A 72,089-nucleotide genomic window follows, 5' to 3' on the forward strand; every position below is an offset into this window, starting at 1 on the left:
ATGTTGGAATTTCTTGCATATTGTTGGAATCTAGGTGGATCGTTCTCACACAAGTTGGCATGGGAGACTTGACAAGTGGCGCCACATCAGCGTGACTTCGCCACATCAGCATGACTTGGCGCAAGACCATTCGGCCAAGTGGATTGGAGGAGCTTCTTATGCTTATTTGGATTTGCCATGTGCTGGCACCTTTTATTGGTCCCCACTACATTAAAAAAAGGCTGCTACCACCTAAAGTGTTGCTGCCACCTTATGGTCCCCACTACATATAGGGCTGCCATAAAGCAAGTGACCCCAAATGGTCCCCCCCCCCCCCTATGGAGACGCCCCATCTGATTGATGAGCCTTGCATTTTTGTCTTTTTAGCCATGTTGGCACACTTTTAGGGTTTTGGCACACTTTTAGGGTTTTAGAGATGCTATATATAACCCAAGATATTCAGATTGTATTGGCAGCCTTCATTTTTTTCTAGTTTAAGTGTGAGCATTAGGGAGAGAACTCCATTGCTGGAGCTTGAGTTTCTTCTATGTTTCTTCCATGTTTCTTGAAAGAACTTGGATTCTAGCAGCATGAACCCCTTGCTAGTCTTATTTTGATGATCAATATGCTTTAGCTTGTTACTATTTGTGTATTGACACTTGGGTTTTCAATATGAAATTCTGCCTTGTTTGGATGATTAAAGATCTTGGTTCCAATATTTAGATGTTGTGTTTCTTGGCATCCTCGGAGTGCTCATCATTTTGGTATCAGAGCCTTGGCATCTAACAAGGTATTTATCCATTAAAACTACTTTTTCTTTTCTGTTTGGTTAACTATAATAGTCAGCCATTGTAGGACCTTTAGATATCTATTAGTTTCTTCATCTAGTACCTTGTTCTTTGTAGCCAAATCAAATTTGCATTTTAGGGTACTGATTTTTCTTCTTTTTTTTTGTTTGAACTCTTCTTTGGTGAAACTTGTGATCTTAATTTTAGTGTAGGATTTTGCTTAATCTTAGATTAAATCTCTTGTTCATCTTGTTTTCCTTGAGTTTGTCTGTAGGATTAGAGTTAATCAAGCTGAAACCTATCTTTGACACTAGCCATTTGCCTCTTGAGTTATATGATATCAAGTCTGAGTATGCTAGATTGGGTAATTAATGCTTGGGATGTGCCTGTGTGCTAGTGGGTAGAGCTTGATTTGGATTGCCAAAGTACTTGAGTGGTATCATTAGTTGATTCTGCAATTTTATCCTTTGCATCAGTATTAAAAAAAAAAAAAAAGGAGATTGGATTGTAAGCTGAGTTGTGTTGTGCTGAAAAAAATTGACAAGCTGACATAAGTGATGAAATTGTGAATTGTGAAGTTAGCAGCTGTAGAATTCAAAGAGTATGCAATTGTATGGTGGGATCAGTTGTTGAGTAGGAGGAGGAGAAATAGGCAATGAACCGTGGAGACATGGGACGAAATGAAGGGAATCTTGAGAAACAGGTTTGTGCCACCTTACTACAACAGAGAGCTGCTTCAAAGGTTACAAAAACTCACTCAAGGTATTAAAAGTGTCGAAGAATACTACAAGGCCATGGAAATAGCGTTGATTAGAGCTGATGTTGAGGAGGATCGGGAAGCTACAATGGTTCGCTTTTTGAATGGGTTAAATCCAGAAATTGCTAATATTGTGGAGCTGCAACCTTGTGTGGAGGTGGAGTATATGCTACAAATGGCACTTAAAGTGGAGAAGCAACTAAAAAGGAAAAATGTGGCTAGATATGCACCAGCCAACCATTCGTCTCCTAGGAGTAATTGGAAGTCAAATTGGTCTGCTCCTTCAAGGGTGGAGAAAGAAGTTCCCAAATTCAAGAAAGAAGAATGGAAAGGAAAGGAGAAAGTAGAGGAGAAGAACAAAGGAGTTCCTACTAGGACTAGACAATTGAAGTGTTTTAAGTGTTTGGGAAATGGACATTATGCCTCACAATGTCCAAATAAAAGAGTGATGGTTGTTAGGGAAAATGGAGAGTTAGAAAGTGAAGAGGAAAGGGAGGAAGAATCTGATAATGTTGATGAGGATGATTGCTACGATGAGAGAGATCAGCCACCTATGGATGGCAATATCCTTGTCACCATGCGCACACTTAGTGCACAAGTGAGTATGGAGTTTGGTGATGAAATGCAAAAGGAGAACATCTTCCATACTAGGTGCTTGGTGAATGACAAGTTGTATAGTGTGATTGTAGATGGTGGGAGCTGTTGTAATGTGGCTAGTTCACTCTTGGTGGAAAAGTTGGGTTTGCCTACTACTACACATCCAAAACCATATGGCTTCCAATGGTTAAATGATTGTGGGAAGTTGAGGGTTACAAAACAGGTGGTGGTGCCATTCACCATTGGCAAGTATAATGATGAGGTACTTTGTGATGTTGTGCCTATGGTTGCTACGCATCTTTTGTTGGGCCGTCCATGGCAGTATGATAGAAGTGTTGTGCATGATGGTAGGAAGAACAGGTACACAATCACTAAGGAAGGTCGGACATACTCATTGCTTCCTATGACACCAGTTCAAGTGCATAAAGATCAAATAAGGATTCTTAAATCCATTGAAGAAAAGAAAGAAACTTGGAGAGAAAAACTTAGAGAGGCCGAGCTGGATGAGAGTGAAAAGAAAGAGAAAAGAGAAGAAAAAGAGAGAAAAAGAGAAACAAAAGAAAAGAAAATGAGAGCAAATGAGAAAAAGGAAAGCTCGGGGCAAAAGGAGAGTGGAGAGAAGAGAATGAGTTTGTATGTGAAGGAAAGAGAAGTTAGAGAGGCTTTACATTCAGGAAGACCTCTTTGTGTACTTATGTACAAGGAGGTTAATTTATGTGTTACTGACCTTGATTCACATTTGCCTAGTGATGCTTTGTCACTTATACAGGAATATGAAAACGTCTTCCCCAATGAGTTGCCACCAGGATTGCCACCTATCAGAGGGATTGAGCACCAGATCGACTTAGTACCTGGAGCACAAATACCGAATAGACCAACATACAGAACAAATCCTAAAGAAACAAAGGAGTTACAAAGGCAAGTGGAGGAGCTTATGGAGAAGAGCTATGTTAAGGAGAGCTTAAGCCCATGCGCCATACTTGTGTTGCTAGTGCCTAAGAAGGATGTGAGCTATTGCATGTGTGTAGATTGTAGGGCCATCAATAAAATCACTATAAAGTATGGACACCTAATCCTTCGCCTTGATGATATGCTTGATGAGTTGTATGGTGCATGTGTGTTTTCTAAGATAGATTTGAAAAGTGGTTACCACTAAATAAGAATGAGAATTGGTGATGAGTGGAAAATAACTTTCAAAACTAAATATGGCTTGTGTAAATGGATGCTGATGTCATTTAGGCTCACAAATGCTCCTAGCACTTTTTATGCACTTGATGAATCATGTGTTGAGGAATTTCATTAGAAAATTTGTTGTTTTATATTTTGATGACATTTTGATTTACTGTGATAACATAGGCGAGCATTTGCATCACTTGAGAATTGTTTTTTATGTGTTGAGAAATGAGAAATTGTATGCGAATGCGAAAAAGTGTTCATTTTGCTTGGATAAGGTTGTTTTTCTTGGTTTTGTTGTAAGTAGTAAAGGTGTACAGGTTGATGAAGAGAAAATCAAAGCCATTAGAGATTAGCCAATTCCTAAGAATGTGTCTGAGGTTAGGAGTTTCCATGGATTGGCTAGTTTCTATAGGCGATTTGTGCCTAATTTTAGTACAATTGTTGCTCCTTTGAATGAATTGGTGAAAAAGAATGTTGCATTTGAGTGGAAAAAGAAACATGAACATGCATTTTCTGAACTTAAAGATAGATTGTGTTCTGCACCCTTGTTGAGTTTGCCAAATTTTGATAAGACTTTTGAAATTGAATGTGACGCAAGTGGTGTAGGAATTGGTGCGGTTCTCATGCAAGAGAAACGACCAATAGCATATTTTAGTGAGAAATTGCATGGAGCTGCCTTGAATTACTCTACTTATGATAAGGAGATGTATGCATTAGTTAGGGCCATGGAAACTTGGCAACATTATTTGTGGCCTAAAGAGTTTGTCATACATTCGGATCATGAATCATTGAAGCATATTAAGAGTCAAAATAAGTTGAGTAGAAGGCAAGCTAAATGGATTGAATTTTTTGAGTCATTTCCATATGTGATTAAATACAAGCAAGGAAAAGAGAATATTGTAGCTGATGCACTTTTTAGGAGACATGCACTTTTGTCTACACTTGATGCTAAATTGCTTGGTTTTGAGTTCATGAAAGAATTGTATGTTGATGATGCTGATTTTTGTAATGTATATGCTACTTGTGAGAAAAGTGCATTTCAGAAATTTTATAGGCATGATGGATACTTGTTTAAGGAGAATAAATTGTGTATGCCTAAATGCTCTATGCGAGACTTGCTTGTTTTGGAGTCACATAGTGGTGGTTTGATGGGACATTTTGGTGTTGCTAAGTCTTTAAACATATTGCAAGAACACTTCTTTTGGCCACATATGAGGAAAGATGTTGATCGAATGTGTTCTAGGTGTGTTGAATGTAAGAAAGCAAAGTCTAGAGTAATGCCAAATGGCCTTTACACACCCTTGCCTGTTCCTAAGGATCCTTGGACTGATATTTCTATGGATTTTATTTTGGGTTTGCCTAGGTCTAGGAGAGGTCATGATTCTATATTTGTGGTTATTGATAGATTTTCTAAGATGGCACACTTCATACCGTGTCACAAAACAGATGATGCCACATACATAGCCAATTTGTTCTTTAAGGAGATAGTCAGGTTACATGGTATACCTAGGACTATAGTGAGTGATAGAGATGTTAAGTTCCTAAGTCACTTTTGGAGGGTGTTGTGGGGTAAGTTAGGTACTAAACTGTTGTTCTCAACTACTTGTCATCCCCAGACTGATGGACAAACAGAAGTAGTGAATAGAAACTTAACTACTTTATTACGTGTGATGGTTAAACAAAACTTGAAATCTTGGGAAGATTGCATTCCTTTTGTTCAGTTTGCTTATAACAGAGTAGTGCATTCTTCTACCGGATTTTCACCATTTCAGATTGTGTATGGATTTAATCCATTGACACCATTAGACTTGTTGCCTTTACCTGTTGATCATATTAATAGTCTTGATGGTAAAAAGAAAGCAGATTTGGTTAGGAAATTGCATGAGCAAGCTAAGTTACAAATTGAAAAGAAAAATGCACAATATGCTACTCATGCTAATAAAGGCCGAAAGCCTCTTATGTTTGAACCAGGTGACTTTGTTTGGGTGCATTTAAGGAAAGAGCGGTTTCCAAACCTAAGAAAGTCAAAATTACAGCCAAGGTGTGATGGTCCATTCAAAGTGGTAGAAAGGATCAACAACAATGCATACAAGATTGATTTACTTGGTGAGTATGGTGTTAGCAATTCTTTTAACATTACTGATCTTTCCCCTTGCATTGATGCAGGACCAAATTCGAGGACAAATTCTTTCAAAGGAGGAGGGGATGATGAAGAAGCACCGGTGCCTATGCCATTATTTAGAGGACCCATCACCAGAGCCAGAGCTAGAGAGCTACAAGCATTGGTGTTGGAGCATTGTGAGCACAAGGGGGATCAAAATTGCTATGTTGGACTTTCTTGCATATTGTTGGAATCTAGGTGGATCATTCTCACACAAGTTGGCATGGGAGACTTGACAAGTGGCGCCACATCAGCGTGACTTTGCCACATCAGCATGACTTTGCACAAGACCATTCGGCCAAGTGGATTAGAGGAGCTTCTTATGCTTATTTGGATTTGCCATGTGCTGGCACCTTTTATTGGTCCCCACTACATTAAAAAAAGGTTGCACCTAAAGTGTTGCTCCCACCTTATGGTCCCCACTACATAAAGGGCTGCCATAAAGCAAGCGGTCCCAAATGGTCCCCCCCCCTATGGAGACGCCCCATCTGATTGATGAGCCTTGCATTTTTGTCTTTTTAGCCATGTTGGCACACTTTTAGGGTTTTAGAGATGCTATATATAACCCAAGATATTCAGATTGTATTGGCAGCCTTCATTTTTTTCTAGTTTAAGTGTGAGCATTAGGGAGAGAACTCCTTTGCTAGAGCTTGAATTTCTTCTATGTTTCTTGAAAGAACTTGGATTCTAGCAGCATGAACCCCTTGCTAGTCTTATTTTGATGATCAATATGCTTTAGCTTGTTACTATTTGTGTATTGACACTTGGGTTTTCAATCTGAAATTCTGCCTTGTTTGGATGATTAAAGATCTTGGTTCCAATATTTAGATGTTGTGTTTCTTGGCATCCTAGGAGTGCTCATCATAAACCCTATTTGTAGCTAGAGTAGTGTGTACATGCCCCCGAGACACACCTAAGAGTACATCTCAAGGGTTATCACTCTCCCTCTGATAATATTTGATTTCCTTAATTCCAATTATGTTTCATTTTAGAGAAAATAGCAGAAGATTTAAACATTTTCAAATTTATTTAAGTCCTAAGAAATACCAACTCATAAATTTTCCATTTATTTGGAATTTCTCAAATAGCGAAATTTAATTTAAAATTTCTAACAGAAATCGGACAGAGTTTCCTTTAACATTTTAGTAATTGTAAGTGACCTATTAATATCACTATCAACATTTATCATATTACTCCACTATACATGTGAAACCTATGTGGTTTCACTCACAACTTATCTCACAAATACCCATATATAACATCTAATCAATTAAAAGTATCTATTATACTTGGAAAAATTTACATTATATAATATATGAAAATATTTACAAAACACAAGACTTGTTTTTTTCATATCCATGTGGTTTGAACAATCTGAATAGTTACATATTAAATGATTACATTCCATAATAAAAAATGCCTAATACAATGTAATCTTCTAATGTGTACAAAATAATATCAAGTCATCTCTTGTCTTGAGAAAAATGTCCCTCTTTGCCTTTACCCCCATGCCGATTCTTGATCTTTACTTTTATTACCTAGAAAAAGTTCAAACAACTCTCCGCTAAGCAAAATGCTTACTAGTGCTATAATTTAATGATGTTATGTCATGCAATATATATATATATATATATATATATATATATATATATATATATATATATATATGAAAAATTCATAATAATTATGCAACTATATTTCCAACAAGTCTAATGGAATGGTAAGATGCACAATTTCCATAATTCAACATGATATGCCATATACATAACCTTTTTCATTTATTTTCCTTAGCCCACTTACAATGTCTAGACAATATATGTAATAAGTATCCTCATGGCTCTTAGCTAAGTACCATCCTCTTAGCATAAAGCCAATCATAATCCTCATGGCATGTAGCCATGTATAATCCTTATGGCAAGTGGCTAAGTATGATCCTCATGGCATATAGCTAAGTAAAATCCTCATGGCATATAGATAGTCCTCATGGCATGTAGCCAAGTTATTGTGCACAATCTCAATTATTGACTAGTCAATTCCTCATGTCACCTATTCCTAGACTTGTAATGGGCATATACACTTTCAATACTATATGTATTTAGCTCAACTAGAGCAACACTTGTTAATTTCCCCTTAATTATCACTCATACATAAGCAAATTCATTAAAGTTCCATAAATGAGATTTTTCAGTCAATTCTGGTAGCCAGATATAGTGAATTCAAAATTCTACCAAAAATTATAAAAATAGAGTTTCATTACCATATTTTTTAGAATTTAACTTTCATATGTCAATTTCACTTTCCAATTTGAATCACATTAAAATCATATCTACACTTCAAGATATAAATAAAAATGTGTAACCTATTCCAGATTTATTCACACTCAGAGCAGTAACAAGACATGTAACAATTTCCCTATACAAATGGCAAAATTAGTTCTTAGCCATAACTACAAAATTTTAGGGCATTCATCAAGCTTTCCAATAGCTCAAGAATCACAATATTTTAAGTTCTATAGCACAAGATCTGAATTTTTGAATTTGACTGTCCTGTTCTAGAAACCATCATATCAGTTTTCCAAATTTGAAAAGTAAAATGTTTTGCCCTCAAACACAATCTTAACATGAGAATTAGGAATAGCACGAAACTACAAAGTTGTAGAGCACTCTTAAAGTTTCTAGAGACATAAAATTCACAGCAATCCAACATTCCTAGCTCAAGTTATGAATTTTTAAAAATGTCTGATCCTGCGGCCTCATTAACAGTTTCAAATTTTCAGCTCACTTACAAATCCCTAATGCTTCTAATTTATCAAATTCAAGAAGTCTCTATCTTAATATGGTAAAAGAGGGAAGATATAGCACTAACCTTAGTTGGAAAAACAAGAATTTTCCCCTTCTCTTCAAGCCTCTACCAAAACAGAATCTTCAAAGGAAACAGATTCTGCAAGCTTAATTCACATGTTCTTCTTGCTCCCTTTGCTTGGCTTCTAAAAATTGGTAGGATCTAGGATTTTAGCTTAGGGTTTTCTCTTTAATTTCGAGAGAAAATGGTTATGGAAGAAAGAAAGAAAAGATGAGAGAACTTGGGAAGTTTGGCTAACAGATTTTGGGAAGGAAAGAGGAAGAGAATTCTTGTATTTATTCAATAGTCTTTGATGTGTTTTCAACATCTCATTAGCCGCTCTCTTTTTTTTTTTTTTTCATTTCTAATCTTCCCCTAAAACTTTTTAATTGCTTCAAGTTGGCCCTCAAATTTTCTAATTTGCCCCTTAACTCCTTAATTAATTTAATTTAGTTTGGTAGCCACATTCCTAAGTATGAATGAAAACAATTTCACACACAATTCATTTTTTTTGTAATTTATATGAATACCTCTTAAAGTAAGAATGAGGATGTTACATTAGTAATTATCATTAGAATTCCGATTAAGTGCCATTAATTCTAGCAAAATGACCAAAATATCCTAACTCTATTTTTAATCTAAAAACAACTTACTCCCTAAGATTTTATTTATTTATAATTTAGTCCCTAAAGTTTTGAAACCTATAACTTAACCCTTGTAGTTTTAAAATCAGGCAATTTAGTTATTGACATTTTAATAAATAATAACTTAGTCCCCATATTTTTAAAATAATGGTAATATTAATTAAAAAATTTTAATTTTAAATTATAATTATTAAAAATATGGATTATTTACTTTAGGGTCCTTAAAAATTTTTATTAATTACAAAATAATTCATATATTTTACAAAATGATCTTTAAATATTATAACTATTATGATCCATGAAAATTCCTTACGGGTATAGACATGCAAAACTGTGATAGTTCCCAGTAAGAATCCTCCGACACTCAAGTTAGAGGTGATATGAGAGAATAGCCTATCAAATTGATTAGGGAGAAAGGACTATACATTCATAGATGATCTGATCCCTTTATATAGGATGTAAACCAAGGTTGGTTATATGAAGTTAACTAAGTAATTATTAGCTAATATAATTGTAAGGATATATTGTATAATTATAGGCATCGTTATCTTTGACAATCCTACTAAGATAGAAATTGCTATATTTGATTGAGATTTTTCCCTTTTGTTGGATGAGTCTTATACTAGTTGAACCGATTTGAACAAACTTGAACCATTAAAGACAATTAGACCTGTGGGCTATCCAAAAACTCGAATCACTAGATAAGTGTGTGTGTGTGTGTGTGTGTGTAGTTGAACCGATTTGAACAAACTTGAACCATTAAAGACAATTAGACCTGTGGGTTATCCAAAAACTCGAATCACTAGATAAGTGTGTGTGTATATATATATGTGTGTGTGTGTGTGTGTGTGTGTGTGTGTGTGTGTGTGTGTGCACACACACACACACACACATATATATATATGGGAGCTATATCATTAGTCTCTCCCACCCCCTCCCCCCCCCCCCCCAATAAGTACAAATCTTTAGGTTCATTTAAATATTAAAACTTTGGCCATTGCCTTAAAATTTTCAGAGTGTAGACTAGCACCTTGATAAATTGCAAGTTAAAGATTATAGCCTTAATAATTTTCAAGTGGTGGACTATTGCCTTTAGATCAGCTACTAAAGCCTGTCATCTAGGTGAACTATTACTTTGAGTTAGCCTCTTTAGGGCTTTTTTGGACACAGATTACCTAGCGTGCCTTTTATGGGCTTAGGTGGGAGAAGATCACCTAAGTGCCTCTTATAGGCCTAACTGGGCGAAAATCACCTTAGTGCCTCTTTCTGGTCTTATGGGCAAAAATCTCCTTAATGTGCTTTTTTTAAGTCTTATGTAGGCGAATATCACCTTAGGGTGCCCTTTTAAGTTATTATATAGGCAAAGGCTACCTGAGTGCTTTTATAAGTCTTATGTGGATTGCCTGAGTACCTTTTTCAGGTCATAAAGTGCCATTTTAGGTCTTAGAGTCCCTTTTTAGGTCTTAGTGCCTTTTTCAGATCTTGTTGCCTTTTTCAAGTCTTAATGCCTTTTTCAGGTATTAGTTTCTCGTGAAAGTCTTTGGTTCTTTATTCAGGTTTCATTGCCTTATCAGGTCTTACTGCCTTTTTTGGGTCCTTAGTGCCTCACTGAGGTCTTTGGTGCTTTATTCATGTCTCTCTACCTTTTGTTAGGTTTTACTATCTTATTCAGGTCTTTAGTGTCTCACTAAGGTCTTTGGTGCCTTATTCAGGTCTTCATTGCCTTATTGAGGTCTTTGGTGCCTTATTCAGGTGTCACTACGTTTTGTCAGTTTTTACTGCCTTATTTAGGTCTTTAAATGCCTCATTAAGGCCTTGTGATGAGGCAGGAGTTGAAGTTACAAGCCTATGATTAAGCAGGAAGCTCGGGCTCTTGGTATGTCCTTAGCTTTCATGGCTTAAAAGCCTTTACTTGGAGGTTTTTTTACCTTTGACTGGAGACCTTTCCCCTTTTATTTTAAACATGTTTACTTTTGATATCTGCAAAATAATTCTTATACAAACATATTTGTAAAGATAATTCATATGATGCATGTTATAAATTTATCCAAGATTTTTTAACAAATATTATTACATGTCAAATGTGTATTACACATTTGATAGAATCTACATATTGACTTTGACCAATAATAAAGGCCTTCATATCCAAAGGGGACTTGTGTTATATTTGCATTGAAATAAATTTACTTAAAGGCTAAAGCTTGGAGCATGATAAATAAACTTCAAATATAAGATCAAGAGCAATATTAACACATTTAATTTATTAATTCTAAGATAAATTTAGATTCCTACAATTTATCATAGAAACTTATATGAACTAAATAATTTAATCCAATTCAATATGGACAATTATCTCAAATTAAATTTAGAAATTAATTTCTAAATTTAATTCTGAATCAAACAAAATGATCTAAATCTCCAATAAAGCTATATACAATTTTATTTGTTTTGAAATCAAACAATTTATTTAATTTTAATATAAATTAAAATTTGTAGCATTATTAAGAGGCCCAAAGGAAAAACCATGGACAATGGTTACTTGGAAGTCTTGATGGAAAATTTGATTTTCAAATAAATCCAAGAGCATGCATTTGTGGTGACAATTTGTATAGTTGCCAGAGTGAGGTGTTACTTTACAACCAAGAAAAAACAAGAAAATATGGTAATCTTGTGATTTTAATACAATTTATTAAAATAACATTACAACAAATAGGACCAAAGATTTAATGGAGCATTGCATTTTTGTAATTTTCAATAAAATAATTTTAACAATGGTACCATCGGAAATTTAAACAAAACCCAAAACAACTATAAATAGTGGCAATATTTATAATTGTGAAAAGAGTATTATGCAACATAAGACAGGTGGTAATCTTAAATTATTAGCAAGTTCAAGCCATTTTAAGAGCCACATGCTTGGTGGCACATTTGGTAAAAAAAAAAAAAAATTCTTTTACCAAAGAAACAATGGCATATTTGTAATTAAATCAAAATATTGTCCAGCACATGACAATGACATGTTTGAAATTACAACTGACAAACAAGGTTGTAACGTCAGCTGGGGTGTAGCTAAAATGACAAGTACCTGGACTGTAGTGCTAATACCTATGGTAGAGAGGTACTTGCACAACAAACATTGTAACTCCTCTAAAGTTGTTGCCCCTTATGCCAAAGGAGTCAAAGTCACTTGCAGCATCTGCACTTGCTGAGTAGCTGGTACCGCTTAAGGACCTGCAACTGCCTCTGTATCATAAACACAAGGGTGAGTGATCAGTTAGTGTTATTGGGAACTTGGGTGGGAACTACAGTTTTATTACTAAGGCGGCTGAATTGAGCTGGTGTTCTTGGTTAGCTAATCACCTATTCTTTGGGTGGTTATCTTTCTTCACTACTAGCATGATTTCCATCAGTACTGTTGTAGGGAGTTCATGATTGAACCTGCCTCTTGGGCTCCCTAGTGCCTTTGGATACCGTGTCAGATTCCTTTGGCCTAGAGACTTGGCCATAAGTAAAAGAACAAACAAATTAAAATTTTCAACCATGGACTAAATCAGTAAAACAATCTTCTCCATATTTGCATCAATTTTATCGAAAGCTATATCCATGCTTTTCTTCAAGACATTGGCGATGGTTGTTACAAGGTTTCTTTCATTAACAATAACAGAAATTGAACCACCTTACTCCAGGTTTGGAGCGTTAGTCAAGGTATGTACATTTTCTAATACATTTATATTTTGCACTTCTTATCCATGAGTAGTTGGTCCATTCTCAAATTGTTCCACTATGAGAGGAACTTAAAGATTTAGGCCAACTACTATAGGACTCTCTTCCGTGTCCTGGGACTCGGTGGTTTCCTTACCAAGCACACTTCTAGTTTTCGAAGGCATGGTGTTGCTTACAAAATCAAAAGCAATAATATTGAATGATGAAATAAGACTTTTGTCCTACTAGGCGTGCAAAAAATTATTTACTTTAAGAAACAATCTCGACTATCTCACAACTTACGGTTTGCAGATGTGTCAGATATAGAGTATATCACCTAATTTGCGCTCTGATTACACGAATTAAACAGTTTCATCAATCTCATAGATAATTGAATTAAAAAGATTGAATTGATTGATTGAACAGTAAATACTAAGTTTTGAGAAAAATAAATGCAAGCCTTTAGAATTTATATGTGACAATTGGATAATTAGAGACGGATAAAGTAAAGATAAAAGACTGTTGGAGTGTGATTTGTGTTGCTGAATTGAGTTATTGGGGCTATAAATGTTGCTACTTATCTAATGTTTATACTTCTTCTGTAGGTATCTTTAGAAGAATTTGGAGACTATTTACACGTTCTATTACTATTGGCAGTTATTTATCTACTACCTTGCTAACTTCTCTCTTGCTTCTCTTGATATTTATTTATTAATCACGTGTTTAATTAACAAAATAAGAAGAATTTAAAAAAATAATTTAATTAATCTTAAATTTAAAATAATTAATAATAAAATTCATTATGTTGGTGCAAATGGAATCTCAAAATAATTCACCCTAGCTGATAAAATAAAAGAAACGAGTCATTAATATTGATGAACTATATGTACAACATAATAATTTCACTAATTTTTTAAAAAGGATGTTTAAAACTTTTGAGTTTAATTTGAATTTAGTGCCATATTACAAAAACAGAAAAGAAGGGCAATTTTGTCTTTCCACGATCCCACCAAAGTACTTTTGATCTGTGTATTTTTGAAGGCTTCTGTTTTCCCTCCGGCGTTACTCTCATTCCCTGTCATTGTGTGAGTTTGGTCTCTACTCTCGACTCTCTGAAAGCTGTACAAGTTTTCAACTTCCCAATTCCAACATTCGGAGGTAACATTCTCTCTCTTTCTCTCTGAAGCAGTGTATTGATGAAGGCATGTAAAATTTGTATCTAGGGTTTTAGCATTTTCTGCTGAGAGCTTAATCTTTGCGGTGTTTATTATCTTTCATATTTGGAGGATTTTTTTTGGCGGCAAACAAAGCACTGGAATTCATGATTTTCTTTTTCTTGGGTTTTCACTCATCCATAGAATGGAGAGATAATGCAGTGCAAAACAAAATGATAATATGTATTAACCCATTTGTTTGTTTTTGTAGCAGCGTTATTGTTTTCTCATTCTCATTTTAATGTCATAGATGGTACCTATTACGTTTTGCATAGGATTTTATTATTTGCAGATTCAAAATCTGTGTTAAACAAGTTTTTCCTTATTATTACTGTTAAGAGCATGGATCAGAGTGAATGTGATGGATGTAAACAAAATGAGTTGGACTGTGAGCATGAAAAGGTTCTTCATGGAGTTGAGAAAACAACTGTGCTTCATGCTTCCCCTCAAACAACTGGAATTGTTGGAAAACAGAATTTGGAAACTAAGTTTGCATCTCAGACTCCAATGAAAACCAATCAGCCTTTGAATACCAAATCTAAAGAGGGAGAAGCTGAAATTCTACGAAGGTGCGCATCTTTTTCAATGCATTTGCTTAAAATTATAAAGTACTCTTGTTGATTCAGATATTGGGGATCTCTGTCTTTCAGACACAAGACCATGGTAGAACTCTTCGATGGCATGAGTTGTTCACTAAGATTGCTTGGTCTGCGTAAAAAGTCACCTACTTTTCAAAATATTCGTGCTCAGGTTGAAATGTTGACTAGAAGGTAGTTGGGACTTTGCCTTGATTTATTTCATTCTATTTGATAAAGTTTGTATCCTTCGATTGTGATGCTGATGCTTTTTTTGATCTTTTGTGCTTTAAAGGAGCCATCTCCAATTTGCTGGCATCCCATCAGAATTGATATGCCATCTACCTGTTATATGTTAAACTTAAATGCTGAATATATGCGACAATGTATGCCATTCAAAGAATTGTTGATGTCTTGTGTGACACAAAGAGCAAATATTCATGTCCTTTCATGCTCACATGCAATAATTAACGATTGCTTTCTTGATCCTGCTAAGTTTACATATTTGTCCTACTAAATTTGGTTGTGTATTTTCTACTCTATGGTCCTACTCATATTTAGGGACAAGCCCTATTGGATGCACCCATCGTACATCTCTAAATCTTTTCACTTAGCTTCTTTTGATTTTGGAAAAATTGATGCGGAGAAAGAAGTCTTCTCCATGGTGCATGCGAGTGATGTAGACTTAAGTTTGAATCATTTTTGTGCTTCATTGTTAACTAGCTGGAGAAACTTAGTCAATACTTTTTCTCATTAGGTATTTATTCTTAGATGGTATAATAGTGATGCATATGCAGCAACCTGGGGAGTATGGCAGGAAAGGTCGGAGTGGTTGGATGACGTTATAACTATATTACCAGTTTTAGAGTTTAGTTTGGGAGATGAATTATTGAGCTTGTGAACAGTTGGAGCACATGGTTAAGGAGCCTTTTTTTTACTCTCAAATAATTTTACTTTGGTTTTCCTATATAAAATGCTCTTAGGAGTCGTTCATATTCAAATTATGATTTATTGGTTGGGGAGGGATGGAGCCATTTCTATTTTTATTCATATAATTTGAATGCAAATTATGTATGTGTATGGTAGCGCAAGGAAGTATGGAATTGAAAGATTATGGTGTCCTGCTGTGAAATAAGAAGTGGGAGAGCAATTAGGGCTTTATAGACTTACATATTGACATTAATAGATTACATCAGTTTATTGTGAAAATTAAAAACATAGAGTGAAAATGGTGATGAGAGAAAAAGGAATTAAATGCACATGATTTCCCAACCAAATTGTCAAGTTGTAATCCTAATTCATGTTCACTTAGTAGGATAATAGGGTTATAAGCCTTTTCATAGACTTTAGTAAGACCAAATCCCAATTGTGGAATAAATTAATCATAGCCTTACATTGGAATTGAGATCATTAGAGAGACCATAAAGAGAAAAATATTCTTAACAGTTGACGGGATTTAGGAGGTAGATATATGAAGTCCTCCCCTTACATTATGAAGCTACTTCTGTGCTTTGAATCCATAATCTCCAGGTCATAATGGAGCAAACTTTTGGTGCTCAGTACCATTGCACTAAGCTCAACTTCATAGAAAGCTGATAACACTAAGGCTTTGTTTGGTTGGGTTTAATTTAACTAAGGAATTTAGAGTTCATGGGAAGTATCAAAATGCCACTTGTTTGGTTGGCAATATCTATTGAATTCTAGGGAAGTCAAGGATTTAACTTCCTTGACTATACAACAATTGAATTACTGACCTAAACCAGTGGAAATATAGTTCCTGAGAAAAAAAACCATTCACTTTTCTGCTTTACCCTTGCTCCTACTATTCCTATTCTCTTTCTTGGTTCATTGATGCTCTGTTATTTCAGTGGTTCCACTACCACATAAGTAAGCTTTCTTTTTTTTTTTATTTTTTATTTATTTTTAATTTCATTTATCACTTCTGTTAATATTTCTTATTGATTATTCTAATTTTTTTCTTGGTGTTGAAAAAGATATGATAATATTTTGTTGATTATTATGTCTAAAAAATTTTATGTTGATTATTATGCGAGGTAAGTGTTGGACAATATAAAATATGCGTTATTGAATTGATTATATATTTATTGGAATTTTATTAATAAAATATTTCAAATATTATACTTAATTTGGAGTAAGGGTATTTGTGTCATTTCTATTGTCATTTCTATTGTCACTTCACATTAACATAGTTTTACTTTCTGAGAATTCAACAACTTAACTCAACTCAACCAAGTTTTTATCCAAAAAATTATTGTGGTTGGCTATATGGATTCTCTTTCTCCACTCTAAACGATTTTGGGTTAAATCCTCGGTAATATGTAATGCTTCTAGGTCATGTTGTACTACTATCCTCCAAGTCAGTTTAGGTCTACCCCTTCTTTTCTTTTTATCTTCTAACCCAATGTGCTCTATTTGTTTAACTGGAGCCTCTGTATGTCGACGCTTCACATGACCAAACCACTTCAATCTCCCTTCTCTCAACTTATCCTCAATTGGCACCACTCCTATCTTTTCTCTAATACTTTCATTACAGACTTTATCTAGTATAGTATGACCACTTATCCACCTTAACATTCTTATCTCCGCAACTCTCATAAGAGAATTCAACATACCAACCAAATAGATTCAAACTATACTTCCTAGGAAATAACTTCAAAGTAATTGTACTTCCTGGGAAGTTCACTTTCCAAGAAATAAGTTATGTTGAACCAAATGAGGCCTAATAAAAATTTTATTTTTTTACTCAACATATCAATAATACAAAATGGATAAAAGGGTGACTCGGTGCATAAAGTATCCCACACTTGTAGGTTCTGGGGAGGGTACCCTTGCTTTACAGAGAGGCTATTTTCGTAACTCTAACTGTGACCTCTAGTCACAAATAGAGTAACTTTACCATTATACCAAAGCCACCCTCTTAATACAAGATGGATATCCTCTAAATTTTGGAGCACTTATAAAGTGAGCACCTTTGCTGTCACGTTTTATAATTAAATTTCTAAGCGTATATACATCGTTCTATCCACATCGAAAACCATAGAAGGGAGACGAGAGATTTTTTTAAGCTGATTTCTTTTTACTGAGTGATTATGCGAATATATGTGGTTTTAGTTTTTTTCAATTTTGCGAACAATGTTGTATAGAAGGGCCTATTACATGATTCTCTATGGTTTAAGGGTTTAATTTAAAAAATTGAAAGTAAATGGGGCCATTGGCAACTGCTCCAGACCAGAGCTCAAGAGGTACCTTCCAAATTCAGCTATCAACCTCACCTTTTTTTTAGTTTTTCCTGGAAATGATATATGATATTTATGCAAATCTTTTCTAGGTATTCTATGTTAATGATAACTGAAAATGATATCATCTCAACTTACTGATATTTCATCTTTGCTTGTCAAACAAAAGTTGCAAATTTCGCAAATCAGGAATACGTTGTGTCAGCCTTGAGATGACTTTTCTTGGTTAAGCATGCAAATAAGGTCAACAACCTATGTTCTTGAGCTGAAAGAACTATCTATTCTGTCCCTTTCCAGGAAAATATGTTAGGTCATCCTTGAAAGATGATTTAACATGCAAATAAGGTCAACCACTTGTATCGACCTGATACATAGGTTAACTAACTTGGTTTTGACTGGTATTCTGAGTGGAAAAGTATGTTAGGGGATTCTTGAAAATTTTTATCATGAAGGATGCTGATAAGGTCAATCACCTGAATCCACTTGATACAGAGATAAAACTCTCATGGTCTTTGACCTCACATGCACACTTTTATAACCAACAACTATTGCATCATAGATGTGAATGTATATCAAAAGTTTGAAATTTTGTTTGGAGTTTCTTGATGACTAAATATTTTTCTGAAATTTTTTTTTTATCTTTTCCAGGAAGTTCTCCTTTGGGCATCTTGCACAGCTAAAATATTTACTTTGTGAAGCCGTGCAAATCGATAAAATTCTTGTGTATGACAAGAAAACTCTATTTATGAAGCCAGATATGAGAATTACGTTGCTATTTAATGTGGTAGAGGGTCACCATGAACTATCTGATTATATTGCTCTGCACCAACTATTTGCTTCTAGACTTATTAATTACTTTACTGCACATCCTGAGGTATTGCTTTGTCCCTATATCAGGTTTTCTTTTCTTATTGACTTTTTGTTTTAAAGCCTCATATAAGACATTTTCAATCTGTAGAAAGAGATGCTTCTCATTGATATCAATTAATCTGTACATGGGTATATATATACAATTGATTCCTATAATTGTGTTCTACTAATTAGAAAAAAATCATAAATAAGAAATCCTAAATAGGAATGCAGAATACAGAATATACAGAGAAATAATATAGTGATTGACTTTCCATAACATAGTGATTGACTTTCCATAACACTCCCCCTCAAGTTGGAGCATAGATGTTAATCATGCCCAACTTGTTACAAATGTAGTCAATCCTAGCTCCATTCAGAGCTTTTGTGAAAATATCTCCTAACTGCTCTCCAGTTTTGATGTGTCCTGTTGAGATGATCTGTTGTTGAATCTTTTCACGAATAAAGTGACAATCAATCTCAATATGTTTGGTCCGCTCATGAAACACCGGATTAGAAGCAATATGAAGAGCAGCTTGATTATCACACCACAATTTCGCAGTGAGTGAGGTCTTAAAACCTGTCTCATCTAGTAATTGAAGTATCCACATTACCTCACATACTGATTGTGCCATGGCTCTGTATTCGGATTCAGCACTAGATCGAGAAACTACACTCTGCTTCTTGCTTCTCCAAGACACCAAATTTCCTCCAATAAAAACGCAATATCCGATGGTTGACTGCTGTCAACCTTAGATCGGCCAGTCGGCATCGAAAAACATTCAACATTCAAATGCCCATGATTGCCATATAGCAAACCTCTTCTGGGCGCCTTCTTGGATAACACAAGATTTGTTCCAAGGCTTCCCAATGAGCAACGGTTGGGGAAGACATAAACCGACTTACCACACTAACGGCATAAGCAATGTCGGGACGAGTGACCGTAAGGTAGTTCAATTTTCCTACGAATCTCCTGGATCTCTCTGGATCTTCACACAACTCACTATCCCCTGCTAAGAGTTGTTAAGTTGGAGTCATTGTTGCTCTAAAAGTTTTATCAGCTAATTTTCCTGTCTCTTTCAATAGATCGTGGACATATTTTCTTTGAGACAAGAAAATACCCTTCTTACTTCTTATAACTTCGATACCCAAGAAATACTTTAACAATCCCAAGTCTTTGGTCCAGGCGAGTTTGGAGGAAGGTTTTAAGAGATGAAATACCTGCAGAATCACTCCCAGTGATGACAATGTCATCCACATAGACTACCAAGAGAATTATGCCAGCCTCAGATTGCCTATAAAATACTGAGTGATCACACTTACTCTTTTGCATACCAAATTCTGTCTTGCTTCTTTGAATCTCCCAAACCATTCAATAGGACTTTGTTTCAAGCCATAAAGAGACTTCCGAAGCCTACAAACTTTACCCAACTCCCCCTGAGCAACAAACCCAGGTGGTTGCTCCATATACACCTCCTCCTAAAGATCACCATGAAGGAAAGCATTCTTGATATCCAATTGATGCAGGGGCCAATCATATGTAGCTGCTAAAGAGATAAACAAGCGAATAGAAGTAAGTTTAGCTACAGGAGAAAAAGTATCAGAGTAATCAACCCCATATGTCTGAGCATATCCTTTTGCTACAAGGCGTGCTTTTAACCTAGCCACAGAACCATTAGGATTTACTTTTACTGTAAATACCCATTTGCATCCAATAGCTTTCTTATCAGTGGGCAAAGGCAATAGTTCCCATGTACCATTAGCATCTAAACTCTCCATTTCCTCTTTCATAGCATCACACCAGCCAGGATGAGACAGTGCCTCATTAACAGTATTAGGGATAGGAACAGAGTCTAAAGAAGTAATAAAACACCGAGAACAAGAAGACAATTGATTATAAGAAACAAAAGAAGAGATAGGGTAAGTACATGAACGTTTACCTTTACGAAGAGCAATGGGTAAGTCTAGATCAGAATTATGATCAGTATGAGGTACAGGATCGCCCAACGAAGTAGCTGGTGGAGGATCTAAGTCAGGAATCTCCAATCTCCTGGAATAAACATGAACAACGGGAGGTCGAGTAGGTCTAGAGACAGAAGGAACAGGCTGTGGGAGAGGACTATACATTGGTTGGACAGTATATATTAAGAGATCATCCTCCTCCCCCTGACTCTCATACATAGATGATGGAGGAAAAAATGGAGTGGACTCAAAAAATGTGACATCTGCAGAAACAAGATAACGATTAAGAGTAGGAGAGAAACAACGATACCCTTTTTGGGTAGGAGTACCCAAGGAAGACACATTTGAGAGATTTTGGATCCAATTTAGTAACCTGTGGATGAACATCACGCACAAAACAGGTACAACCAAAAATACGGGGTTCAATAGGGAATAAAGATTTTGTAGGAAACAAAGTAGTATAAGGAATATCCCCATTAAGGACAGAAGACGGCATACGATTGATCAAAAAAACATGCCGTAGAAACTGCATCAGCCCAAAAGTGTTTAGGTACTTTCATCTGAAAAAGAAGAGCACGAGTTACCTCAAGAAGATGACGATTTTTTCTTTCGGCCACGCCATTTTTGGATGGGGTATCGGCACAGAAGGCGATGAAGAATGCCATTTTGTATCATATAAGATGAAATTGTCTTTGAAAAATATTCTTTGGCATTATCACTTCTTAATATGCATGAAATATTAAATTGAGTTTTGATTTCATTACAAAAGGCACAAAAGATAGAAAACAACTCGAGCGATTCTTCATTAAATATAACCAGGTAACACGAGAGTAATCATCAACAAAAGTAACAAAATAACGAAATCCAGTTTTAGATGTAATAGAACAAGGACCCCAAACATCAGAATGAACTAACTCAAAAAGGGATGAAGTCCGTTTATTGACTCTAGACACAGAAGGCAAACAATGATGTTTTGCAAACTGACACGACTCACATTCTAGTACTGATAAAGACTGAAATTGAGGACACAGCTTCTTCATGGTAGATAAAGAAGGATGACCCAATCTACAATGAGCTTCAAGAGGTGTTAAGGTACTGGAGCAAACAAGCGACCGCGGTACATGATTTTCCAGAATGTAGAGACCACCTGACTCGCGTCCTCTACCAATAATCTGCTTCATCGTAAGATTCTGAAATAAACACTGGTCAGGAAAAAAGGAAACAGAACAATTTAAGGTACGAGTAAGTTTACTAACAGAAAGTAGATTAAAAGAGAATTTTGGTAGACACAAAACAGAAGACAAAGAAATTGACAAAGTCGGATTCGCAGTTCCAGAACCCATGACACAAGAAGTAGAACCATCAGCTAAAGTAACAGTAGAGAAAGTGAGATTAGACTGAAAAGCAGATAGAAGACTAGAATTACCTGTCATGTGATCTGTAGCACCAGAATCAATAACCCATTTGGATGAAGAAGACACAAGGCATGTAGTGGATTTACTGACTCGTGATCGCGATGTGAGGAGGCGGTAGGCTTTAGAGATGCACGACTTTGGGAAAATTGTGCAAAATCCTCTGCAGATACTAAAATAGTTTTCTCGAGAGGAGGATCTTGTAGAATTCTCTGCGCCATATTTGCCATCTGTGATCGATTTTTCCTCTGAAGTTGCGGACAATTATATTTTGTATGGCCAGGCTCATGGCAATAATAACAAATGACTCCTTTTGAGTCCTGATTAGAACTAGCCTCTCCATTACGCTGATTACTTCTGTTGCCTGTAATTCCTCATTTACTTCCTCTTCTATTACCCTGTTGTCCATTTGGATTACGGCTAATAAGAGCGCTACTGGCAGGCTGTGAAGATTGAGTACTCTCTGTACGAAGGACTCGTGTGAACGTTTCATGCAAAGAGGAAATCTCGAATCGAGAGAATCGAGATTTAGCGATCTCATACTCTAAAGGAAGGCACAAGAAAACTCATAATGACTAGTTGCTCCGTTGGGCTGTTGAACTTTTACATCGTGACTAAAAGGCAACAATACATTAAGTTCCTCATATATCCGTTTAAAAACCAAAAAAAAATCCGTGAGAGACTTATCATCTTTCTCAGCACGGTAGACTGCCTTACAAACATCATAAATACGGGAGATATTCCCTTTACCGAATCTGAGAAAATCTAAGTAATCCATCAATTCCTTAACAAATTCACAGTGATTAATTAAACTAATTACCTCACTATGAATTGAGTTTCGAAGCTGCAAAAACAACCGAGCATCCTCCCTTAGCCAAGTTTGTCGTGTATCGTCAGTGGGTGGATCTTTAGTAAGGTGATCATCCTTATCAATGCTACGCAAATAGACCCTAACAGTCTTACTCCACTCCAGGTAATTCGAACCATTAAGTTTGTGTTCCGTGATCTTAGTCATCACCGGAATCACATCAGAAATAACATTCTTATTGTCTGCCATTTGTTGAGACAAAGAAAACTAACCGAAACGCTAATCCAAAGTGCTTATAGCAGCAAAATAACCCAAAATAACAAATCAAGTAAATACCGAAATAGGATATGAGAACCAAACCTCAGAAGTCCTTTAATGGTATACTGGATCACGTAACAGCACACAGTGGTGGAATGATGGGGTTGAAACGGCCGGTCGGCGGCTAAGGTCTCTCCTGAGCTGGGTTAGTGAGAACAAATGGTCACCCTAGATTGATGACCTGCTCTGATACCATGTAGAAAGAGATGATTCTCATTGATATTAATTAATCTGTACATGGGTATATATATACAATTGATTCCTATAATTGTATTCTACTAATTAGGAAAAAATCATAAATAAGAAATCCTAAATAGGAATACAGAATACAGAATATACAGAGAAATAATATAGTGATTGACTTTCCATAACACAATCAATGCCATTACAATTAGAAAACGTATATCGTTGATTGTTGATGAGCGATGAATTTGTTGGACGAATAGGAATTTAAGATTGCAATTTATATGTTTGCAATGCACCAATTACAAAATTACAACTGCTTTGATTCAGTCTACAACATACTGTATTATAAGAGTAAAGTTTGTTGTCTTGGGACATGTTCTTTGAAGAACAATGCTATATTTATACAGCATTGAAGATATGGAAATGCACTTGTACAAGTGCTGATTGTAATCATCAACGGGGATGCCAGCCATCTATTTTATTCATGGTTGGAGGGTGACACTAAATTGAACGGTATGACTGACTGGACCTTAAAATTCTCCTCTCTCATGCAAGTCTTTTTCAGTTCAGGCTTAGCTTTCTGCTTCTTGACTTGATTTGTTTGGTTCAATATATATAAATATATATTTAGCATCATTGCAGTTGACGTTATCTAAGTTTTGAAGAACCGAAGACACGCTTTATTTATTTGGTTTTTTTTGCAGGCTTGTGACATTCCAGAGGCTATGTTGCCAGATCCATTTGAGCAAAGCAAAGAGACTGCTTCTGGGGGCAAGATCAGTAACATTCCAGAGGTAATATTTCCAAAGCCTCTTAGCCAAATTGGTGAAACTGCTGCTCCAGAGAAATTGCTTGCAAATTCTTCAACAGAAGACCTACAGATTGCCATTGAGAATGAACTGCTGTCAAAATCATCCCATATGCATACATCTTTCATCAGGCACTTCTCTGAGAAGGTTGTTAACGACAAAGAGAAGACCCAACTATTAGCTTCTGCAGTTCCTTTGTCATATGTGGCACCTTATAATTTGAAGAATCAAGATACTGAAATTGTGAAAACTAGAGAATTTCCTGATCTGAGTTCCAAATTTGATAGTGGGACCAATCTGGACACCAAATATGAGAAATTAAAAGAGTCTCCTGGCACAAATTCCAAATATACCTCCATACAACCTATGCATATTCAAGCAAGCAATCCTCAATTCTGTGTTAATGGCAATGCTTGTGCAAGCCCCCTCTGCAAGCTTGCCTCATCTGCTGATAATTTAATGGTGGAAACGCCTGCACAGTCAACTCCAAAGAGGGTAACGCCAAATAGTGATGATAACCATAAGGGCATAGCCAGCAAAAAGCAGACATCATCTTGTAAGGCTGCAAAGAGGTCCTTAGACTTTTCATTCTTTGAAGGTGATGAGTCAGAGTACTGTGAAGTTTTACCAGAAAACGTCTCTCAGATTCTGAATGTTTCTTCTGCAAAACTTCAAGAGGTATCTCTCCTATTTCAACACATCCCTACTTGTGCCATTGTTCTGGAAGTCGGTAAACCTTATGTGGTTGAACCTCCAAAATGGTCCTCTGTTGGCTGATTTTCAACTTGTTTTACTTCTATATAAGCCTTTTCTGTCTTACATGTAAAAAAGGTGCCTGTATTATGGGATTAGTTAAAGTAAGAAAAAAATTGAGATTTATGCTGAGTTGAAGTAGTAACGTGGATTGTAGCAGTGCAGAAAATATTTAATGCTGCAATAAGCTAATGTTTTCTCCTTATAAAACATACTGTTAGGGTTAAGGAAACCCTAACAGAACAGAATAAAGAAATATAATAGAGTAGAGAAAGAAGAGAAGTAGAATAGAAGATTGAGAGAAGAGATATAGTATTTCTTGTAAATCTTGGAATGAATATAAGAAAGGTATAGCAATAACTATTCCATAACTGCCTCAGCTGACTCTAGCTAACTGACAGATTCAATTAGCTCACTAAAGCCTTATGGCCCTTATCTACATTTTCCCACCAATTCCTGGCTACCCCTTTCTTTAGCACTTTCTTGTTCCCAAGAAAGTGGAACTTCAGGAAACTGCCCTTCAATAAAGCTTCTATCCTCCCGAGTTGTATCTTTTGTTGACAAGTTAAGCCATTTACTAAGCCCTTGTTCCACCTGCTGATCTCCTCTGGCAATAGTTCTGGTCTACAACACCTGCTCAGGAGCTACTTTAATCTGGTCATCTTGCATTTTAGGTAAATCAGTAGCAACCACCACCCCATCCCCAACTGTCTTCTTAAGCATGTGATATGGACCTGACCGAATGGAGAAGAAATGGCTGGGATTTTTGATCAGCATGTAGGATCTTTTCCAGTAACTAAGATTTGTTCCACAACAACTCAAACACTCATAAACCTCACTAAATACACCACAACACTAATTTGACGAAAAGAAAACTTGAATATGTTACTCAACCAAACAGATTACAAGAGTCAATGGCACTTGAAACACAAAAGCAACTTGTGCTGGAGTTTCTCAAGTATAAGCCTAAGAAATTACAAGTGACCAGCTTGCAATTAATCTAAGTTCTTGGTGGAACTTAGCAAAGAACATAAAATACCTCACCAAAATGAGTTTGGCCAAAGCCTACAAGCACCAACAACGGTGTTCTTGTTCTCTCTAAAACTTGAATTCTAAGTCTGGAACAAAGAAAGAAGAAGATGGGGTTATAAATACCCATTCAGCCAAAGCACAACAAAGCCTAATGGTCTATGCATGGTCTGGTTAATACTTAGTTACATGCCTTAAGTGTTCAAATTAATAATCCACAAAAGGAAGTTGTATTCTAAAGTCAATCACATTAATTCTCCATCAGGTGGTTTGCCCAAAAATGGTTAAAGTGCTTTTCCTTTATTTGCCCAAAATTTGGATAATGTCTTCCTCCACTCCTTTCTTGCCAAATGAGTAAAGTATGTGTTGGAAGTGGTTGGTAAGCATCTACCCAATTGCCTCCCCTTGCCAAATCACCATCCCATGTGGCTGCCACATCACCCTTTGTTCGCCATTTCAGCACCTATGTGGCTGCCATGTGGCAACCCACTTGGCAATCTCCAAAATGGTTTCCAATGCCCTTAGATGCTCTTGAAGCTTCTTGGAGGTAAACTTGCATAATGATCAAGCTTTCCCCTTGAATTGGGACCCCCATGGCTGAATGCTCCAACACCATGGCTTGGATTGCCTTAGCCCTTGATCTTGTAATGGCTCCCTTGAATTGAGGTGCCTCTAGATCCACTATGATGTCCTCATCATCCCCTCCTTCTTGAAGAGAATTTGTTCTTGAATTTGAACCTGCATTATGGAAAGGAGATAAATCAGAAACATTAAAAGTATTACTTATGGTACCATACTTACCTTGAAGGTCAATATTGTAGGCATTGTCTCTATTCTTTTCTTCCACTCTAAAGGGTCCATCACTCTTTGGTTGCAATTTGGATTTCCTATGGTTAGGAAACCTCTCTTTTCTCAAGTGCACCCACACAAGATCCCCCTTTTCAAAAGAAATTGCCTTTTGGCCCTTGTTAGCTCTTGAGGCATACTTGGCATTTTGGGCTTCAATCTTGCTTTTAGCTTGCTCATGGAGCTTCTTGACCAATTCAGCTTTCTTAGCTCCATCTACACTAGCAATCTCATTCAATGGCAAGGGCAACAAATCCAAAGGTGTGAGAGGGTTAAAAGCATATACTAGCTCAAATGGAGAAAAACCACTAGAAGAATGCACTACCCTATTATATGCAAACTCAATGAATGGTATGCAATCTTCCTATGATTTTAACTTTTGCTTAATCATAGCTCTAAGTAGTATAGACAAGGTTCTATTTACCACTTCAGTTTGGCCATCTGTCTGAGGATGGCAAGTGGTAGAGAACAACAACTTGGTCCCCAATTTCCCCCATAACACCTTTCAAAACTGACTCAAGAATTTTACATCCCTATCACTAGCTATGGTCCTAGGAATGCCATGCAAACGCACTACTTCCCTAAAGAACAGATTAGCTACATAGGAAGCATCATCACATTTCTTACATGGTATGAAATGAGCCATTTTAGAAGACCTATCCACTACCACAAAAATTGAATCATGACCCCTTTGTGACCTAGGCAGTCCCAAAACAAAATCCATATAAATATCAATCCATGGTGCCTTAGGCACGGGTAGGGGTGTATAAAGGCCATTCGGCATCACCCTAGATTTGGCCTTCTTGCAAGTTTCACATCTTGTACAAACTCTCCTCATAGTAGGCCATTCTTGAATGACTTTAATTTTCTCTTCATCAACCTCTACTCCTTTAGCACTGACAACATAACCTAAGAAAACAAATTTTTCTAAACAAAAAGAACACTTTTTAACATTTGCATACAATTTTTCTTGTCACATTAAAAACAGATTTCAAATGATGCAAATGCTCATCCATGCTCTTACCATATGCAAGAATATCATCAAAGCAAACAACCACAAATTTGCCTATGAAAGCTCTTAAAACATGATTCATTAATCTCATAAAGGTGCTAGGGGCATTAGTAAGCTCAAATGGCATTATTTTGTTGATTGCACGATAGTCCACACGCATCCGGTATGTCCCTTCTTTCTTTGGCACCAATAATACGAGAACAAAACATGGGCTCATACTTTCGCTCACATGTCCTTTTGCCAAGAGTTTCTCTACTTGCCTTTGCAATTCCTTGGTCTCCTCGGGGTTGCTCCTGTATGCTAGTCTATTTGGAATGGTGGCACCCGGGATGAAATCAATTTGATGTTCAATTCCCCTAATTGGTGGTAGACCAGGTGGTATCTCATCAGGCAACACATCTTCATACTCCTGCAAAAGAGAAACAACAGCACTAGGAAGAGAAGGCTCAAGTTCAGCCAAGGTTAGTAAATTCTCATGATATATCAATAAAAATAAAGGTCTCCCTAAGTACAATCTTTCTCTTACTTCTCTCCCCCTTGCATACAAGTTTAATTTTCTCTCTTTGCTCTCCTTTTGCCCCGAATCTTTTCCCTCCTTCTTGGAATCTTTCTTCTCACTTTTTCTCTCATTTTCACTCTTCTTTTTCTCTCCGTTAGGTTCGGCCTCTCTTTGTTTTTCACTCACCCCCTCTTTTGCTTCATTTAGTGACCTCTAGATGTTGATTTGATCTTGATGAATTTGAGATAGGGTCAATGGTAACAAGGTGATCTTTCGGCCATCCTTAACAAAAGTGATTTTGTTGCTTTGGCCTTCATGTGTTGCATCCATATCAAACAGCCATGGTCTCTCAAGTAACAAGTGAGTGGCTTGCATTGGGATTACATCACAATACGCCTCATCCTGATATTTCCTAATAGAAAATGGCATGACCCCTTGTTTTGTCACCTTCACCTTTGCACAATTATTCAGCCATTGCAATCCATATGGTTTGGGGTGCTTGAATGTGGGCAGCCCCAATTTTTCCACCATTAGCTCACTTGCCACATTACAACAGCTCTCACTATCAACAATCACACTGCAATGCTTGTCCCCACCCTTGCACCTAGTGTGAAAAATATTTTCCCTTTGCATCAGGTCTTCATTTTCCTCTACCTTAGCTTGGGTAGGTAAGATGCGCATGGTCACCAATGCACTAGCCTCACACCCCTCAGCCTCGTACTTTCCATCTCTATCACTCTCATTTTCTTGCATTTCTTCCCTCTCTTCTTCACTCTCTATCTCCCCATTTTTTGTCATTATCATCACTCTCTTGTTTGGACATTGAGAAGCATAGTGCCCACTCCCCAAACACTTGAAACACTTAACATCCCTACTCCTTTGGGGTGCATTTGAAGCAATAGAAATGGTGTTCTTCTTGTCTCCCTCACTCTTTTCTTTTCCCTTCCACTCCTTGGAGTAGCTAGGAGTGGCTTTCTCCACCTTTGGCTTGGTTTCACTATTCGGCTTCCATACTCCCTTGGTGGCAGCCAAATTTTTCTTCTTCAATTGTTTTTCAACTTTCATAGCCATTTGCACCAACTTATTCAAATCTGCATAGTGGTGTAACTCCACAATATTGGCAATTTTAGCATTTAAACGACTATGAAATCTTGCCATTGTAGCTTCTGCATCATCCTCTATGTTGGCCCTAATCATGGTAATCTCCATAGTCTTGTGGTAGTTTTCCACACTCTTCGAATCTTGGGTCAATCTTTGGAGCCTTTGGTGTAGCTCCCTAATGTAATGAGGTGGTACAAATCTGTCTCTCAACATATCTTTCATTTCTTCCCAAGCCCGAATAGGTCTACCACCATTCCTTCTTCTTCTAGCTTGTACTTGATCCCATCACACAATGGCATAGTCCTTAAACTCCACAGCGGCTAATTTCACCTTCTTTTCTTCTGTGTAGTTATGGCAATCAAAGATCAAGTCCACTTGCCTCTCCCATTCTAGGTAAACATCAGGATCATTTTTGCAATAGAAGGCTGGAATCTTCATTTTTATGCTCCCCACATTGCTATCTTGTCTCTCATGGTCAGTTCTTCCCCTTTGGTAAGCGTTCGACCTAGCCTTTCACTCATCATCCCTTTGCATTCTTCCTCCTCCTCTTCTTGCTCTCATGCCTCTCCCCCTAAGTGGCTTATATCCTCTACTTTCTTGTTGGTAGGTTCGGTCATGATGCTCAAATTCATTCCATTCCTCCTCATCTGGATCATATTGCCAATCTGGTTCATAAGATTCTTCTCTCTCATTTCCTCTCCTACCTCTCCCATTTCCACCCAAATTTAACCTTTCTACACCTCCCTCATTGCCCCTTTTATTTCTGTCACTATCCACACTTCCCCTTCTAACTTCAGCCCTAAGCCCTTCTATTGAATATTGCAAAGCATTCAACACTTGTGCAATTCTGTCAAATCTTTGAGCTACAGCCCTCTTATATATGGTTTCACTCCTATTTCCCTCAACTTTGGTTTGAATCTCTATGTCATTAGCAACTTTCCTATTTCTACTAGTCTCTTCTTGGTTCTGATTATTTGACATTTTGATTCCTGCAAATCAAATCTGGTTAGTAGTAAATGACTCACCATCTCAAGTGTTTAGGCACTCAAAATTAGGCTTTTACCCCTTTCTTTTTTTTTTTTTTTTTTGATCTCTCACACTCTTGCCTTTTACCACTCAATTGTTCTTGAACCAAATTCCACTTTTGAACTCGAATTTTCTTAAGCTATACTCAAGTGACAATTTATGGAACAAGACGGATTGAAGAAATTGTAAGGTGACAAAGGAATTAAGAAATAGCTAGACTCCAAATTGGAATTAGATGCAAATTAGACACACTCAACAAACCCTAGGCTCTGTTAAAAATTGTCCTTAATGCCAATTCGAATTCCAATTGCATATCAGGCCTTCAATGGTCCTAAAATGCTAAGTCCAACAATTTTCAAATCTCCAAATATGTACTAGGTCAATTTGGCTTTGATTCTGAATAGTTTTTTTTTTTTTTTTTTTTTTAATACTTTTGTATTTATAACACTAATTTTGCAATCAGGAGTTGTTTAGTGCTCCTAATTCAGGTGTTTCACTTTCTTTTGTGCTTTTGATGCCAAGGCAGAAAATGACAAAGGTATTTTGTTCAAATTCACAAATTCAGCTCTTGTACCAAAAATGAGTCCACAAATTTCTCAAGATCAAAGTTTTCCAAAAGCAAAGTTTGTCACAAGTTCTCACTTCCAAGTTTCAGCAACATCTTTTCCACCAACAACATACAAATTCAGTTTTAACACTAAAGAGGCAAATAAGTTAAGAATCAGCTATGGCAGAAGGAGTACTCAACAAACAACAAGCAAAAATGTGACAAATGTATTTTAGACACTTAAAAACACTAAGAACCAAAGGATAATATTTCAACCACTATCAGCTCAAAACTGAAATTTTGGTTCTTGAGTTTTTGTTAGGACAACAAAGAACTAAGCAACAACAAGGAAAATGGTAGGCACTAACTCACAAAAACAATACAAAGACACAAGAATAGAGTTTTAGCAAAAGAACTTCAACAAAACTCAAGGACAAGTTGGTTCTGGTTCTGCCTTCAAGAAAGCTTCACCCTTTCTAGCACCAACTCAAAGGAAACACCAGAAATGAAGAAGAAGACACTTAAATTAGTCAACTTACTTGGTTGAGGAAGCCAAAAGCTCTGATACCACTTGATATGGACCTGACCGAATGGAGAAGAAATGGCTGTGATTTTCGATCAGCATGTAGGATCTTTTCTAGCAACCAAGATTTGTTCCACAACAACTCAAACACTCATAAACCTCACTAAATACATCACAACACTAATTTGACGAAAAGAAAACTTAAATATATTACTCAACCAAACAGATTAATGGCACTTGAAACACAAAAGCAACTTGTGCTGGAGTTTCTCAAGTATAAGCCTAAGAAATTACAAGTGACCAGCTTGCAATTAATCTAAGTTCTTGGTGGAACTTAGCAAAGAACATAAAATACCTCACCAAAATGAGTTTGGCCAAAGCCTACAAGCACCAGCAATGGTGTTCTTGTTCTCTCTAAAACCTGAATTCTAAATCTGGAACAAAGAAAGAAGATGGGGGATAAATACCCCATTCAGCCAAAGCACAACAAAGCCTAATGGTCTATGCATGGTCTGGTTAATACTTAGTTATATGCCTTAAATGTTCAAATTAATAATCCACAAAAGGAAATTCTGTATTCTGAAGTCAATCACATTAATTCTCCATCAGGTGGTTTGCCCAGAAATGGTTGAAGTGCTTTTCCTTTATTTGCCCAAAATTTGGATAATGTCTTCCTCCACCCCTCTCTTGCCAAATGGGTAAAGTATGTGCTGAAAGTGGTTGGTAAGCATCTGCCCAATTGCCTCTCCTTGCCAAATCATCATCCCATGTGGCTGCCACATCACCCTTCATCCGCCATGTCAGTGCCTATGTGGCTGCCATGTGGTAACCCACTTGGCAATCTCCAAAATGGTTTCCAATGCCCTCAGATGCTCTTGAAGCTTCTTGGAGGTGAACTTGCATGATGATCAAGCTTTCCCCTTGAATTGGGACCTCCATGGCCGAATGCTCTAACACCATGGCTTGGATTGCCTTAGCCCTTGATCTTGTTATGGCTCCCTTGAATTGAGGTGCCTCTAGATCCACTATGATGTCCTCATCAGCATGGAGACATGAAAAAACAGGATGAATAGAGGCTGTTGGAGGCAATTCCAACTGATAAGCAACTTTCCCAATCTTGGCAATAATTATGAATGGCCCATAAAACTTAACAGAAAGTTTAAGGGCTTGTCTAACAGCTGCTAAAAGTCTGCCTATAAGGCTGAAACTTCAAATACACCCAATTCCCAACAACAAACTACCTCTCAGTCCTCCTTTTGTTAGCCTGCTGCTTCATCCTCTGCTGGGCAACTTGCAAATTCCCCTTTAAAAGATTATTACGGTACTACCTTTCTTGTAACAACCTCCCTACAGCCCCCATTGATGAATCAACAGCAAAGTTGTCATGGAACAAAGGTGGAGCATACCCATACAGAGCTTCAAATGGAGCCAATTTGAATAGCACTGTGATAAGATGACCACTATTCTGCCATAGGTAACCAAGAGCTCCAAGTAGTAGTCCTCAAATGAACCATCCGCCTCAAATAATTCTCCACACATTGATTAACTCTTTTGGTCTGCCCATCAGACTGAGGATGATAGGCAGAACTAAAATTAAGTTTAACTCCTAAACTTCTAAACAATTCCTGCCAAAATAAGCTAGTAAACAACTTATCCCTATTAGAAACAATAACTTGAGGAGCTCCATGCAACTTGAAAATGTGATCAATGAAAACTTTAGATGTGCTAGTGGAATAAAATGGCCAAACTTGGTAATCTGCAAACAACTGCAAGAATAGTGTCTTTCCCCTTAGACTTAGGTAAAGCCTCAATAAAATCCATAGACACCTGCTGCCAGGCTTGAGAAGGAATTGACAGATGTGGCAATAAACCTGGATAAGCACAATACTCTCCCTTGCAACAATACTCTCCCTTGCTTCTTGCACAAGTGTCACAATTATTGCCACTACATTACATCACGAACCATGCCAGACTAAAAGAAAATTTTCTTTAATTTCAAATAAGTAGCATTGACGCCTGAATGACCCCCTACTGTTGAATTGATAAGATGCCAATAACACCTGCCTCAAATTGTTAGTAAGTCCCATATACATTCTATCTTTATAATATAAAATGCCATTCTTCACTTGATGACCGGCAACTGCATCCTTATCTAACAACAACTCCTTGATTAATTGAAAGGCTTTGCCATCATTTTCATAACTAGCAACCAACTTTTGCATCCAAGTAGGAATCACTATTGAATACATAGAATAAGAATGAGGGCCCACACCAACACACCTTTTGGACAAAGCATCTGCTACCTTATTTTCAGTACCCTTTCTATACGAAATTTTGTAATCCTGCCCCAATAACTTTGGGATACCCTTCTGCTGAAAATTATTATGCAACCTCTGCTCTAAAAAGTATTTAATGCTCTCATGATTAGTCTTAATGAAGAACTGCCCCTGCTCAACATAATATCTCCATTTACTGACTGCAAATGTAATAGCCAGTAATTTCGCTCTCATAAACTGAGACTTCTAGGACCAAATGCCTTAGAAATATAGGCAATTGGATGCCCTTGCTGCTGTAGAACAGAACTCATTTCCCAATTGCTTGCATCAGTTTCTACAATGAATGGCTTAGAAAAATCAGGAGGGCAAGGACTGGTGCTTCAGTCATCACTCATCATTCTTCTCAAAGTATCAAATGCAGTTTGGGCTACTTCATTCCAATGAAAGGATCCTTTTTCAATAAATCATTTAGAGGCCTGCAGATAATGCCATAGTGCCTAATAAATTTCCTATAATGTCCTGTTAAGCCTAGGAAACTTCTAAGTTCTTTAACCAAAGTAGGCACAGGCCAATCAAGCATTGTAGCCACCTTCTGTCAGCTTGGCCAAAGAAACACTTAGATTGCTTGGCAAATAATTGTTGAGCCTGCAGCACTTTAAAGACTTCCTCCAAATGCTGCAAATGGTCCTCTATTTTCTTACTATACACTATATGTCACCAAAAAATACTAGTACAGACTTCCTCAAGAATGGTTGGAAGATGTGGTTCATTAAAGCTTGGAATGTTGCAGAAGCATTAATGAGCCTAAAAGGCATCACTCTGAACTCTAAATGCCCATGATGTGTTTTAAAGGCTGTCTTAGGAATGTCTTCAGGTAACATCCTAATTTGGTGATGCCCAGCCCTTGATCTATCTTAAAAAACACTCTAGCCCCATCCAGTTTATCTAATAAATCCTCAATAATTGGAATAGGGAACTTATCTTTAACTGTTTGATCATTCAACCTTCTATAATCAATGCAAAACCTCCACGTCCCATCCTTTCATTGGGACTAGGCTGAATTATTGAAGATTTCAGCATATCAGCAATTAACTTCTCTCTTTCAGCCTTCTGGTAGTGAGGATACCTGTAGGGCCTAATATTGATTGGTTGAGCATGTGTCTGCATCAGAATAGCATGGTTATGACTTCTGAATGGAGGCATCCCTTCAGGTTCTGCAAAGATGCCCTTATACTTCTGAATCAATTGCTGCAGCGTCTCATCTTCAATAGAATCAACAGTTGCAGCAGCTAACGAATTTGCAGACACACTGGAATCCACGATGCAAAATAAAGGTGTTTGAAAATTCCTCCCTTTTCCCCCAACAAATTATCAGAATGCCACAATTTCTAACTTCAATTTCTAACTTCACAATCTTCTAGAATGTCTAATCACATCCTATTCTTATATTTCTTCTGCCAATATGTAACAAGTACCTGAATGGAGGAAAAGGATTCATGAAGCCTCCTCCAACTAGTTTGGAATTGAGACTCAATTGAGTTTTCCCTAGTAAGCATATTGGGAAACTCTGTTGCACCCCTATTTTTGAGCAAATGAAAAAAACATATAGGGAAACTTAGTAATATTATTTGGGTTTAAGTTTTGCTTGATGCTTTTCAACAATTGCCGTAATATACTATCACTTTGTTGTAATTTGCACTCCTTTGTATTCTGTGACACTAGCAATGCAAGCAAATGCATTTGATGGATTTTTCCTATGTATGCGTTGCTGTTTTGTGTTTTGTCTTTGGAGCAATTCTAGTGACTCAAAGTTTTTGTAATTTTGTTATCTTATACTGAAAGTCTTGGTTTGCTTTTATAGGAAGAGGAGGGACTAGGATGTGCTGCTGAGGAACATGAAATGAATCAACCAGATTTATTGCATCAGCAGAATTCTATTTACTTGCCTGGCCTGGTTTCTTTGATTCATCACATATTCCAGTCTGTGAACTATTGTCCAATCACAAAGGAGGAACTTGTGCATAAAATTATCATGAACAGTTTTGATTTTGATGAAAGAAGTATGTCTTGGCTCTGGACTATTTTAATCCAGTAAGTGAAATTTATTCTTTCTCATAAGATCATTGATAGATTAATTCATCGTCTTCTTTTGCAGAGCAAGTCGAAGAGCAGATTGAGATTCTTGAAAAGCTGGTTCCAGATTGGATTTGTACGAAGCTTGCACCTACAGGAGATGTTTTGTACAGGTGGATGTACCATATTTCCTTTTAAACTTTCACGTGACTTCTAAGAATTAAGTGCCATAAAGACATAAGAAAAATATAAAGATGAACGTACTTGGGGCTCTTTGGATAGAAATGTATGTGTCCGTTACGGGAAACATCTTAACTATTCAAGTATCTTAATTGCCCAAATGAATCCAGCAGGGATTCAGGGTAAAGAAAATGCAACATTTCCTTTTAGAAGGTAGAATTAGTTTCATTGGCTTATGTGGAAGGAAGAATGTTCAAGCCTTTTAAATCTAGATGTCATTTATGGGAGAAATTTTAGAATACAATCGTCGTAAGTATAATGGTTTTATTATAACTATCGATTATGGTGGATACCAGTGGATCTCGTCATAATCATCGTAATCAATACATCTATCCATTGTATACAACTGTTGCATGGAATAATTTCTCGACATTTGGACTATGCTACGTCTTTCTTACCTTTTTTTCATTTTTGAATGTTAAAAGTTATTTTCTTTTGTGTCTATGATTTACATTCTTTCGTCTTGTGCAGCATCAAGAAATTGTCAGACTTGAACTCTGTTGAGTCTAGGGCTGTCATCCCATAACAACTCTTAAAGGTAAACCTTTTGGAACGCGTTCTGGTTTTATTACTAAATGGAACTGTGCTTCAATTGGCCAGTTATTGTTCAGATGTGGTTTTTGGTTCGGCTGATAATTGCTTATGATTTTTCAATTTCACTTTCATGTATTTGCAGGGGTATAATTGATTATGCTTGCAGATATCTGATTAGAAGATGATGGATTTTAGAAACTGTTTTCCTTTGTAATGCAAGGCTAATGTCACAGACATTTGTATTTTGTATGATGTGTTTATTTAACAAAAATTTTAAAAATTAAGAAATTTGTTAAAAACAATTTAAAACGTATTAATCATTACATTTATTTTAAAATGAAAAGATATTTTGCTCATTAGGTCAATAGTCACACGAGTCCTTAACCTTTTTCCAAATAGGAACAACTCTTTCAAATTTTATAATGATCAAATAAATATTTCAAAATTTAAAAATATATTAAATAAGCTCTTAATAGATAAATAAGCTCTTTAAATTTTAAAAAATAAATTAAATAAATCATTTAATTTTTAAAAATAGATTAAAAAAATTAAATTATAATTTGCTTCAAATATAAATTTAACAAAGGCCTTGTTGCATGGGGTCTTCATATATAATCTTGTATGTCTGATTTGCAAAAGTTCAATAGGTATTTGCTGCATATTGAAGCAAAGTAATAAATTATTCTTTATTAAATAGTTTAAGAAGTTTCACTATTGATTTATCTTTGTCATAATTTTGGTAGAGAAGTTTCTTGAATTATTTAATAAATAATAATTTATTAATTTCTATAGGATGCAGCAAATATCCGTTACAATGTTGCAGATTGGATATGTAAGTTAATGAGAACTTTATTCGTGCATAGTTTTAGTTGGAGATAAATTATAAATTAGTCTCCTTTAATTTATTTTTACAAGAATTTATTTGTAATGAATAATAAAATTTCTTTTCTATAAATTTGAAACCAAGTTTTTCCTTCTCTAATCTCAATAGTTTTTTCAGTGAAATTTTTAATTTTTTTTAAATTATCATTAAGTATTTTTTTTTAATTGTGGTCAATTTATTGAATCAAAATATTTGAAAAGTAAATCACACTTTTGGGTACCTGTCCAACATCTCCTGAGCTTTTATAGGCTCCAAATACCTAAATTAACCCTTCAACTTTATCTCTAAAGTCAATGGTCTGAATTTAGCTCAATTAGGCAGTTGTAACATTCAATATTGTGTAATTAAGCCTCAATTTGTTTTGCGGAAATTCTTGAAAAGCATTTTTTGTATTTTCTAATATTTAGAGTACTCAAAAAATGGATTAACGAAAAATATTTTACTAGTCAATAGAAAAACTAAGTAATTTAAAAAAAAAAAATGACTGCATCTTTTCATAAAAGTAATCATTTTTTAGTAATGTGAAAATATTTATATATACATGACAAAATATGTACTATTTGTTTTACATTACAACTAAACAATGTTAAATATTTTCATGAAAAACATTTACAAAAAAAGTTTTATAAAAATATTTTTCATATGAAGTTATTTTCTGTGAAATAAATAAAGCCTAATTTTTTTAAAAAATTAGAGTATGATTAGCACATAAATATTATCCGTTGTCTAAAACACAGGCTAAAAGTAAATAAATAAAATTTAAAATTAAAAACATGAATTTTTTTTTCAAATAGTGTTTGTACCAAAAATAATTAATTTAACTTATTAATTATTTTTAGTCCTATGATTAATTAAATTAATTTTTTATGAAATTAATTTAATTAATTTTATTATATTAATTTAATTATAAGACCATAAATAAATATTTATTAATTATTTTGGGTGGTTATCATGTATGTAATGGAGGAAGTTATTAACTTGTAAGAGAAGTTATGAGAAGTTGTCAGGTCATGGGAGAGGTATATGGGGAACTACTAAGACGTGTAGTATGAAAAGGTGCAGGTTCTTGGAGGTTCCAAGGTCCAGCAAGATAAATAGTTTGGCGCTTGGTTCGAGAAAGACTCTAACCAATTAACCAATCAATTTAACAACAGACTCCAACAATTTACTTATTTTTATTTTATTTGTTATTTAATTTTCCAAGCCTTTGCCTTTAATTTCTAAACTTTTATCTGTTATTTAATTTTCCAAGCCTTAACTTTAATTTCTAAACTTTGTACTCAATTTCCAAGTATTCAATACAATTTCCTTCAGTTTACCATTTGGCCTATTGTGAGATTTCAAAAAACTGCGTTCAATATATTTGGGTTCCCACAATTGTTTGATTATAAGTCAAAAAGCGCATAGCTAATACACTCAGTATTTGGCACGCCAACTGATGTGAACCTTCAAGCAATTGGTAACTTGAAAACCCACATTCAATAATTAAATGAATAATATGGAAAGCACCAAATCAAGATGTATGAATTTGATTCTTTGAACCAGCACAATCAGATTATTGTGTAATTCAAAAAAAATATCAGAAATTGGATTCTTGACCTAATTCATATGGAGAATGAATAAACCAAGAATATTATGCACATTAAACCTTGCAAGATAGAAATCTCAGCAAGTTAATGAGCTTCACAAGAACAAAGGCAACAGCCAATTTACTCACTAAAGGAGCAGAAACAATCTTTCATTAATATTCAAAGTGTGTCCTCCACTCTCTCATTACACTTGTATTTATAGCCTCTTGGCTTCAATGCTAAAGACAAAAATATCCTTACTTTAGTAACAGCTGTAAGGAGCTTTAAGTCAAAACAAAAATTAATCTATCAAAAGACTAAAAACTCCTTACAAAAAGTAAATTTAATACAGCAGCAAGTAAGGGCATTTAAGTCCAAAAGAGAGGTGGTTATAACAGCAAGGAATATTCCTTGAAAAAGGTGCCAGCAGATACATGTACATGGATTGGATCTGGTGCATGCATGTCCACAGGTTATTCCATGTAATCTAATGCTCCACATGACACCTGATCACTTCCAAGCATAATTGTCACCAAATTTAATCCTTTATATTTTTCTTCATGCCATTCCCAGCTTATAATCCTTGCTCCTTATGATTTCACAAATTAAATTCTGAAGTGATTTAGCTCTAGCTCTAGTAATTGGACCTTGGATGAAATCCTTTGGCGTGGATGTAGCTTAATTCTCATCATTCCCCTCCGCTTCAAAAGGATTCGTCCTCAAATCTGTTCCTGCATCAACACAAGGAGATAAATCAGCAACATTGAAGGTGGCACTGACATTATACTCACCGGGCAGGTTTATTTTGTAGGCGTTATCATTAATTTTGGTCAGCACTTGGAAAGGTCCATCACATCTTGGTTGTAATTTTGATTTCCTTCGAGAGGGAAACCTTTCTTTGCGCAAGTGAACATGGATTTTTCTTCCTTCCTTCCTTTGTTGGCTTGACTAGCATATTTTTCATTTTTCTTTTCAATTTGAAGCTTGGCTTGTTCATGGATTTTCTTCACCAATTCTGCTTTTCTTTTTCCATCTAAACTAGCAAGCTCGTTCACAGGCAAAGGTAAAAGATCCAAAGGAGTTGAAGGATTGAAACCATACACAATTTCAAATGGAGAATAGCTAGTAGAAGAATGCACATTTCTATTGTATGCAAATTCAACAAGTGGAATGCAATCTTCCCATGACTTCAAATTTTGCTTAACCACAGCACGCAAAAGAGTAGTTAGTGTCCTATTTACTACTTCAGTTTGACCATCGGTTTGTGGGTGACAAGTGGTGGAAAATAACAACTTGGTGCCCAATTTTCCCCATAAAACCTTCCAAAAGTGACTAAGGAATTTAACATCCCTATCACTAACTAAACTCTTAGGTATGCCATGCAACCTAACAATATCTCTAAAGAATAAATTTGCAACATTTGTAGCATCATCAGTTTTATGGCATGGAATAAAATGTGCCATTTTTTAAAACCTGTCAACAACAACAAAAATTGAATCATGGCCTTGTTTAGACCTAGGTAATCCCAACACAAAATCCATAGACAAATGAACCCAAGGATCACTAGGGGTAGGTAAAGGTGTATACAAACCTTGTGGCAAAACTCTAGATTTAGCCTTAGCATACACAATGCACCTAACACATACTCTTTCAACATCTCTTTTCATATTCGGCTAATAAAAATGTTCTTTCAATACATCTAAAGTTTTGACAACACCAAAATGACCCATTAATCCACCAGCATGAGACTCATTCACAAGTAATTCACGCATGGAACTCTTAGGCACACACAATCTATTTTCTCTAAACAAATATCCATCATGCCTATAAAACTTCTCAAAAGCATTCTTTTCACAAGCTGCATAGACTCTAGCAAAGTCATCATCTTCAGCATATAATTCTTTCACATATTCGAATCCTAATAACTTTCCATCAAGAAGGGCAAGAAGGTTATACCTTCGAGATAAGGCATCAGCCACCACATTTTCTTTCCCATGTTTGTATTGAATCACATATGGGAAGGTCTCAAGGAACTCAACCCATTTTTCATGACGCCTACTCAACTTATTTTGCCCCTTGATATGCTTTAATGACTCATGATCTGTGTGGATGACAAATTGCTTTGGCCAAAGGTAATGTTGCCATGTTTCCAAGGCACGTACCAATGCATACAACTCCTTGTCATATGTAGAATAGTTTAAAGCTGCTCCATTAAGCTTCTCACTAAAGTATGCTATTGGTCTCTTTTCCTGCATTAAAACGGCTCCAATACCTATACCTGATGCGTCACACTCAATCTCAAAAGTCTTAGAAAAATCAGGTAAAGCCAACACAGGAGCGGAACATAACATGTTTTTAATTTTGTGAAAAGCATCATCTTGTTTCTGTTCCCAAACAAAATTAACATTCTTTTTGACAAGATCATTCAATAGTGCTGCAATGGTACTGAAATTCTTAATAAATCTTCTATAGAAACTAGCTAGTCCATGGAAACTACGCACTTGGATGCACTTTGGAGTGGGCTAGTCTCTAATAGCTCTAATTTTTTCATCATCGACTTCAACACCATTAGCACTAATGACAAATCCTAAAAAGACAACCTTTTCCATGCAAAATGAACATTTCTTCAAGTTAGCATATAATTTTTCCTTTCTTAACACATCGAATACAGCTCTTAAATGATGCATATGTTGATTCATGCCTCTACTGTAAACCAATATATCATCAAAATAAACAACAATAAATTTTCCAATAAAAGCACGCAACACATGATTCATCAATCTCATAAAAGTGCTAGGAGCATTAGTTAGCCCAAAAGGCATCACTAACCACTCATATAGTCCATGCTTTTTTTTAAATGCAGTCTTCCATTCATCACCTACTTTCATGCGAATTTGATGATATCCGCTTTTCAAGTCAATTTTGGTAAACACACAAGCACCACAAAGTTCATCCAAAATATCATCCAATCTAGGTATAGGGTGGCGATACTTTACAGTGATTTTGTTGACCGCCCTACAATCCACACAATGCGCCATGTGCCATCTTTCTTTGGTACCAAAAGGAGGGGTACAGCACAAGGGCTCATACTTTCTCTCACATAACCCTTAGCTAGCAATTCCTCAACTTGCCTTTGTAATTCTTTGGTTTCTTCAGGGTTAGTTCTATAGGCTGGACAGTTGGGAATAATTGCTCCAGGTACAAAATCAATCTGGTGCTCAATCCCTCGAATAGGTGGTAGTCCAGCTGGCATCTCCTCAGGTAGCACATCCTCATATTCCTGCAAAAGGGAGACAACAACACTAGGCAAATTGGGGTCAAGGTCAGATGTGGATAAACAAGAGTCCTTAAACACAATTAATAACATTTGCTTGTTGGAAAACATGGCATTCCTCACATCTCTTCCTTTAGCATACAAGCTTAATTTTCTCTCCCCTCTTTCTGCACAGCTCTCCTTTTGCGCCGAAGATTCACCTTTTTCAAGCACTCTTGGAATGTTTTCTTTACTGTCTTTTCTTTCCTCACAACCATCCTTGTCTTGCTCACTCACAACATTTTCACTCAATTTCTTATCACTCCTTTTCTTCTCTGCTCTCTTTTCGGCCACTCTTGATTTTACCTCACCCATTGCTTGCTTAAGCCTTGTTTGGTCTTCATAAATCTGTTTTGGTGTCATAGGTGCCAAAATGATTTTCCTTCCATTCATTTCAAAAGAATACCTATTTTTATACCCATCGTGGATCTCCTTTCTATCAAATTGCCATGGTTGGCCAAGTAATAAATGGCCAGCTTGCATTGGAACCACGTCACACATAACCTCATCTTGATACTTTCCTATTGCAAAGGAAATCAGCACTCGTTTTGTTACTTTCACCTCACCGCATTCATTCAACCACTGCAATTTATAGGGTCTAGGGTGTTTCAAAGTCCTCAACCCTAATCTCTGCACCAAAATAGTACTAGCAACATTGGCACAACTTCCCCCATCAATGATGACACTACAAGCTTTGTCTTGGATAAGACACCTTGTATGAAAAATTGTTTCTCTTTGCAATTCATCACCAACATCCTCCTTTACTTGAGTATTTAATGCTTTCATAATCACTAGAGCACTTCCTTCAGTAGCATATTCTACCTTTGCATCCTCCTCCCCTGAAGATGTGGAATCACTCACAATTTCCTCCTCCGTTTCTATCTCACCATTTTCTCTCATGACCATGACTCTCTTGTTAGGGCATTGAGAAGCTATGTGTCCACTGCCCAAACACCTAAAACACTTCATATCTCTATTTCGGGTAGTAGTTGCAACCTCCTTTCCTTTACTTTCTACAAATTTCTTCTCCACCTTCTTTTCCTTTTCCTCATTTTTCTTATAGTTGTTAACAGCCTTTTCCCTATCCTCCTCCTTCCAGTTAGACTTCCAAGATGAAGAAGTACCTGCATTTCCTCCAAATTTTGACTTGCTTTTAAGTTGCCTTTCTACCTTCATAGCCATGTGGACCATATCCTCCAACTCAACATAGTGATGTAACTCAACAATATGAGCAATCTCCTTATTTAGCCCATTCAAGAATCTGGCCATGGTGGCTTCTTTATCCTCCTCTGCATTTGCTCTAATCATAGCAATTTCCATTTCTTTATGATAATCTTTAACACTTTTAGAACCTTGAGTCAATCTTTGTAAACTCTGATGTAGCTCTCTATAGTAATGATTAGGAACAAATCTCCTTCTCATTAAAGATTTCATCTCACCCTAGGTTGCAATTGATTGCTCATAATTTCTCCTTCTACTAATCAACACTTGATCCCACCATACCAAAGCATAATGATGAGAATCAAGCTACATCCATGCCAAAGGATTTCATCCAAGGTCCAATTACTAGAGCTAGAGCTAAATCACTTCAGAATTTAATTTGTGAAATCATAAGGAGCAAGGATTATAAGCTGGGAATGGCATGAAGAAAAATATAAAGGATTAAATTTGATGAAAATTATGCTTGGAAGTGACCAGGTGTCATGTGGAGCATTAGATTACATGGAATAACCTATGGACATGCATGCACCAGATCCAATCCATGTACATGTATCTGCTGGCACCTTTTTTAAGGAATATTCCTTGCTGTTATAACCACCTCTCTTTTGGACTTAAATGCTCTTACTTGCTGCTGTATTAAATTTACTTTCTTCTCCTCTGAATAGTGATGACAATCAAACACAGCTTCTACCTTCCTTTCCCATTCTAGATACACATCCGGATCATTTTTCCCTTGGAAAGAAGGGATGCTCATTTTAATACTTTTGATATTGTCATCTACCCTATTCGTCTCTCTTTCCTCTCTTCTTATCCTCCTATCCCCATTCCTCCTATCTTCAGCTCTTTTCTCATACCTACCCCACCTAGGTCTTTCAACCTCAAAATCATAGTTATCAACCTCATCTTCATCAGATTCAACTATTGGAGGTACAAGATCCCTCCTATTTGGCCTTCTCTCTTTTTGCCTATCTCTTTGCTCCAATCTTTCCAACCTATCTATGATTCCATTGCACACAACATTCATTCTTTCAAATTGTTGTCTGACAGCCTGCATGTAGAATGGATTTTCACCTTCCCCCTCACTACCATCACCCCTTCTAGACATGTTTTCAGACCTGCAAGAAAATGGTTAGTGTAAAGAAAACACCTCACTCACTCCCTTACGTGTTTACACTCAACAGGGGACACTCCACTCGTGTTTAACTCAACAAGGCTTTTCCCCTCTTATGAACTCACCACTCTGTGCCTTTTACCTCTCTTGGCTATGTCCACAAGTTCTTATCAAACTCAAGTAACTCAAACCAAGACTGTACTCACAAAAATTTAACACACAATAAAATTCTTGAACGTGACGGATCAAAACGAGTAAAAAAAGCAATAATGTGACTCAAGAAATCAAGAAAAGAAAAGTTCAAGTATGGAAATGTAATGCAATAAGGAATCAAGAAAGAAGACACCAAAATAAAAGAGTAGTAAGCTGGAAAAGAAAAAACCTAAAGAAGAGATATCAAGCTTAAATATCCAAGTTTGCCACCAACTTATCACAATTACCCCAGCAGTTCACACAATACACTAAGAATTGCATAAATTTAGGATCACCAAGCAAACGAGTGTATTTTGATCTGAAATTGAGAAGGCAAATGCAATCCAGTACTAACTAATTGCTGCTAGAATTTCAGGCTTTTCTTGACAGGTTTACTATGTAAACCAAATTTAATCTTGTCTGCCGCAAAATTTTATTCCCCACACAAACGGTTAAATTTTGAGCTGAGATTTAATTTGAGAATAGCTCAAATGTGGAAAAAACAACCTGTAAATTTTTAGGAATTTTCGGGCTGATTTGCTATGTGAACTTAATTTGATCGTGTCTGCCGCAAAATTTTGGTTCCCCACTCAAACGGATGAATTTAAGCTGAAATTTAATTTTGGAACTACTGATATGGGGTATAAACACCCGGAAAATTTTCAAAAATTTCTGGGTATATTTACTATGTGAACTTATTTTAATCAATTCTGCCGCAAAATTTTGGTTCCCCACACAAACGGACGAATTTTAAGTTGAAATTTAATTTGGGAACTACAGAAATGGGGTATAAACACCCTGTAAATTTTCAGGAATTTTTGGGTCTATTTGCTATGTGAACTTGATTTGATCGGGTCTGCCGCAAAATTTTGGTTCAACAGGCAAACAATATCAAACAACCCCCAAAATCTATACCCAACGTCTTAAACACACCCAAATAATGCTGGTACAGTTTCAGGCCAAATTGGTAAGTCGAACTCAATGACCCAAATAATCTCTCATGCTTGATATCAAAATGAAGGAAGCAAGATGGATAGCTAGAATAATGGCTTTGGCTTGATTAACCCAAAACCCTAAGACAAACTCAACAAAATGAATTTTTAAACAAACAGGTCAAACTAAACCCCAAGAGCCAAACAACAACTATGAAGAAGGTAACAAACACAAAGAATAAGAAGCAAATAGAGAATCTACCTTGTTTGGACGTCCCTTTGCTCTGATACCAAAACTGATGTAAACCTTCAAGCAATTGGTAACTTGAAAACCCACATTCAAGAATTAAATGAACAATATGGAAAGCACCAAATCAAGATGTATGAATTTGATTCTTTGAACCAACACAATCAGATTGTTGTGTAATTCAAAGAAAATATCAGAAATTGGATTCTTGACCTAATTCATATGGAGAATGAATAAACCAAGAATATTATGCACATTAAACCTTGCAAGATAGAAATCTCAGCAAGTTAATGAGCTTCACAAGAACAAAGGCAACAGCCAATTTACTCACTAAAGGAGCAGAAACAATCTTTCATTAATATTCAAAGTGTGTCCTCCACTCTCTCATTACACTTGTATTTATAGCCTCTTGGCTTCAATGCTAAAGACAAAAATATCCCTACTTTAGTAACAGCTGTAAGGAGCTTTAATTCCAAACAAAAATTAATCTATCAAAAGACTAAAAACTCCTTACAAAAAGTAAATTTAATACAGCAGCAAGTAAGGGCATTTAAGTCCAAAAGAGAGGTGGTTATAACAGCAAGAAATATTCCTTGAAAAAGGTGCCAGCAGATACATGTACATGGATTGGATCTGGTGCATGCATGTCCACAGGTTATTCCATGTAATCTAATGCTCCACATGACACCTGGTCACTTCCAAGCATAATTTTCACCAAATTTAATCCTTTATATTTTTCTTCATGCCATTCCCAGCTTATAATCCTTGCTCCTTATGATTTCACAAATTAAATTCTGAAGTGATTTAGCTCTAGCTCTAGTAATTGGACCTTGGATGAAATCCTTTGGCGTGGATGTAGCTTGATTCTCATCACCAGCACTTTCCTAAGTTGTTAGCTAGCTGAAATTGTTTTCCAAGGAAATAATTTTTAGCACACTCAGTAAGACATAGGTTTCATTTTAGCATTTGACATTATTGTTTTGAGAAAGCATTGCCTTCAGGAGCTTACCTTCAGCATCTAATTTTTTGACACTTTGAGTGTAGTCAACATGCATCTCTTGGGCCTAAACTTTTTCACTGTTGATTTTTCTTTCTTAGCAACAAGAGTGGAGGGCTACAGAAGAGCCACCTTTTATTTCTTGATGGTGTGGGAAACAAGCGATGCCCCTGTAAAAGGAAAAGTGTTATGTTAGGAGTGTGGAATAAATAAAGAGAAAAAGGAAAGGTAATAAAGGATTGCCTGGCTAAATCTAAACCATTATGGCCTCTTGGAACTTGTGAGTCTACCAGTTGTGAAAGGTGAGAGCAATGGAAGTAGAGGAGGGAACTAAACACAACTGTGCCATCTTTGGAGCCTAGAGTCACTGTAAGACTAGAGAACAACTTGGTCCCGAGGGAAAGAAATCCTATCCTTGCCAAGTAGGTTGTAGGTAGGAATAGGAGTAGGAATACCCTGAATTAGTCCAAGGATGGTAGTTTCATTTGATGGCACATTAGCTTCATTCAACCATAATGGCAACTGTAGTTGAGTAAGTTCTTCCATATAGTTGAACAGTGTAAAGCCATAAAAATCTTTGGATGAGAGGGTAAGGAAGAATTGTTGCACATGCTCTATGCTCCAATCATAAGTGGAAGGAACAACTTGAGACCCAAAGGTCTCGATTAAAGAAGCTAGTGTAGACTTTGCCAACCGAGGGAAATAAGAGAAGAGCCATATATGAACTATCCAAAAACTCCCATTCACCTTGCTTAAAGGAGTGTCATGAACCATTTGAGCTAGAACTTGATAAATAAAACCAAGTAGCATGCTTCCCAGGGCACTCTCACCACCAGTCACTATGTAGTGAAAAAGTAAGAACTCAAGAGAAGGTTAGTAAGATGCAGGGTAGAATAAATACCTATAAATGAGGCATTGTATGAATATGATGTGATTAACATTAGTGGTGCCAGTCAAAGAGGAAATCAAAGCACTATAGGAGGTGAATATGCCTTAGGCTTAAAACTTGGGGATAAGTTTCTTAATTAAGCTAGGTGCATTTGGCCCAGTGACTAGTAGGTCGGTCAACATATGGATGTCTTTGAATGTGATGGATATTGGTTCCATAGGAAGGATGAAGGAGTTGTAAGTGCGGGACCAAAGGTGAAGAGAACTTGAGATAAATCTAGGACAGAATGGTGGTGCAAAATTGATCAGGTAAATGAATTTCTCAATGATAACTTTTCTCCATAAATCTAAGTATATTGATGATAGCTTGTCAATCCATTCAGCCCACCCCAGTATGTATCTAGGCCAAGATTTTAATTCCCCTTGATTTGGGAATGGCTTTTAGAGTCTTCCAAGTAAGTAATTCATCAGTCTAGCCTAGTGGGAAAGGAGGTTTTGGAAAATCAGTAGCAGAGTGTAATGGGCCAATGCTAACATTGGCTACACCCAGGTTTTGCAAAAGAAAACTTAAAGGAAAATTAAAGATAATCAAAAAGCACCAAAGGAAGTGAACATAAGAGTTGTGAGAAGTGAGGTGAGAATACTCACTATCATAGAAGAACTAGTTATAAAAAGACCATCACCTAAAGAGCTACTGAATGAAGTGGAAGAAAAACACAAAGAAGTACTTGTAATCATGGAATAACACCTGATCAGGAAAAATTTTGACATAGTTTCCCCAGCATTAGGAAGGTATGGAAAATTAGCCCTATAAATTTTAAGGTCAATCTTTGGGAAAGCAACAAAACACAACCTATAGGAAAACATAGACGTATAATATACAATAAATGGCACAACTCAACAGCTGCAATGCAGATTCAAGTGCAAGTGTAGTAAAAAAGTTAACTCTAGTAATTATGGAAACAGGGCTGATGCTAAACATTGGGAAGTTGGGATGTGAGAAAACTATCAGAGTAGAAGAAGTGCTAAATCTCATAATAGAGGTACTTAGGCGAGATATTACTAGAGGATTTACCACACTAGTACTTATGGCAGGTACTGTGCTAGGTGTGGTAGCAAGCACAGTACTAGAGGAGGTAGCAAGTGCTATGGCAGGTGCTGTAAATGACATTTTCATAGTATAAAAAATCTGAAGACAAATGCAACATCAACAGAGTACCCATTACATCTTAAGTGCACATATAAAGTTCAAACCACAAAAGTACCAAATTCAGTCTCAAAATAGCAAAATTCAAGGTACCTGCAATTTCTCTAAAATTTCTTAAAAATTGCAACAAATTAATAATGCCTAGACAAGACCTAGTCCTTATAATGCCAAGAAATGGCTATTAGAGACATGAAATGGTACAAAGAAGGCATGAAATAAAGGAAACAAAATTGAGAAGTACCTAAATCATGTTGGGTATGGTCAAGTAGGCACACAAATCTCCTATGAAGGCTGATGGCGAGTCCCACGATCGGTGAAGCACCAAGAATGATATCAAGAAGTAGTGGTAAGGGTCATTGATTGAACAATGGTGATAGGGTCATTGGTTGTGATGAAGAAGCACCAGTGCCTATGCCATTATTTAGAGGACCCATCACCAGAGCCAGAGCTAGAGAGCTGCAAGCATTGGTGTTGGAGCATTGTGAGCACAAAGGGGATCAAAATTGCCATGTTGGACTTTCTTGCATATTGTTGGAATCTAGGTGGATCGTTCTCACACAAGTTGGCATGGGAGACTTGACAAGTGGCGCCACATCAGCGTGACTTCGCCACATCAGCATGACTTGGCACAAGACCATTCGGCCAAGTGGATTGGAGGAGCTTCTTATGCTTATTTGGATTTTCCATGTGCTGACACCTTTTATTGGTCCCCACTACATTAAAAAAAGGCTGCTACTACCTAAAGTGTTGCTGCCACCTTATAGTCCCCACTACATAAAGGGCTGCCATAAAGCAAGTGGTCCCAAATGGTCCCCCCCCCCCCTATGGAGACGCCCCATCTGATGGATGAGCCTTGCATTTTTGTCTTTTTAGCCATGTTGGCACACTTTTAGGGTTTTGGCACACTTTTAGGGTTTTAGAGATGCTATATATAACCCAAGATATTCAGATTGTATTGGCAGCCTTCATTTTTTCTAGTTTAAGTGTGAGCATTAGGGAGAGAACTCCATTACTGGAGCTTGAGTTTCTTCTATGTTTCTTCCATGTTTCTTGAAAGAACTTGGATTCTAGCAGCATGAACCCCTTGCTAGTCTTATTTTGATGATCAATATGCTTTAGCTTGTTACTATTTGTGTATTGACACTTGGGTTTTCAATCTGAAATTCTGCCTTGTTTGGATGATTAAAGATCTTGGTTCCAATATTTAGATGTTGTGTTTCTTGGCATCCTAGGAGTGCTCATCATTTTGGTATCAGAGCCTTGGCATCTAACAAGGTATTTATCCATTAAAACTTCTTTTTCTTTTATCTTTGGTTAACTATAATAGTCAGCCATTGTAGGACCTTTAGATATCTATTAGTTTCATCATCTAGTACCTTGTTCTTTGTAGCCAAATCAAATCTGCATTTTAGGGTACTGATTTTTCTTCTTTTTTTGTTTGAACTCTTGCTAGCTGAAACTTGGCAGTCTTAATTTTAGTGTAGGATTTTGCTTAATCTTAGATTAAATCTCTTGTTCATCTTGTTTTCCTTGAGTTTGTTTGTAGGATTAGAGTTAATCAAGCTGAAACCTATCTTTGACAATAGCTATTTGCCTCTTGAGTTATATGATATCAAGTCTGAGTATGTTAAATTGGGTAATTAATGCTTGGGATGTGCCTGTGTGCTAGTGGGTAGAGCTTGATTTGGATTGCCAAAATACTTGAGTGGTATCAGTAGTTGATTCTGCAATTTTTATCCTTTGCATCAGTATAAAAAAAAAGAAAAAAGAAAAGGAGATTGGATTGTAAGCTAAGTTGTGTTGTGCTGAAAAAAAAATTGACAAGCTGACATAAGTGATGAAGTTGTGAATTGTGAAGTTAAACATTGAATTTGAGCCTGATAATCTACCAACATCTTTGGGTATTACTAGACACCTCACATGCCATATTTGATGTAAAAATTCCACTGTTTGCATATCGAACCAAAATTTGCGGCAAACCTGATCAAATTGAGTTAACACACCAAACCAACCCAGAAAGCTCCGAAATTTTGCAGGCTGATTATACTCCATTTCAGTAGCTTTTGTGTCAATTTTCAGGGTTTTGTGACATTGTTTGCCTACCGAACCAAAATTTTGCAGTAGACCTAGTCAAATTTCGTTCACCTAGTAAACTCATCCAGAAACTCCTAAAATTTTACCAGTAGTTAGTCAGTATTGGGATGCCCATGTCTACCAAATTTCAGATCAAAATATATTCGTTTGTGTGGTGAACCAAAATTATTGCATATTTTTGGTTAATTGTGTGAACTGCTGGTATTTGTGCAAAGTTGGCTATGAAATTGGAAGTTTGAGCTTGATATCATTCTATTGGGTTGTCTCTCATACAGTTTTCAAAAATCATACCATTTAGTTCACATTTGCTTCTACTTTTGGTGTCTTCCATTTCTTTGGCTCTAGTGTCACACTTTCTGGTTATTGCTATTTCATTTCTTCCAGTTTCATTTGTTGATTGTTTTTTTTATAAAATTAGCAAGTATTTGTGCTTGTTTGTGAATTTTAGTTCCCAAAGGAACAAGGGAAGCAAACTGTTGAGTGGTAAAAGGCAAGAGTGTGTGAGTGCCAAAAGAGGGTAAGAGCCTGAAATTTGTGCGAAAACACTTGAGCTAAACACTTGAGAGGGTGAGCCATTTCTACTAACTTCGTTTTCTTGCAGCCAAATCATGTCTCAATTCCAAGAGACAAGTGGTAGTAGTGGAGGTAATAAAGAAAAAAGGGAGTTTCCTGATGATCGAATTTTTAAAGAATCCGTAGCACAAAGCTTTGAAAGGATGAATTTGCAAATGAATGACTTCAGAGATGAATTGGATGTATTGAGGGGAATGAAAAATGAGATGACCAGGTTTATGGAAGAGATGAGAAGGGACAGAGAAGATAGAAATAGGAGGAATGATGGGGGAGCAAATGTGGGAAATCAGAATAGAAATGAAGGTAGATTTCAAGTAACATAGGAATGAAGGGTATGAAGAAGCTGAATGGAATGATGATGAGTATGATGAAGCTTATGACTATGGCAACTACCATTATAGTGGAAGAGGGTATAGACCACCTAGGGGTAGAGGGCCTAGGGGAAGAAGGGGTGGCAGAAATTTTAGGTTCGGTGATCATTGGGATAGAGATGGGAATGAGGAGAGAGTTGATGGGAATTTAGCTAGTATAAAAATGCAAATTCCACCTTTTCATGGGAAGGATAATCCAGATGTTTATTTGGAGTGGGAGAGACAGGTGGAGTTGATTTTTGAGTGCCACCATTATTCTAAAGAAAAGAAAGTGAAGTTAGTAGCTGTAGAATTCAAAGAGTATGCAATTGTATGGTGGGATCAGTTGTTGAGTAGGAGGAGGAGAAATGGGCAACGAACCGTGGAGACATGGGACGAAATGAAGGGAATCTTGAGAAACAGGTTTGTGCCACCTTACTACCACAGAGAGTTGCTTCAAAGGTTACAAAAACTCACTCAAGGTACTAAAAGTGTCGAAGAATACTACAAGGCCATGGAGATAGCGTTGATTAGAGCTGATGTTGAGGAGGATCGGGAAGCTACAATGGTTCGCTTTTTAAATGGGTTAAATCCTGAAATTGCTAATATTGTGGAGCTGCAACCTTGTGTGGAGGTGGAGGATATGCTACAAATGGCACTTAAAGTGGAGAAGCAACTAAAAAGGAAAAATGTGGCTAGATATGCACCAGCCAACCATTTGGCTCCTAAGAGTAATTGGAAGTCAAATTGGTCTGCTCCTTCAAGGGTGGAGAAAGAAGTTCCCAAATTCAAGAAAGAAGAATGGAAAGGAAAGGAGAAAGTAGAGGAGAAGAACAAGGGAGTTCCTACTAGGACTAGAGAATTGAAGTGTTTTAAGTGTTTGGGAAATGGACATTATGCCTCACAGTGTCCAAATAAAAGAGTGATGGTTGTTAGGGAAAATGGAGAGTTAGAAAGTGAAGAGGAAAGGGAGGAAGAATCTGATAATGTTGATGAGCATGAGGATGATTGCTACGATGAGGGAGATCAGCCACCTATGGATGGCAATATCCTTGTCACCATGCGCACACTTAGTGCACAAGTGAGTATGGAGTGTGGTGATGAAATGCAAAGGGAGAACATCTTCCATACTAGGTGCTTGGTGAATGACAAGTTGTGTAGTGTGATTGTAGATGGTGGGAGCTGTTGTAATGTGGCTAGTTCACTCTTGGTGGACAATTTGGGTTTGCCTACTACCACACATCCAAAACCATATGGCTTACAATGGTTGAATGATTGTGGGAAGTTGAGGGTTACAAAACAGGTGGTGGTGCCATTCATCATTGGCAAGTATAATGATGAGGTACTTTGTGATGTTGTGCCTATGGTTGCTACGCATCTTTTGTTGGGCCGTCCATGGCAGTATGATAGAAGTGTTGTGCATGATGGTAGAAAGAACAGGTACACGGTCACTAAGGAAGGTCGAACATACTCATTGCTTCCTATGACACCAGCTCAAGTGCATGAAGATCAAATAAGGATTCTTAGATCCATTGAAGAAAAGAAAGAAACTTGGAGAGAAAAACTTAGAGAGGCCGAGCTGGATGAGAGTGAAAAGAAAGAGAAGAGAGAAGAAAAAGAGAGAAAAAGAGAAACAAAAGAAAAGAAAATGAGAGCAAATGAGAAAAAGGAAAGCTCGGGGCAAAAGGATAGTGGAGAGAAGAGAATGAGTTTGTATGTGAAGGAAAGAGAAGTTAGAGAGGCTTTACATTCAGGAAGACCTCTTTGCGTACTTATGTACAAGGAGGTTAATTTATGTGTTACTGACCTTGATTCACATTTGCCTAGTGATGCTTTGTCTTTTATACAGGAATATGAAGATGTCTTCCCCAATGAGTTGCCACCAGGATTGCCACCTATTAGAGGGATTGAGCACCAGATCGACTTGGTACCTGGAGCACAAATACCGAATAGACCAGCATACAGAACAAATCCTAAAGAAACAAAGGAGTTACAAAGGCAAGTGGAGGAGCTTATGGAGAAGGGCTATGTTAGGAAGAGCATGAGCCCATGTTCTGTACCTATGTTGCTAGTGCCTAAGAAGGATGGGAGTTATCGCATGTGTGTGGATTGCAGAGCCATCAATAAAATCACTGTAAAGTATAGACACCTAATCCCTCGCCTTGATGATATGCTTGATGAGTTGCATGGTGCAAGTGTGTTTTCTAAGATAGATTTGAAAAGTGGTTACCACCAAATAAGAATGAAAATTGGTGATGAGTGGAAAACTGCTTTCAAAACTAAATATGGGTTGTATGAATGGATGGTGATGCCATTTGGGCTCACAAATGCTCCTAGCACTTTTATGCGTTTGATGAATCATGTGTTGAGGAATTTCATTGGAAAATTTGTTGTTGTGTATTTTGATGACATTTTGATTTACAGCAGTAACATAGACGAGCATTTGCAGCACTTGAGAGTTGTTTTTGATGTGTTGAGAAATGAGAAATTGTATGCGAATGCGAAAAAGTGTTCATTTTGCTTGGATAAGGTTGTTTTTCTTGGTTTTGTTGTAAGTAGTAAAGGTGTACAGGTTGATGAAGAGAAAATCAAAGCCATTAGAGATTGGCCAATTCCTAAGAATGTGTCTGAGGTTAGGAGTTTCCATGGATTGGCTAGTTTCTATAGGCGATTTGTGCCTAATTTTAGTACAATTGCTGCTCCTTTGAATGAATTGGTGAAAAAGAATGTTGCATTTGAGTGGAAAAAGAAACATGAACATGCATTTTCTGAACTTAAAGATAGATTGTGTTCTGCACCCTTGTTGAGTTTGCCAAATTTTGATAAGACTTTTGAAATTGAATGTGACGCAAGTGGTGTAGGAATTGGTGTAGTTCTCATGCAAGAGAAACGACCAATAGCATATTTTAGTGAGAAATTGCATGGAGCTGCCTTGAATTACTCTACTTATGATAAGGAGATGTATGCATTAGTTAGGGCCTTGGAAACTTGGCAACATTATTTGTGGCCTAAAGAGTTTGTCATACATTCGGATCATGAATCGTTGAAGCATATTAAGAGTCAAAATAAGTTGAGTAGAAGGCATGCTAAATGGATTGAATTTTTAGAGTCATTTCCATATGTGATTAAATATAAGCAAGGAAAAGAGAATGTTGTTGCTGATGCACTTTCTAGGAGACATGCACTTTTGTCTACACTTGATGCTAAATTGCTTGGTTTTGAGTTCATGAAAGAATTGTATATTAATGATGCTGATTTTTGTAATGTATATGCTGCTTGTGAGAAAAGTGCATTTCAGAAATTTTATAGGCATGATGGATACTTGTTTAAGGAGAATAAATTATGTGTGCCTAAATGCTCTATGCGGGACTTGCTTGTTTTGGAGTCACATAGTGGTGGTTTGATGGGACATTTTGGTGTTGCTAAGACTTTAAACATATTGCCAGAACACTTCTTTTGGCCACATATGAGGAAAGATGTTGATCGAATGTGTTCTAGGTGTGTTGAATGTAAGAAAGCAAAGTCTAGAGTAATGCCAAATGGTCTTTACACACCCTTGCCTGTTCCTAAGGAACCTTGGACTGATATTTCTATGGATTTTATTTTGGGTTTGCCTAGGTCTAGGAGAGGTCATGATTCTATATTTCTGATTGTTGATAGATTTTCTAAGATGGCACACTTCATACCGTGTCACAAAATAGATGATGCCACATACATAACCAATTTGTTCTTTAAGGAGATAGTCAGGTTACATGGTATACCTAGGACTATAGTGAGTGACAGAGATGTTAAGTTCCTAAGTCACTTTTGGAGGGTGTTGTGGGGTAAGTTAGGTACTAAACTGTTGTTCTCAACTACTTGTCATCCCCAGACTGATGGACAAACAGAAGTAGTGAATAGAAACTTAACTACTTTATTACGTGTGATGGTTAAACAAAACTTGAAATCTTGGGAAGATTGCATTCCTTTTGTTGAGTTTGCTTATAACAGAGTAGTGCATTCTTCTACCGGATTTTCACCATTTCAGATTGTGTATGGATTTAATCCATTGACACCATTAGACGTTGATCATATTAATAGTCTTGATGGTAAAAAGAAAGCAGATTTGGTTAGGAAATTGCATGAGCAAGCTAGGTTACAAATTGAAAAGAAAAATGCACAATATGCTACTCATGCTAATAAAGGCCGAAAGCCTCTTGTGTTTGAACCAGGTGACTTTGTTTGGGTGCATTTAAGGAAAGAGCGGTTTCCAAACCTAAGAAAGTAAAAATTACAGCCAAGGTGTGATGGTCCATTCAAAGTGCTAGAAAGGATCAACAACAATGCATACAAGATTGATTTACCTGGTGAGTATGGTGTTAGCAATTCTTTTAACATTACTGATCTTTCCCCTTGCATTGATGCAGGACCAAATTCGAGGACGAATTCTTTCAAAGGAGGAGGGGATGATGAAGAAGCACCAGTGCCTATGCCATTATTTAGAGGACCCATCACCAGAGCCAGAGCTAGAGAGCTGCAAGCATTGGTGTTGGAGCATTGTGAGCACAAAGGGGATCAAAATTGCCATGTTGGACTTTCTTGCATATTGTTGGAATCTAGGTGGATCGTTCTCACACAAGTTGGCATGGGAGACTTGACAAGTGGCGCCACATCAGTGTAACTTCGCCACATCAGCATGACTTGGCACAAGACCATTCGGCCAAGTGGATTGGAGGGGCTTCTTATGCTTATTTGGATTTGCCATGTGCTGACACCTTTTATTGGTCCCCATTACATTAAAAAAAGGCTGCTACCACCTAAAGTGTTGCTACCACCTTATGGTCCCCACTACATAAAGGGCTGCCATAAAGCAAGTGGTCCCAAATGGTCCCCCCCCCCCTATGGAGACGCCCCATCTGATGGATGAGCCTTGCATTTTTGTCTTTTTAGCCATGTTGGCACACTTTTAGGGTTTTGGCACACTTTTAGGGTTTTGGAGATGCTATATATAACCCAAGATATTCAGATTGTATTGGCAGCCTTCATTTTTTCTAGTTTAAGTGTGAGCATTAGGGAGAGAACTCCATTACTGGAGCTTGAGTTTCTTCTATGTTTCTTCCATGTTTCTTGAAAGAACTTGGATTCTAGCAGCATGAACCCCTTGCTAGTCTTATTTTGATGATCAATATGCTTTAGCTTGTTACTATTTGTGTATTGACACTTGGGTTTTCAATCTGAAATTCTGCCTTGTTTGGATGATTAAAGATCTTGGTTCCAATATTTAGATGTTGTGTTTCTTGGCATCCTAAGAGTGCTCATCAGGTTGAATAATGGGTGATGTTGTGCAAGTCGCACGATAAAGGGAGGCACATCGAAAAAGAGAGAAAGGAAGAAAAAGAGAGGAAAAGAGAGATGGAAAGAAAAGTGTTTATGGGTATTGTGATTTAATGAGGGAATATGGGTGTTGGTTGATGAGGATAAGAGATTCGCTAAAAAAATGCAGTTTCTGGTTATGGTGGTATTAATAGGAAAATTTGTAAAAGGAAGAAGATGAATAGGAAAGTAAGGTTAGAAAGGTTAAAAGCTAAAAAGCTTTTATGTGTAGTCTTAATGACATTGGGAAGACAAAAAGGAGATGGTTTGACTTAATTACACTTTCTAGGAAATTGAGAGACTTCATTAAAAGGTTGTGATGAGGACATCGCAGTGGATCTAAAGGCACCTCAATTCAAGGGAGCCATTACAAGATCAAGGGCTAAGGCAATCCAAGTTATGGTGTTGAAGCATTCGACTATGGAGGGCCCAACTCAAGGGGAAAGCTTGATCATTATGCAAATTCACCTCCAAGAAGCTTCAAGAGCATCTGAGGGCATTGGAAACCATTTTGGAGATTGCCAAGTGGGTTGCCATGTGGCAGCCACATAGGTGTTAACATGGCAGACCAAGGGAGATGTGGCAGCCGCATGGGATGGTGATTTGGCAAGGGGAGGCACTTGGGCAGATGCTTACCAACCACTTCCAGCACATACTTTACCCATTTAGCAAGAGAGGGTGCAAGAAGACATTATCCAACTTTTGGCAAATAAAGGAAAAGCACTTTAACCATTTCTGACCAAACCACCTGATGGAGAATTGATGTGATTGACTTTAGAAAATAGGACTTCCTTTTGTGGATTATTAATTTGAACATTTATGGTATGTAACTAAGTATTAACCAAACCATGCATAGATCATTAGGCTTTATTGTGCTTTATTTGATTGGGGTATTTATCCCCCATCTTCTTCTTTCTTTGTTTCAGACTCAAAATTCAGGTTTTTGAGAGAACAAGAACACCATTGCTGGTGCTTGTAGGCTTTGGCCAAACTCATTTTGATGAGGTATTTTATGATCTTTGCTAAGTTCCACCAAGAACTTAGATTAATTGCAAGCTGGTCACTTGTAATTTCCTAGGCTTATACTTGAGAAACTCCAGTAGAAGTTGCTTTTGTGTTTCAAGTGCCATTGACCCTTGTAATATGTTTTGTTGAGTAATATATTCAAGTTTTCTTTTCGTCAAATTAGTGTTGTGGTGTATTTGGTGAGGTTTATGGGTGTTTGAGTTATTGTGGAACAAATCTTGGTTGCTGGAAAAGATCCTACATGCTGATCGAAAATCCTAGCCATTTCTTCTCCATTCGGTCAGGTCCATATCAAGTGGTATAAGAGCATTTGGCTTCCTCAACCAAGTAAGTTGACTAATTTAAGTGTCATCTTCGTCATTTCTGGTGTTTCTTTTGAGTTGGTGCTAGAAAGGGTTAAGCTTTCTTGAAGGCAGAACCTAAACCAACTTGTCCTTGAGTTTTTGTTGAAGTTCTTTTGCTAAAACTCTATTCTTGTGTCTTTGTGTTGTTTTTGTGAGTCAGTACCTGTTACTTTCCTCATTGTTACTTGGTTCTTTGTTGTCCTAACAAAAACTCCTTAAAAACTCTAAGAACCAAAATTTCAGTTTTGAGCTGATTATGGTTGAAATATTATCATTTGGTTCTTAGTGTTTTTAAGTGTCTAAAATACATTTGTCACATTTTTGCTTATTGTTTGTTAAGTATTCCTTCAGCCTTAGCTGATTCTTAACTTATTTGCCTCTTTAGTATTAAAACTGAATTTGTAAGTTGTTGGTGGAAAAGATGTTGCTGGAACTTGAAAGTGAGAACTTGTGACAAACTTTGCTTTTGGAAAACTTTGTACTTGAGAAATTTGTGGACTCATTTTTGGCACAAAGAGCTGAATTTGTGAATTTGAACAAAATATCTTGCCATATTCTGCCTTGGCATCAAAAGAACAAAAGAAAGTGAAACACTTGAATTAGGAGCACTAAACAACTCCTGATTGCAAAATTAGTGTTATGAAGACAAAAGTATATATATATATATATATATATATATATATATATATATATATATATATATATATATATATATATATATATATATATATTCAAAGCCAAATTGACTTAGTACATATTTGGAGATTTGAAAATTGTTGGACTTAGCATTTTAGGACCATTGAAGACCTAATATGCAATTGGAATTTGAATTGACATTAAGGACATTTTTTTAACAGAGCCTAGAGTTTGTTGAGTGTGTCTAATTTGCATCTAATTCCAATTTGGAGTTTAGTTATTTCTCAATTCCAGTGTCACCTTACAATTTCTTCAATTTGTCTTGTTCTTGAGTATAACTTAAGAAAATTTGAGTTAAAAAGTGGAATTTGGTTCAAGAACACTTATGTGGTAAAAGGCAAAAGTGTGAGAGATAAAAAAAAAGGGGGTAAAAGCCTAATTTTGAGTGCCTAAACACTTGAGAGGGTGAGCCATTTACTACTAACCAGATTTAATTTGTAGGAATTAAAATGTCTAATAATTAGAACCAAGAAGATACTAGTCGAAAAAGGGAAGTTGCTGATGACATAGAGATTCAAACTGAAGTTGAGGGAAATAGGAGTGAAACCATATATAGGAGGGCTATAGCGAAAAGATTTGATAGAATTGCATAAGCATTGAATGCTTTGCAAGATTCAATGGAAGGGCTTAGGGCTGAAGTTAGAAGGAGAAGTGTGGATAGAGGCAGAAATGAAAGGGGCAATGAGGGAGGTGTACAAAGGTTAAATTTGGGTGGAAATAGGAGAGGTAGGAGAGAAAATGAGAGAGAAGAACCTTATGAACCATATTGGCAATATGATCCAGATGAGGAGGAATGGGATGAATTTGAGCATCATGACTGAACCTACCAGCAAGAAGGTAGAGGATATAGGCCACTTAGGGGGGGAGGCATGGGAGCAAGAAGAGGAGAAGGAAGAATGCAAAGGGATGATGAGTGGGAGGCTAGGCCGAATGCTTACCAAAGGGGAAGAAATGACCATGAGAGACAAGATAGCAATGTAGGGAGCATAAAAATGAAGATTCCAGCCTTCTATGGCAAAAATGATCCTGATGGTTACCTAGAATGGGAGAGGCAAGTGGACTTGATCTTTGATTGCCGTAACTATATAGAAGAAAAGAAGGTGAAATTAATTGCTGTGGAGTTTAATGACTATGCCATTGTGTGGTGGGATCAGGTATAAGCTAGAAGAAGAAGGAATAGTGCTAGACCTATTTGGACTTGGGAAGAAATAAAAGATATGTTGAGGGACAAATTTGTACCACCTCATTACATTAGAGAGCTACACCAAAGGCTCCAAAGATTGACCCAAGGTTCCAAGAGTGTGGAGAACTACCACAAGGCTATGGAGATTGCCATAATTAGGGCCAACATAGAAAAGGATGCAGAAGCTACAATGACAAGATTTCATAGTGGTTTAAATGCTGAAATTGCCAACATTGTGGAGTTGCACCACTATGCAGATTTGAATGAGTTAGTGCAAATGGCTATGAAAGTTAAAAAACAATTGAAGAAGAAAATTTTGGCTAAGATTGGAGTCATGCCATATTCAGCCACCAAGGGAGCATAGAAGCCGAATAGTAAAACTAAGCCAAAGGTGGAGAAAGCCACTCCTAGCTACTCCAAGGAGTAGAAGGGAAAAGACAAGAGTGAGGGAGACAAGAAGAACACCATTTTTATTGCTTCAAATGCACCCCAAAGTAGTAGGAATGCTTAGTGTTTCAAGTGTTTGGGGAGTGGGCACTATGCTTCTCAATGCCCAAAGAAGAGAGCGATGATTATGACAGAAAATGGGGAGATAGAGAGTGAAGAAGAGAGGGAAGAAATGCAAGAAAATAAGTGTAACACCGCTCACCCGTCTACAGTGTAGTCGAGTAAGGCGTACTACATGACGTGCTGGAGCACCTAATCTTATCTGATTTCATTATAGTTCTTGACTTATTTGTTCAAAAACTTTATCTGAGGTTTAGGCTATTTTTACTTTTATCATATAACTAATTTGGAAATTTCAAACATTTTAACAACAATCCGGCAAAGTGCCGACTGTAATTTGGACTAACAGTTCTTCTAAACCTGCCAAAAATAATTTCAATATATACTCAAATTCATAACTCAGATTATCTCAAGGCATTCTCATCAGTTTCTCAAACTCAAATTCAGTCTCAAAATTTCTCAAATTCAATCTCATTCAGAATCATTATGATTAGATAATCAATTCAAATATCAGAATTCCTATATTTCATTAACTTATATAATTTGCTAATTAAGTACATAAATTTATCAAGTACTGGATATACAAATGAAATTACAATTACTAATTCGCATTACAATATAAGCAGTAATTATAATGTACATATTAGAAAATATGCTTAAAATGAGCCCTATCTACATGCATTGTTGAGGAGGTGACAACCTTGAACTCTTCTGACACTTCTGCAGATCTGGACTCCAAAAATCTCAATCGACAGTCTACTGGTTTTACCTTCAGTACCTGCGCGAGGAAGCAATTCTATCGCGCTAAGCATTTCTGCTTAGTGGTGCAATAATATAACAAGAAATAATATATACAAATAAATAAAGAAATAAATCATAATTCGGATATCTAGGAATCAATTATTCTAACTGTATTGTATTTTAAGTCTCTACGGTTCTGCAAATTGTATCTTCGTTATGTTTCTATTGCTAATCTCTTTTACTTATTTCATTCAATGCTTAATTTAATTATACTGAAATTTCCGTATACTTAACTTAACTTAACTTAACTGCCTGAATTGAATAATGTTTTAATTGACTGCCCGTGTAGCCTATACACTGACCAAACTAGATAAACGGATATACTAGCACTGGATACTTAGTACCTCAGGTCGTCACACTATCGGTCACAAAGTATCTTCCGGTGTGCAAACAGTATGGCTAAAAAGCCATATAATCAATCAGGCATTAAGTCGAGTATAATAACATAATCTGTATAGCCATAGGCTATTAAAATCATAGTATGGCATAATAAGCCATAAAACACAATATAACGTAAAGTCATTTACAAAACAGCTATCAGAATTCTATTGGCATGCCAACCTATCCAAACTAGGGCATGTTACAAAATTAAATATTTATTTTTAGAGTTTACTGGTCATTATACAATTCACTGGTATATGAAAATGTTGACATTTTCATACATCATGCATAAGTTGATTCTAGTATCAACATGTCATAATTTGCATTTCAATATGCTTCCAATATAGTGCAATTTACAATTCTCACAAGTTGGCATTTATTGCCAATTTACTTCAAGGCTTGATTGTATGTTAATGTCAAATTTTAAATTTTTGTGTGTTAGATTGGTCTAGCTTAAAGTCCTATTTCTCTTGTTTTTAGCTTCTGGTCAAAGAAGCAAAATTGTAGCTCTATGTCTTATTGCACTCTAGGTAAAATTTCAGGTCATTTTGAGTTGTATAGACCAAGATATGGTCAATTTACTAAAGCTGGACAAATTGCACTTTTAGTGCAAAATTTGGTCAATTTTAGGTCACATTTAGTTTTGGCAGTTTTGGTACCTGAATTTGTGCAAGCTATTTGACTTGGTTCTGGCCATTTCTGGGCTTTGGTGTCTTCATAAGAATTGTAGCTCTATGTCTAAGCTATCCATGGTAAAAATTTCAGGTCAATTAGACCTTCTTTGAGTGAGTTATGGTCATCCTAATGACTATTATTCATATAGTCAAAAATCTAGGTTTGCAATGTTGCCATTTCGGATTTGGTTATTTTTAAGGTCAGTTTCTAGGTAGAATTTTGGCAACATTTTTACATTAAAGTTGGCCTATTTGGTGTCTAGTTTCACCCCCCATTGGCCTCATACCAATTGGGTTCACAGTTTTGCACTTATGACCTAATTTAGGTGCTGCCAACATACACAACCTGCATTTGAATATCACACTTCCAATTTTGACAATCCTCCTCCTCCCAATACTTCAACATTTAATCATGGCACTTCTATATATATTGTACACAATTCTAGCAAGGTATTTTGAATAGAACACTCAAGTATTTAATGCACACAATACACCATTCAAGTTCAACATTTACTTCCACCAAAATTCAACATACCTCAATATCAATCCTACACATACACTTCCATGGCAATTACACAAACTGCCCACCATTCAACACCATCATATTTCATTGATAAATTTCATAAACTCACACACAAATTCATGATATTTAAGGTTGCCCAACATGGCAGTTTACTAAAGCATCAAAGTCTCACTATTCAACCCTTAATTCAAGCACTAACATACACATACTTGGATATTAACTTACTACAACTTCCATTTGAGTTAATCAACCTTAATTCCCATCCATTAAATATAATAATAAGTCACTAACCATGCATTTTTATGGCTGCCAAAACTAAGGTTCACCAATACTTAATCATTTCCTCAATTTTTCTTAGCAATTCAACTTACCCAAAGCTCAACACAAGGATTAGTGAAGGAAAATGGAAAGATTAAGCACTAACCTTTATTTGGAGTTTGCTAAACCTCACCAAAACTTTTTCTTTTTACTACCTATGTGTTGCCCATGATGTGTAGACTAACTTTAATGAAGAACTCTTGAAGAAACTAAGGCTTGATCATGTAGGATTGGAGCTTCATGCATGAATGGCCATGGAGTTTTATGGGAGAGCATTTTCGGCCATGGATGAAGAATTGAAGGACATGAAATGAGTTAGTGGAGAAATCTGTCCACTTTAGCCCTTTTATACCCCATTATCTTTAGGTTAATTAATATATATTATGCTCCACTAACCTTAGGTTAATTAGTTTAATAATCCATTTTAATTATTCCAAATTATACCACTCATTTTTTCTTAATTGCAAATATCATGTATAATTTTATTTTTCATGAAATTTTCAAAATTTAATACCACTTATTTTTAATGGACATTGAGTTCAAAAGTCAACTCTAGGTGTCAAATGACCAAAATGCCCCTCTTCGGATCAAATTCGGACTTTTTCAGTAACACCGATTTACTCCTTGTACTGCCGATTTCTTTAATTTTCGTTTTTCATTTATACTAACTTATTAATTTTTCTTTGACATTTTCAATGTCAATTACACCTCAGTAAACCTTTAATTATGTCCTGAAAATATTTTCCCGAGTTCCCCGCGGTCCAAGGCTAGTCAACGGCCTTCGCCGTAACTTCCCGATGCGGTCACCCATCGCTACGGGTTTGGCTCATTTAACTTAGTTACTTTTTATCTCTTTTATTTTTCCTTAATTTTCCTCATCACATAATTCATTATTTTATACTTCCTCATTGTCAATTAAGTGTTGTTCCGGACATTTTGACTTTCCGGGGTAGACATTAGTCGTCAGAACAGAGGAACAAATGGACTACATAAAGTGAGGATGTTATAATAAGAGTGATGGAGATGGAGAGTATGAGGCTGAGGGGTGTGAGGCTAGTGCATTGGTGACCATGCGCATCTTAGTTACCCAAGCTAAGGTAGAGGAAAATAAAGACCTAATGCAAAGGGAAAATATTTTTCACACTAAGTGCAAGGTAGGGGACAAGCATTACAGTGTGATTATTGATAGTGGTAGTTGTTGTAATGTAGCAAGTGAGCTAATGGTGGAAAAATTGGGGCTACCTACATTCAAGCACCCCAAACCATATGGATTGTAATGGCTGAATAATTGTGCAAAGGTGAAGGTGACAAAACAAGTGGTAGTGCCATTTTCTATTAGGAAATATCAGGATGAGGTGTATTATGATGTAATCCCAATGCAAGCCACTCACTTGTTGCTTGGGAGACCATGGCTATTTGATATGGATGCAACACATGAAGGCTGAAGCAACAAAATCACTTTTATTAAGGATGGTCGAAAGATCACCTTTTTATCATTGACCCCATCTCAAATTCATCAATAGCAAATCAACATCCAAAGGTCACTAAATGAAGCAAAAAACTTCTGGGAAAGGTATTGGTGCTGTGTTAATGCAGGAAAGAAAACCAGTAGCATATTTCAGTGAAAAAGCTAAATGGATCAGCTTTGAACTATTCCGCCTATAGTAAAGTACTATATGCCTTGGTGAGAGCTTTGGAAACATGGCAACATCATCCATTCGGACCATCAAACATTGAAGCACATTAAGGCACAAGAAAAGTTGAGCAAGAGGCATGCAAGGTGGATGGAGTTGATAGAATCTTTTCCTTATGTAATTCAGTATAAGCAAGGGAAGGAGAATATAGTGGCAGGTACACTGTCTAGGAGGTATAACCTTTTTATTGCTAGCACATCAAAGACTTATATGCAAAGGATGTTGATTTTGGCCAAGTATATAGTGCATGTGAACATGGTGCACTTGATAAATTCCATAGGCATGATGGGATTTTGTTTACAGAAAATAGATTGTGTGTGCCTAGGAGTTCAATTAGAGACTTGCTTGTAATTGAGTCACATAAAGGTGGGTTAATGGGACATTTTGGCATAGCTAAGACCTTAGATATTCTTAAGGAACATTTCTGTTGGCCGCATATGAGGAGAGATGTGGAGAGAGTTTGTACCAGATGTGAAACTTGCAAGAAGGCCAAATCTAGAGTGATGCCGAATGGCCTTTATACACCCCTACCTGTGCCTAAGGCACCATGGATTGATATTTCTATGGATTTTGTCTTGGGACTACCTAGGTCACAAAGGGGTCATGATTCAATTTTTGTGGTAGTGGATAGGTTTTCTAAAATGGCTCATTTCATACCATGCAAGAAATGTGATGATGCATCCTATGTAGCTAATCTGTTCTTTAGGGAAGTAGTGTGTTTGCATGGCATTCCTAGGACCATAGTTAGTGATAGGGATGTAAAATTCTTGAGTCACTTTTGTAAGGTGTTGTGAGGGAAATTGGGGACCAAGTTATTATTCTCTACCACTTGCCATCCTTAGACAGATGGCCAAACTGAAATGGTAAATAGAACCTTGTCTACATTACTAAGAGCTATGGTTAAGCAAAACTTAAAATCATGGGAAGATTGCATACCATTCATTGAGCTTGCATATAATAGGGTAGTGCATTCTTCTAGTGGTTTTTCTCTATTTGAGCTAGTGTATGGTTTTAACCCTCTCACACCTTTGGATTTATTACCCTTGCCATTGAATGAGATTGCTAGTGTAGATGGAGCCAAGAAAGCTGAATTGGTCAGGCAGCTTCGTGAGTAGGTTAAAAGCAAGATTGAAGCCCAAAATGCAAAGTATGCTTCAAGAGCTAACAAGGGCCGAAAGGCAATTTCTTTTGAAAAGGGGGATCTTGTGTGGAAAAGGCAATTTCTTTTGCAAAGGGGGATCTTGTGTGGGTGCACTTGAGAAAAGAAAGGTTTCCTAACCATAGGAAATCCAAATTACAACCAAGGAGTGATAGACCCTTTAGAGTGGAAGGAAAAACTAGAGACAATGCCTACAAGATTGACCTTCAAGGTAAGTATGGTACCATAAGTAATACTCTTTATGTTTTTTATTTATCTCCTTTCCATGATGCAAGTTCAAATTTGAGGACGAATTCTCTTCAAGAAGGAGGGGATGATGAGGACATCATAGTGGATCTAAAGGTACCTCAATTCAAGGGAGCCATTACAAGATCAAGGGTTAAGGCAATCTAAGCCATGGCGTTGGAGCATTCGACTATGGAGGTCCCAACTCAAGGGGAAAGCTTGATCATCATGCAAATTCACCTCCAAGAAGCTTCAAGAGCATTTGAGGGCATTGGAAACCATTTTAGAGATTGCCAAGTGGGTTGCCACGTGGCAGCCATATAGGTGCTAACATGGCAGAATAAGGGTGATGTGGCAACTGTATGGGATGGTGATTTGGTAAGGTGAGGCACTTGGGCAGATGCTTACCAACCACTTCTAGCACATACTTTATCCATTTGGCAAGAGAGGGGTGGAGGAAGACATTATTTAACTTTTGGCAAATAAAGGAAAAGCACTTTAACCATTTCTGGCCAAACCACCTGATGGAGAATTGATGTGATTGACTTCAAAAAATAGGACTTCCTTTTATGGATTATTAATTTGAATATTTATGGTATATAACTAAGTTTTAGGCTTTGGCTAAATGGGGTATTTATCCCCCATCTTCTTCTTTCTTTGTTTCAGACTCAGAATTCAAGTTTTTGAGAGAACAAGAACACCATTGCTGGTGCTTGTAGGCTTTGGCCAAACTCATTTTGGTGAGGTATTTTATGATCTTTGCTAAGTTCCACTAAGAACTTAGATTAATTGCAAGCTGGTCACTTGTAATTTCTTAGGCTTATATTTGAGAAACTCTAGCACAAGTTGCTTTTGTGTTTCAAGTGTCATTGACTCTTGTAATCTGTTTTGTTGAGCAATATATTCAAGTTTTCTTTTCGTCAAATTAGTGTTGTGGTGTATTTAGTGAGATTTATGGTGTTTGAGTTGTTGTGGAACAAATCTTGATTGCTGGAAAAGATCCTACATGCTAACCGAAAATCCCAACCATTTCTTCTCTATTCAGTCAGGTCCATATCAGGTTGACTTATTTTTAAATTTAAATTCTTGCATTTGAAGAAGTGCAGGTGACTTGCTATAGAGTTTCACATTAAAAACGTGGTGGAGCAGGAGAACTGGTGAAATTCAATAAGAAAGAAAATTAAATTGTCCACATTAGAATGGCCTAACCAGCCAATCAATATGCGGGGAGCAATTGTTTGGAAAAAAAAAAATTAATTCAGCTCATTAATTATTTTTAGGCCTACTATTAATTAAATTAATTTTTTGTGAAATTAATTTTGTTAATTTTGTTATATTAATTTAATTATACAGCCTGAATAAATGTTTATTAATTATTTTGGGTGGTTATGAGACATTTAATACTGGAAGTTATTAACTAATGGGATAAGTTATGAGAAGTTGTCAGGTCATGGGAGAAAGAAGTTACAATGAAGTTACAGGAATTGCTAAGACGTGCAGTGTGAGAAGATGTAGGTTCTTGAAGGTTCCAAAGTCCAGTAGTACATCTATAAATAGTTTAATGATTGTTACGAGAAAGGCCCCAACTAATTAACCAATCAACTAATCAATTCAACAATAGACTCAACAATCTATATATCTTTATTTTATTTGTCATTTAATTTTTCAAAACTTGCATTTAATTTACAAATTTTGTACTCATTGTTAAAGCAATGAACACAATTTCCTTTCAATTTACTGCTTGTTGTGAGATTTCAATAAGCTGTGTTTAGTGTATTCGGGTTTCCATAATTGTTTGATTAGAAGTTAGAAAGCGCACAGCTGATACATTCAATATCTGACATGCCTGCACTTTCATAAATTATTAGCCAACCGAAATTATTTTTTAAGGAATAGATAGAAATTTTAAATATAAATTTTAATTTGGTAATTTTTGTTTTTTTATACTTTTAGGGCGTCTTTTTAGAATTTAGATAATACATTATATTAGTTTAATATTTTTGTATTTCACATATTAACTATACTCTAATTTGAAGAAAATAAGATTTAGTTCAATATCGAACTTCTATAAAAACTTTATTTTGTCAAATTAAAATATAGACTCAATTGTTACAAATTATTCTCTAAGGTGTATAAAAAATTACATGTCAATTATGTATAACAATTTAATACAATTTGAAATTTAACAAAATTTCAAATGCTAAATTGTTAGTTAATGCATTTGGAAGTCAATGATTAATCTGTTAATGAAATCAATTCGTAGGAATTAAATTATTACTCATGAAAAATTAGGGATTTAGAGAAAATATATTAAAAAATAATTCACGCAACCGACTCTAATTACTTTGAGATTAAGGCTTAATTTCTGTTGCTTTCTAAGAAAAATATATATTTTAGAGTGTGAAAGTTTAGATTGTAAAGACTTTATTAACAGAAATAGAGATGGGAATTTTTAGTTTATGGCAATTTCATTGACATTGTATCTATCATTTGGGTAAAAGTTTTCCAATCGTTTCCTTAGGATAGATGGCAAATTGCAAGACAGTTTTCTTTTATGTTTAAATTGAACGCAAGGCTACCAATTGAGGGCAATTATATAATTTTTCTAATAAATTAAAGGCTCAAATTATCAAAAATTGAAAAAAAAAAAAAACTTTTTCACCATTGCATTATGTTATAATTAATACTTACTTTCTTATATTTTAAAAAATAGATGAAAACAACTCTAAATTGTAATTCTGCTATACACTTTCGCCCTTCTATTGTCATTATTATTATTTTTTTAATTTTTGTTATTAATAATGAGTGAAAATACCTTCAAAAATACCTTCATACCCTTTCAAATAAATTATTATTTTATCCTTAAAAGTTTTTATCATTATAATTACTTTTATTTTTCAGTGAATATCTTTTAATTTTTTGATTAATGATTAAATTGATAAAAATAAATGGAAAAAGAAATCTTATGAATAAAATAAAATTTAAGAATGCTTTCATCTCTTTTTAAAAATATAGGGACTCAAATATTAATTATTATATAATATAAAAATAAAAAATTAATTTATCCAATAAAAAAATGATTAGTTGAAAATTATTCAAAGTTGTTAGAACTTTTATATATATATATATATATATGTGTGTGTGTGTGTGTGTGTGTGTGTGTGTGTTTTCGAAGACAGAAGATAAATTGAATTTTGGTTTATGTGATTTTTAAAAATCTCTTTCATGTTTTTTATTTTTCTTTTTAGGTAAAAACCATATATTTGCGCAAGGTAAAATTGAAACGTGTCACATAGTTGACAATCATTCAAAGTTGTTAGAACTTTTATATATATGTGTGTGTGTTTTCGAAGACAGAAGATAAATTGAATTTTGGTTTATGTGATTTTTAAAAATCTCTTTCATATTTTTTATTTTTCTTTTTAGATAAAAACCATATATTTGCGTAAGGTAAAATTGAATAACACGTTTCAATTTTACCTTACGCAAATATATGGTTTTTACCTAAAAAGAAAAATAAAAAACATGAAAGAGATTTTTAAAAATCCCATAAACTAAAATTCAATTTGTCTTTTGTCTTCCAATAAATAAATAAATAAATATATATATATATATATATATATATATATATATATATATATATATTTTCTGTGATTCCTCACGCCTATATTTTTACATATATAATTTAACAATAAAAAAAATATTGTAAATTTAAAATTTTTGTCTAATTTCTAGTGTTTATATACGAGAAGCAACTTTAAAAATCAACCTAATTGTTCTTTTTTTATTATTATAAGCCAAAATTTTGTTAAGAAAACAAAATAAAGAATAAAATGTGGGTGTGGAAAAATCAAAAGAACACGATGAAAAAGTAAAGAGTTCATTTTCTAGATTTAAATATCATCGATAATAAATAAACATTTGTGACCAAACATGATGTTAGCCTGTTTGCATAATAACTTTACACTATCTTATATGAACTAAACCTTGTGTTCTATGAATTAAAAAAAAAAAAAAGGAACCTGTGCTCTAAGGTCTCATTGGCACTTAATTTTAGGGTAATTAAATAACCAAAATTTCTTCATATTTGACAAATAAAATGAAAATTTATTGAGTATATTTGATATATATGCATTTTTTTTATATTCATGACTTTGTTAGACACATTACTTTTCCCCTATGTTTTAATGAAAATTGTTATAATTAAAAAAAAATAAAATTTTATTCGGTTTTATATGTTAATTCAAAAGTGTGATTTTAATCTTAATTTTAATTTTAAAATGAGTTTTTAATTTTAGTCATCAGATTTAATCAAATTTCAATTCCAACTTTAATTTTGATTCCAATTAAATTTAAATTTTATTTTTCAACATTCAATTTCCAACTTTAATTTTTTTTTTTCATTTCTATTGTGCAAAATCCCGTAAGTGTGCAGATCGTTAACAAGTAATAAAGTAATAAGTAGAGCATCGTTCCTATAAGAATTGTGTTGAGTACCAAACTATAGTGATTTTAATTATCTAAACGATAAAATTTGAGAAAAAAAATTAAATTTAAAAGTAATTATTAAAACCTAATTTATCAAATAATAAGAATCAAAGAAACTAACAACTAATAGATAAAAGATTCTAGAACTAGAGTTTCACTACATCAACTGACCATGGCCCAAAACTTAACTCACTGAATCATGCATGACATTGCTTTAAAGGTGAATTATCCTAAAATATTTAATGTTCTCTCTCAAGGCACAAAAGACATGTTTTAATTTAGAATTAAAATCATACCTATTTTCATGGTACCAAGTTTATTGAAACCCATTAGGCTCTTTGATATTCAGTTTAAACCTTTGGTACAAGAAAAAATAAAACAACTTCAAAATGAGATGGCTAATAGCATCTGTGCAGAAATACCCAATGCCTTTTGGGCTAGAAAAAGCCATGTGGTTAATTTACCATATGAACCTGATTTTTCTGAAAAAATGATTCCTACTAAAGCCAGGCCCATTGCTATGGGACCAAGACATTTGAAGATCTGTAAAAAAGAAATTGCTGACCTCGAGTCAAAAGAGCTAATTAGAAAAAGTCAAAGCCCATGGAGTTGTCCAGCGTTTTATGTTGAAAATGCTGCTGAACTAGA

The 72,089-nt window shown here is 35.9% G+C and overlaps 1 protein-coding gene across 1 annotated transcript; it reads left to right on the forward strand.

The window, feature by feature from the left end:
- The first annotated feature begins 12,570 nt into the window (after nt 1–12,570).
- Nucleotides 12,571–36,817, forward strand: LOC110666884 (CDT1-like protein a, chloroplastic). The gene is made up of 10 exons (XM_058137813.1): nt 12,571–12,648; nt 13,602–13,803; nt 14,152–14,428; nt 14,510–14,629; nt 18,340–18,565; nt 23,931–24,713; nt 35,509–35,707; nt 35,803–35,893; nt 36,432–36,498; nt 36,637–36,817. Exons 1-9 carry the CDS (start codon nt 12,571–12,573, stop codon nt 36,484–36,486), a joined length of 2,031 nt encoding a protein of 676 aa, XP_057993796.1. The 3' UTR covers nt 36,487–36,498; nt 36,637–36,817.
- Nucleotides 36,818–72,089: the final 35,272 nt, after the last annotated feature.

Source organism: Hevea brasiliensis, chromosome 16 (assembly GCF_030052815.1).
Source record: "Hevea brasiliensis isolate MT/VB/25A 57/8 chromosome 16, ASM3005281v1, whole genome shotgun sequence".
Classification (NCBI taxonomy): domain Eukaryota; kingdom Viridiplantae; phylum Streptophyta; class Magnoliopsida; order Malpighiales; family Euphorbiaceae; genus Hevea; species Hevea brasiliensis.

Coding starts and splice junctions, on each gene's coding strand:
- LOC110666884 (XM_058137813.1), top strand. CDS start 12,571: ATGGTTGTTACAAGGTTTCTTTCATTAACAATAACAGAAATTGAACCA. Junction 12,649..13,601: donor GGTTTGGAGCGTTAGTCAAG/GTATGTACATTT, acceptor ATTTGAATTTAG/TGCCATATTACAAAAACAGA. Junction 18,566..23,930: donor ACTTTACTGCACATCCTGAG/GTATTGCTTTGT, acceptor TTTTTTTTGCAG/GCTTGTGACATTCCAGAGGC.